General features: G+C 30.6%; 4 protein-coding genes and 1 long non-coding RNA gene across 5 annotated transcripts; 1 reads left to right on the top strand and 4 right to left on the bottom strand.

Annotated features, from left to right (window-relative positions):
- Positions 1 to 532: 532 nt before the first annotated feature.
- On the top strand, positions 533 to 6,880 carry LOC129892510 (cytochrome P450 72A397-like). Its single transcript, XM_055968089.1, has 5 exons — positions 533 to 806; positions 3,250 to 3,467; positions 4,140 to 4,390; positions 5,043 to 5,421; positions 6,425 to 6,880. Exons 1-5 carry the CDS (start codon positions 536 to 538, stop codon positions 6,848 to 6,850), a joined length of 1,545 nt encoding a protein of 514 aa, XP_055824064.1. The 5' UTR covers positions 533 to 535; the 3' UTR covers positions 6,851 to 6,880.
- A 5,645-nt stretch (positions 6,881 to 12,525) lies between these two features.
- On the bottom strand, positions 12,526 to 20,940 carry LOC129892462 (uncharacterized). Its single transcript, XM_055968033.1, has 4 exons — positions 20,699 to 20,940; positions 20,394 to 20,618; positions 13,380 to 13,490; positions 12,526 to 12,803 (listed from the first exon to the last, which is right to left on the bottom strand). Exons 1-4 carry the CDS (start codon positions 20,825 to 20,827, stop codon positions 12,771 to 12,773), a joined length of 498 nt encoding a protein of 165 aa, XP_055824008.1. The 5' UTR covers positions 20,828 to 20,940; the 3' UTR covers positions 12,526 to 12,770.
- A 3,220-nt stretch (positions 20,941 to 24,160) lies between these two features.
- LOC129891976 (solanesyl diphosphate synthase 1, chloroplastic-like) lies at positions 24,161 to 29,284 on the bottom strand. Its single transcript, XM_055967486.1, has 6 exons — positions 28,742 to 29,284; positions 28,541 to 28,650; positions 26,819 to 26,946; positions 26,623 to 26,726; positions 25,110 to 25,237; positions 24,161 to 25,000 (listed from the first exon to the last, which is right to left on the bottom strand). Exons 1-6 carry the CDS (start codon positions 28,917 to 28,919, stop codon positions 24,452 to 24,454), a joined length of 1,197 nt encoding a protein of 398 aa, XP_055823461.1. The 5' UTR covers positions 28,920 to 29,284; the 3' UTR covers positions 24,161 to 24,451.
- Positions 29,285 to 44,095: 14,811 nt separating this feature from the next.
- On the bottom strand, positions 44,096 to 45,678 carry LOC129891100 (uncharacterized). Its single transcript, XR_008767100.1, has 3 exons — positions 45,603 to 45,678; positions 45,054 to 45,131; positions 44,096 to 44,366 (listed from the first exon to the last, which is right to left on the bottom strand). It is a non-coding gene; the product is annotated as an uncharacterized LOC129891100 (long non-coding RNA).
- A 1,283-nt stretch (positions 45,679 to 46,961) lies between these two features.
- On the bottom strand, positions 46,962 to 48,807 carry LOC129892454 (glucan endo-1,3-beta-D-glucosidase-like). Its single transcript, XM_055968024.1, has 4 exons — positions 48,625 to 48,807; positions 47,961 to 47,989; positions 47,632 to 47,866; positions 46,962 to 47,082 (listed from the first exon to the last, which is right to left on the bottom strand). Exons 1-4 carry the CDS (start codon positions 48,674 to 48,676, stop codon positions 47,057 to 47,059), a joined length of 342 nt encoding a protein of 113 aa, XP_055823999.1. The 5' UTR covers positions 48,677 to 48,807; the 3' UTR covers positions 46,962 to 47,056.
- Positions 48,808 to 51,299: the final 2,492 nt, after the last annotated feature.

The raw sequence follows: 51,299 nt of genomic DNA, 5'->3' as shown, positions 1-51,299 counted from the left end.
TTTACTAAAACGCCAAAAGTTCTACCAATAATCATTAGGAGAAGTGTTACCCAATTTTAGAAAGAAAAACATAAGATAAATATAAGATTTAAATTTTAAATCTCAATTAGAGAGGTGCACTCAATCATCATCGCATTATATAATACTTTAAGTGTGGGTTCACACATCTATATTTAAGTATTTTATAAAAATATAACACTACTATATATAATCTCGGGAGGGAAGCAGGGATCCACGTGAACCCACAACCCCCCCCCCTCCCCCGAAAATAGTCTAAAAATACTCTTAACATGATTTGGTTCTAACTTTGAATTTCTAGTAAGAAATTCATTAAATACGTACAAATTATAATTTAAAATTCAGTAACTTAAAAGAATTAGAATCTCACTTGTAGCTTTTATTTCTTTTCAAATATTAATACGAGACTTTATTTGCACATCTAATGAGTTCTATATGACATGACTTATAAATGGCACATAAACTCATCCTCTCCTTCTCAATTTAGTAGCTTTTTTCCTTTCCATTTCTCTTCATAATGAAAATGGTTGTACTAATCTTGTTTTTAGCTTTGTTAGTGATCATGATATGGGCGTGGAGAATGGTGAATTGGGTGTGGATTAAACCAAGAAAACTAGAGAAATGCTTTAGGAAACAAGGATTGAATGGACATCCTTATAGAACACTATATGGAGACACAAAGGAGATGGCTGAGTTGACTAAAGAAGCAAAACTCAAAACAATGAAGCTCACTGATGATATTCTCTCTAGAGTCCTCCCTTTCTATCATTATACTCTCAATAAGTATGGTAAGATCCATCTTTCTTTTTTCCTCTCTTTGCCTATATATAGATTTACATATTTCTTGTATGATAATCATGATGTTCGAGTAAGCTTACACACACTTTAACAATCACATGGAGTACCTTGCTATCTCTCACCATCAAAGCTACGAACCGATATATTAAGCTCATCTTCTCTTCCCCCCCAACAACTTCACTCCGGAGGAAATTTTCCAACAAAATCGACCGATTTCTATTTAAACCAAGATCATAAGAATAAACCACCTAGAATTTATATAAGAGATTTCATGATTCTCAACCTTATTCATTGACCACTAAGGTACACTATATATAGGTAAATCTCATGATATGCATTAATTGATTATATTACCTGATAAAAATGATAACTAACCTAGTATAATAACATGTAACAAGTTATACTAGACTGAGAGGAAAAAAATATTTATTTACACTCTTATGTATATATTAGAGTACTTATATAAATTAAATCCCTTATTTTAGAAAAAAAGAAAGTCATGAAAATAAGAAATATCAAGAAAAAAAAATCTCTTCAAATGGGATGTGTATGCAATAAGTGAAGAGGTGATTCTTACAAGTACCAACTTGAGCATGGAAAATGATCAATCTGTGGCTAATATGCAACAACAACAAAAAAAAGTATCAAATATGAAGCTGGTTATATTTTTAAAATGAGGAGAAAAAAAACAAAGGACCAACTTGCTTTTGTAAAATATATTTAGAGATCTATATTAATTGAAAAATATTTATTTTCTTTCTACTCTAAAATATTCTATGATAATGGTAGAATGTATATTTTCCTTCAAGTTTATGACCTACATTAATTATACAATATTTATTTTCCTTTTAATTAGCATCAATAAGAAAAATAACAAAATTTTCTTATGTTAACACCCTTTTATTGCTCTGTAAATGTACTCTTTTATTTTCAATTAATGAAAGAGTTATCGTTTATTCTTTTAGTTAATATTTTATAATAGTAATAAGTTATTATTATTACTATAACATGATAAATCCATTAACACTGTAAAAACATTATTAAATAATTGTGTAATGAAATTAGGGGACTTGTTGGAGTATATCTTAATTATTAAATTGTTTTTTTCTGAAATATAAATGGAATTAATAATTTGTTATTTGTGCGTGTTTCCCGGTGGGAAATTAGATCTGTTATATGTGGTCCTATAATTAACATCCAATCATCGACCATCTTTGTCTGTGGTCCATTTTATTTGTATTTTTTAAATAGTTAGGGTTTAAACGCATGATTTTTTTTGACGTATGTCACAAGATTATTCGAATTTAATTTATAGATTTTTTGCTTATTCCTTTCTTTGTTAAGATCCATAAAATGTTTGACCTATATTCTTTTATAATTTTAAATTTAAATTTTGTATACTGACATTGAAATATCTTTTATTAGTAATAATATAATATAAATTCTTTTACTTGTATATGTCATGTGATTTGCACAAATAAAATTCCTTAAATTACAAAAATAGATTGAACCAATTTTATCCTTATTTTAAAATAAAAATACAAAAATAGATTGAACGCTTGGAACTACCATGCTTGCACAAGATCCTCACACTGAAAAATATTTATTTTCTAAAAATTGAAAATAAGGGACTAAAATAAATGGAGGTTATTTGTAAACTAGAAGAAGAGGAGGAGAAAGTAGTTATTCCTATATAACAATATAAAGGGTACACTTGGCATATAAGAGGTGTTAGACTTATTTTTCTACGATAATAAAATATACTAGGTGATTTTTTTCGTCAGTATTTATGTGAGTGAAAGATATCAGATATCTTATGAAATTAGTCAAGGTGCGTGCAAGTTCACTCGAACAATGGGTAGGAGAATTAGATGTCCGCACTAATTTAGGGTGTACGAGAAATATTTCAGGGCTCTTTTCTATTATTTTAGGGTGTGTTCGTTATGAAGGAAAATATTTTTTTGAAAAATATTTTCTTGTGTAATTAACAAAATTTGTTATTCTAAAAAGAATTTGTATATAATTTAAACAAATACTATGTGAGGTAAGGATGAGAAGGTAGCAGTGTCGGATTGTGTGGATGAGGGATATGGAGACGGAGTGAAGATGAGATGTGTTGGAGACCGATGAAAAGAACACAATCAGTGTGGAATGAGAATATTTTCCTTCTTACCGAAAACACCCTTTAGTTATGAATACCACGTTGAATTACACATTTTGCATCCAAATCTTCCTCTCATGTGATCATAAGCTGTACATTTATTTGATAATAGTCAATTTGTAATCTAATTTTGAATTGTTAACGATTCAGAAAAAGAAAAAAGTATCAGAACTATGTTTATTCATTCATTACTTAAGCAGCACTAATTTCAATTAAAGTGGATCAATTTAAATTATTTTAATAAAAATTCTGACTTCGTTACGGCACGGCAGGTAACCATTGCTTCACATGGATAGGTCCACAACCTAGAATTTTCATAATGGAGCCAGAGTTAATAAGGGAAATAGTAATGCACAACAACATCTTCAAAAAACCAAAACCAACTCCATTGGTACAGCTGCTTGTCAGTGGCATCTCAAGTTATGAGGATCAGAAATGGGCCAAGCACAGAAAAATTCTTAACACAGCGTTTTACACCGAGAAGTTGAAGGTAAAGGTTACTAGCTATTGGTGAAAATTCAAGTAGAATTAAAGAAAAAATAAAGTAAACAAATATTGTTTAGATAGAAAAGTGAATATCTTTCGCTTTTTTTTTTTTTTTTGAGGAGATTCAAGTTAGTGAAATATTCTAACTTATCCTCTTCAAACTAATACAACAGTTCAACAATATCTTATGACTCAAAGAAAACCTTTTAGACTAATTATTGATTTCAAAGCTTCACCACAAAAAACATGCTCCTCCAAAAAATATAATTCTCCTTTATAGTAACTCTCTTTCTTTTCTCTTTTCACAATACCAACCTTACTTTTTCATGCAAGTTACAATATTTTTTTTCAAATACAAACAAACACAAGAAAGACTCCCATTTAATTATAAGATGGCAATTGAGAAACAAATTATTTAATAATAAGAAGATGTGATAGTGAGTTAGTAGATCAATAATGTTGTAAATTATGGATGAAGATTAATGATAAAGAATACGACAACTTTAGATAGTGCTTTAGAAAAAATTATGGCCACTATCTTGTGCTTATAGCTACTAACATAATATGAAGTAATATAATACTATATAATATTAAAAAGCACAATTCTCTAACAAGTACTACGTATCTACTATTTTAAATCTTGAATCTGTCTTCTAACATGTGTTTGAATATATAGTGTATGGTGCCAGCAATGCACAAAAGCTGTGAGGATATGATGAACAAGTGGGAAATTCTAGTTTGCAAAAAAAACAAATCGTCATGTGAATTGGATGTGCATCCATATTTTGAAGATTTAACAAGTGATGTGATTTCAAGAACAGCATTTGGAAGTAGCTATGAAGAAGGAATCAAAATATTTCATCTTCAAAAAGAATTAGCTGAACTCACTCGTCAAGCTTTCCAATCTGTTTATATTCCAGGGTGGAGGTATATATAATACACTAACGATCTATTTTAACGTGTGATAGCAGGTTAATTATCTCTTGTTTTTTACGATTAATTTTGTGTTTAAGTTATATTTTGTCATAGTGTAACAAATTTTTATACCATCAAATTAACTAATTAACATGTTATAACATGAAACTTATTTGATATTTAAAATTACAAATCTCACATTTTAAGAAGACACGTAATGATATAAGAAAAATTCTTGACATTGATGGCGTAGAAAAGTAAACTCTATTAATTTTCACTTATTAAAGTTCAAGTTCAACACATACAGAGTCTAAAAGAATGTTTACACGATCAAGTCATCTAAAAGATATCTCATATAAGTGTCCAATAATAAGTGTTACTCAAAAGCCCCCCCACCCCCCTAAAAAAGAAGATAAAATGAAACTACTTATCTGAAAAATAAGACATGTAACCTATTATATTAAGTTAAATTATATTAATAGTGAAAAATCTATTTACGTTTATCGGTAGATCTAACTTAAATCTCAATAATATGAAATAAGACAGATAATCTATTATAACAAGTTAATTTTAGGTGAGTTGACACTCATTGTACCGATCTTTATAACCGTTATAAGATCTATTCTTCTATTCAAATTGTAAAAGGATACTTATTTTCCCGCAGTTTTTTACCAACAAGAAGAAATAGAAGAATGAAAGGGATTGACAATGAGATCAAAGATACATTAAGGAAGATTGTGAGTAACAGAGAAAGATGCATGAATTTGGGATTAGCTCAAGAGGACTTGTTGGGTATTTTATTAAAGTCCAATATGAAGGAAATCCAACAACATGGGAGTAAATTTGGTATGACAACTGATGAAGTAATAGAAGAATGCAAAGTCTTCTATTTTGCTGGCCAAGAGACCTCTTCAAATTTATTAGTTTGGACTATGGTTTTATTAAGTGTGCATCAAAATTGGCAAGCTAAGGCTAGACAAGAAGTTCAACAACTCTTCCACAACAATAAGCCAGATTTTGAAGGCTTAAATCGTCTCAAAATTGTGAGTATAAACTATGCCTTAGAGCATGTATTTATATCTTTAATTCCTTTTATATACTCCATCCATTTCAATTTACTTGCCCTGTTTTGACTTCACAAGGAATTTAAGAAAACAATAAGGATAATTTACATAAATCTATGGGTTACGACTTAATTACATTATCTTCAACTCTTTTCCAAATTACAAAAATTCCTTAAAATTTATGGATCCAGGATACATCATTGGACTTCCGGATACTTAGAGAGGGATGTATCATAGCGTGAGGAGTGATGTATCCGAGAGAGGATTTTTTTTAAAAAATAATTAAATGATAGAAAATTTTAGAGATTATGGTAAAATAAGATGTGTATTTAGGTAATTTTTCCAATAAAGAATACTTGTGAACTTTGTGGTTTTAAATTAAAGATATATCAAATGTACCAATATATTCTTTAATCTTCTGATCTTAAACATATCACGCAGAAATTTGGACTTAAAAAATTATCAAAAAAAAATACAGACATTTTTTTTTAAAACGAACCGAAACTAAAAGTATGACAAACAATCGAAAGAAAAGGATCGGAGTATCTCTTTTTGGGATTAGGAGTGATTGTTGAAAAATAAGTAAGATCAAGATTCAAGCTTACCAAAAAATGTGACGTTTAGATCAAAATGATTACTCTCTGTTTTAATTTATGCATGTGATTCAGTTTAAATGTGCACGAAATTTAACAAATATGAGAAAACTTTGTTATATTTCAAAGATATCTTTAAAATAAATAGAGTTATTACCAAATAAGTGTGATCTAACATGAATAAAATATTGCTAGTGTATCTCTTGTCATTTTTTTTTTGGAAACTGACTTAAGTATCACATTCGCATAAATTGGGACAGAGAGAATATAACATTCAATTTATTACCTTGAACATGTACTATTGAGATTACAGGTTCAAAATCTAATGAGTATATATATATATATATATTGAAATATAACATATAGTTCAATTTTCTTTTAATATACAGGTTACTATGATTCTGAATGAGGTACTAAGGTTATATCCACCAGCACCATATTTCCTAAGAAAAGTAAACCAAGAAACAAAGCTAGGAAATATGAATATTCCTCCTGAAGTAATATTGATGATACCAACATTATTTATTCATCATAATCAAGAGTTATGGGGTGATGATGTTAAAGAATTCAAGCCAGAGAGATTTTCTCAAGGAATTGCAAAAGCAACAAAGGATAAACTTTGTTTCTTGCCTTTCAGTTGGGGTCCTCGTATTTGCATTGGCAACAATTTTGCTATGATGGAAACTAAGATTGCCTTAGTTATGATCCTTCAACGTTTTGCATTTAAGCTTTCTCCATCTTATACTCATGCACCTACTTATGTGGTCACTCTTCAACCTCAATGTGGTGCTCACTTAATCTTGACAAAGTTATAGACTATGTACGTTGCTCGGATTCTCCAAAACTATTGCTACTTTTAGAGGAACAGTCACACACTAACTCATCCATAGTTTGAAGAGTTCGAACAATATTTGTTATAAGTCATGCATTTACTCTACATTTGTTCCAACGAGTCATGGAAGCATCTTTCATGTTGTAAACTTCTTTCTTTTCCTTTATTTGAGTTCTTTGGATGCCTTTTTGCAATCCAATTAGAATTGTTGTAACTAATAAAAGAGCCCTTGGTTTTTTTCTTAATTGTCATGCTAGTGTGTACTTTATGTTCATTAATATTTACTACTTAGTTTTGTTGGTAAAAAGATTGAAGAATTTTTAGTGCTAGTAGAACTAACATTTTGTCTTATAATGTGAATGGAAACGACTTAAATAGAGCTACATGAACAATAATAATTTATGGATCCAATTCCTCTCCGTTACCCCTTCTTTCTATTTTGTCAAGTACACATTTAGAGATTCGACTCCTTTCTATTACACCTTTTCCCCATTTCGTCAAATACAAATTTAGATGATACTTAAAATTTTATCACATCATATCATTTAAATCCATCATTAGACAACGACGAAAAATCTCATTTTATATAACGACTAATTTGGAGTAACTGATAAAGTCACTGTCATGTGACCAGGAGTCACGGGTTCAAGCCTTGGAAACAACCTCTGGCAGAAATGCAAGGTAAGGCCGCATACAATAAACCCTTGTGGTCGGGCCCTTCCTTGAACAACAATACAATACAAGCATATTCATTAAAACAACAATACAATACAACAAAATACAATATATTATTAAACAATACGTAACAACCATCCAAACAAAGTTTTAGTGTTTACGGCTCTCATTCAATTGTAAAGTCTTTTAAATTTATTAAATTATTTAAATAAATTTTAGACTTCAATGGTAATATTTATGTATTCAAACTACATTTTAACCAAAGAGTAAGAGTCTGATCGGCTAAGCTTTTTTTCAGCTGCGTTTTTTTAAGTTGAAAACTACAAGTTTTCATTTTCAATTTTTTTAAAGCTGTTTTACAGTGTTTAAAGCACTTCTTTGTTTGGTTTGTTAAGTACATTTTTGTAGTAATTAGAAAAAACAAACTTTTCGATTGACTTTGTTACCATAATTGTCCTTAATAGACATATAGGCCAAGATCAAGAGATGCAGCAAGACATAAGCATGACCAAGTTTTATCCATATATGGTTAACTTTCAACATAATAAAAATGAATAATGCATAAGTACCACCTTTAACTATGACTAATATTCCATCACACACTTTAATTTTACTATAATTCTATTACTCCTCGACTATATTAAAATAGAATACACAAAGAATTATTTTTTAGTTAATAAATTTATAATTAATTAGTACACATAATTATTAATATTAAAACTTACATATACATTTAATTATTATCATTTCTATCTATGTAAAATAATTATTTGAATTTCTACCTCACTTTAAATTTTTTATATTTTTCTTTCATTAATTTTTTTATCTTTTCACTTCTAATTATTTTTAAAAAATTATGTAGATTCTTTAAAAAAATAATTAAAAAGTGTTCTTTAATTTTAACATTTTAATTTTTTTAATCTTTTATTTGATTTTTTTCAATTATTTTGATATCCATTCAAAATTAAATAATTTTAAATACAAACATTTGGAATTAAATTTGAAATCAGATCAAAAATGAAAGACAAAGAAAATAAAAAAAGTAAATAAAATTAAGTTAAAGGTACATCACTGAAATTTTGATCATACTTCAGTTCAGGATGCATTATCCTAACAAAACAATCAAGTTGGAAAAGTTGTTAATATTTGTATAGCCAAAAATTTTAAAAAAAAATAGCTGAAACAATTCACAGATTATCTTACATCTGAGTCTCCCAGAAAAAAAGATTATCGGAATACTGATAAACCAGAACTTAAAAATTGACTCGGAGAAAAACTTGACTAATTCCGATTAGGCACTAAAAATATCCTAATTATGTCAAGGAATCTGAGCTAAAATGTAGGGCAGAATCATGAACTAAAACACGATGAAAATTTCAGCACGATGAAGAACGTACAAAAACCTTGAGACTGCCCTAATATACATATAGGCCGGGTGAAATTGAGCTCCCACATATGTTATATTTCTAAGAGAGAACCCATTGGATCGGCCGTGTAAAACCTAAACAATAAAGTGCAGATTAAAAGAAAAAAAAATACAAGGAAATGTTAGACCTTTCTATGGAAGCAACCGATGGAATACAATTGCAGAGATGTAGAAAGGACTGATGATCAGTATATGCCCGCAACGGAACTAGAGCTCCATTGTTACATAAGCTCGCTCTGTTCTCTCATAGGCAATGTTCTAAACCCTAGGTTCCATGGTGGTTTATATAGATAGTTTTATGAGTTTGGGCTTTAACAGGTTGGGCCTTATACTTTCAGCCCATAACATTACCAATACCCCCGAGGAGGTCATTTTTTAGAATTCCAATTAGCAAAAACTACAGGATCCAACAAACCTTAATACATATTTAAATTAAATAGCTATAGTTTATTTTTTAAGAATTATATGAATACACTTATAATATAAATAGAAAAACTAATTAATACTTCATAGTAACTTTTTATTTTAATTTTATATATTCATAATTAATTATTAAAATAAAAAAATGTAGTTATTTACATGCCTAATAATTATTCTTCCTTTTTACATGCATGTTGTTCCTATGTTGGTTATACTCTCTTAAATATTTTCTCTCTCATCTTTTAGAATAGAATAGAGAAACTTAACTCCTATTTTCTTTTGATTTTTTTTCCAAATTAACAGAATTCTCTTGCACAAATTTAGAAGCGATTTTAGTTATTTATATTCATCAAGTATCTTTTAATTCTTTGGATATATTCTAATTTTGATTTCTGCTAATTTTTATCAAGTTATCATTATATACATATTCATGTTTCTTCTAGTTTCATAGAATTTCAGGATTTTTGATTCAACCATTGTTGTATCCATAAAAATGGCAAAAATCAACTCTTCTACGATAATTACAAGAGGTATACATTTATTAGGAGAATGAAAGAAGAACAAAGAAAGCTAATGATCCTATACCCTTGAATATTATGGATGAAACTGAATCGGCAAAATTCACAAAGAGGAAAGAATATTCAAATTCTTTAGACATGCAAAATAATTTCGAAAAAAAGAATAAAGATCAATAATGTCGATCCCGATAGCTGTGAAAAAATTGTTACAGAGCAGCAAGAATTGGAGGATCAAGAGACTGAGGTTTTTCGAGCAAATTTTATTTTTTTATATTTTTGGATACTTTAATTATTATTTTTTGAGAAATTTTCAGTGTCATATTGATATATATTTGAATACAATTTGAGTATTATCATTTTGTGCCATGTTTATGGATTGTCAATGTGTGCCATTTTGATAAATTTTGAGTACCATTGAATACAATAGTTACAATAGTATTCAAAAGTGTAGTTTATATGATAAATGGATAAGTAATAATCTGATATACTTATAATTATACTTTAACATGATTGGTATACTAACACTTTAACATGTTTGTTATACTAATACTTTAACTTGTTTGTTATACTAATACTTTAACTTGTTTGAAATTCTGATGCTTTTAACATGTTTGATATTCTGATACTGATATACCTATACTTTAACATGTTACTTATACTAATACTTTTACATGTTAGTGATACAAATACTTTAACTTGTTTGTTATACTAATACTTCAACATGTTTGATACTCTGATACTTTAACTAATTCTATATAACTAATGCTTTAATTTTTTTTGTTATACTAATACTTTAACAAGCTTGATATTACGATACTTTAACTTGTTTGATATACTGATATACTTATGCTTTAACACGTGTCATATACAAATACATTAGCATATAAGTGGAGAATTGAATTTAAAGTATTCTTTAATACAAATTTTTACATGTACAGTAGTATTCACAAGTGCAGTGCTTTTGTATCCTTGCTATATTAAATTGTTGCATTCATCAAACACATCAACTGGGTTACTTCCGAATGTTTCAACCAAAGCTAATGTATCACTTGTATTCGATAACCCACGACTGTATTTAAGCTGCATCACATCCCCTTCAATTGACGTCTCCCCAGTTTCGGAGTACACTATTTCACTATCGAAAGTACTTACGACAAGGGATACAATCCAAATTCAGGGTTCAACTTTTTTAACTGTCATATACTCGTACACATATGTCGTTGCGTATTTTTATTAGCATATCATTACCTTCAACAGTGTATTTTATTTTCATAACCTTACTAGTCAAATCGATATTCAAATGATCAGAAATCAAATTAACTAATAAGAAAACGATGAATGTTCTTTCATCAAAACTCCAACAATACTATATTCAATATAACAATTTTCTTCGTTCCACTTTCCGGAATGCCTTATCAATACAGTTATGCTTGCCATGATTTTCACCTGTTCAAAATCAAAACACAAAATACATTTTTATAAATTTATTGAACTAATCAAATACACTAATACGTTAATACCTATTCAAATTTAGCGTTTACCAAATTAGCAAACGACCTTCACGCATATTGAAGAAAAAAAATTGAGAAGACGGAGAAGAAGATTTGAATCCCACTTTTTCACTATTCTGATTTTAAATCTAATGGGATGTGCCGTATTTTTCTAGATTTGTAGTTATTAACAATGGGAAGTTGAGAGATTTAGGGTCATGATTATAAAAAAAATCAATTATTAAAATTGATATTACCTCATTTAATTCATAAAATATTAATGATTGTATGACTGTATAAATCAACGAAAAAAAATATATATACACACATTCAGTCATTTTTTGATAAAAAAAAGTGTAGCCATTATTAGTAAATATGATACTTATAGCTATTCAAGTTCAATAACCCTTTAAATGTAGCTATATATGTAAGTTTCTCTTTTTACTACTCATAGTACTTCTAAAGTTCTAACCACCGGAGTCTATAGGCATAATACATAAATGTACTATTTAACTTGTTCTCGATTGTGATATATGTCTTGTAATGTTTGATGTGCATAAATAGACATTTAAACTTTTATAATTAAAGAAAGAAATACACACATCCTACATTGTATAATACAAATCAATTTGAGTGTATCTCACACGAAATTGTCATGTATAGCGCGAATGTCTACTTATTCAACGTTATATATTTAATGCAAAATTATCATGTAGGTCAAGTTAAAAGGCACATTATTAGGATGTAATTACTGTTTGTGAATATATTTGATATCTTAGACATTACCTAGATGACATAGCTTTTTTATGTATATAAGTAGACGCTTTAAACCACCATGGATTGTGGTGCATTAATGAAACTACTTCACTTTTGATCAGAGGTCTTGGGTTCGATCTCTAGGTATGGAAAAAATCATGTTGGGAGCGTCACTCCTAAATGGACACTGCAGTACGCGATCTAAATTTAGTCGAAGCTCCAATGCATGCTCCGAACACCGAGTGGAAAATCAAAAAAAAAAATTCCTCTTCTCCAATTTGGTCAATCTTTATAATTACTCTCATGAATATTTTGTCCCTCCACTTTTGCTTGATTACAAACCTTAAATCAAAATATTTCAAAACCATAGGCATTACAAATGTACAGAAAATCAAATTCATGGTTTCAAGTTTCAACTGATTCCTTAGAATATGTACAAACTCTTCAGCACTTCAAAATCTACTCAGCCACATGAAATAAAACATCCTTACCAAAATGAATTAGCAAACATTATCCTAATTTAGTTCTTCCCAGAAATAAGGCAATAATCGGAGGACTAGCAAAGAATCACATTTCTCATTTCTATTGTATATCTTCAATACAATACATTGTTTTATGTCACAACGAGCCAAAGCCCTCTGGTGGCCACACCTGCATGTGCAAAAAACACGAGGCAGCTAATTAGTTCTACCTACCAGATTATCAAATGGTTACTACACCCCCAGTGTTTGTGCATCAAAGACCATATATCAATATCACTGTTGTTGATGTGAGTCGATGAATTTGCATAAAGAAGTGTCCCAAGTAAAGTAAGCAACAATCATTTAATCAAATTTAAAGACTTCAAAGTAGATGATAGTTATGTTAAGAACAGGCTCTTATCTTGCTCAGGATGCAAAGACAGATAAACTGCAATTGCATATGAGACTTGGAGTTGGCAGAGTTCTGGATAAACTTGCGTAAGCTGTTGGCTAGAGTTTTCTAGTCGTAAACTGAACTTTAAGGTTAAACACCATTCCTAGATGTTAATCCATCCACTGGTAAAGTCATTAAGAAGTTGAGGATTCTCTATTTTTGGCATACTTCTTGTGTAAGTGGTTATTCCCCAGAACATCAATAAACTATTACTTTACCCACACACAAAAATGCAAGCTTTTAGAACCTTTATAAATAGAAGAATGCAGATAAATTCAGTCTCGCTTAGATAGTAAAGATAATGTAACTTACTCTATACAACACTTTTCCCAGGATAAGGCCACAAGGGATTGGCCCCAGTTGCCGTGAATCCTTCGAAGCATAGATGTTATCTCCCTGAATCCAAACATGCCCCTTTGGAACCTAGATAACCCCAATCCAAGAGAAAGCAAAAGGAGGGGAAAAAACAAAGAAATTATTAGAATATAGGGCATTACAAATAAAACTACAGGGATATTATGGAATGAGAAAACAAGATATCACCTCATTCACATAGCAAGCAGCGGAAAGTCACCTCAAAGTTGAAGAAACCTTTGTTTTCCAACGAAATATATTTATTAACACAATGAAGAATTCCAAGCCAGTTTCAAATTGTTATTTCAATTTGTATTCAGAAAATCAGCATGAAACTGCTAAAAGCATACAGCATCTAAATAAAATAAAAATTTGAGCCTTTCTGAGAAGTGCTTCAAATAAAATCTTTATTTATCTCTAGAGGACAAGGCCCATTCTCCACCGAGTTTCGAACTATGCACTACTGGCCCTTGGGGTTCTCTGTTATTAAAAAAATAAAATAAAATTCTTGTTTTCCCGTTTACTTTGAGGTGAAATACGGCAAAAGAAACAGATTCACATACTAAGCCAAAATGGAAGGCCTTGGATATCAGAAACTGAAGGTGCTCCTGGAAACAGCAATCAGTGAGAAAATCTAAGTGGGTAAGCATAAGGAAGCTCGGTAGCGCCATGCCTAACGTTATGTTCAGATCCCAAATTTCAGGTTCTTGAGTGAATTGAAGCCACATTATCCTAGGTCCTGGCAATTACAAACACTAAAGAAGACACTAAGTTCCAATACCCACCGCATGACAAGACACTTTCTTGCACACCATATGTTAATTAGAATTGGAGTACTACCCAAGCAATTAGTGGATGTTTTTGGTCTAATGTGGTTCTCTATACAACTATGCCTCAATGCTAAATAATTGTGGAGTTCCTAAAAATAGAAGTTGCTTACTGTCACATACAAATCTCTAAATGTTGTACAACAATAAGTGGATGTCCATGTCCACTTTTTCTTTCCACCCAACTTTGTCCCCCAACTTTTCACATTTTCTTCCTTTGCACTGGCTATAAATAGCCATTGTTGTTATGCAATTAAACATACAGATACTCAATTCTCTTAACTCTCTCTCTTTCTCTTACTATCTCTCTTTCTTATTAATTTGCTTAAGTTAGTTTGTTTTATGACACGTTATCAGCACGAGCCTCCATCACTTTGCGCTATTTTAAAAAGGTAACAAAAGGGTAAGAATTTTATTTATTTAAAACGTCTCATATCTCTAAACTTGAATCTGTTGCTCTTGACATATCTAGAAAAGGCTACTCATCATGGGTACTAGATGCCGAAATACACCTAAAATCGATGGATCTGGCAGACACCATCAAAGATGACAATAAGGCATCTAGTCAAGACCGTGCCAAAGCCATGATATTTCTCCGCCTCCATCTTGACGAGGGGTTAAAATTACAGTACCTCACATTAAAATACCCTCTTAAACTGTGGAAGAATCTAAAAGAAATATATATATGACCACCTAAAGTTGGTCATTCTTCCACAGGCACGTCATGATTGGCTCAATTTGAGATTAATGGTTTTAAAAATATAACCGAATATAATTCTACCTTGTTTAGAATTAGAGCACAGTTAAATTTATGCGGAGAAGAAATCACTGAGCAAGATAAACTTGAAAAAACATACTCCACATTTTCACCCACGAATATGCTCCTGCAGGAGCAATATCGAGAAAATTTAAAAAATATTTTAAATTACTTTCTCACCTTCTTATTGCTGAATGACATAACGAACTATTAATGAAAAATCAGGATAGTCGGCCCGTTGGTTCTTTGCCACTCCCTGAAGTGAATCAGACAAACTATAACCAACGAGAAAGAGGTTATGGCCCCAGTCGTGGTCGTGGTCGAAGAAGAAATTATAATCATAATGCTCGTCTGGCACCGAGAAATGACCATCAATACAAAAAGAAGAGTGAAAAGCAAGAAGCTATACCAAAGAAAAATTCAGAAAGTATATGTCATAGATGTGGAGGTATGGGGCACTGGTCACGGACCTGCTGGTCATCAAAACGACTAGTTCAGCTATATCAGGCATCCTTGAAGAGAGCAGAAAATAATCCAGAGACAAACTTTATCTCTGAAGACAATATTAAGCCTATGCATCTGGATGTAGCTGATTTCTTCAATTTTCCAGAAAGAAATATGAATATTGATAAGCCTGATAATATTTAAAAAAAATTCTTTTCATTTGTCTATACTAAATAATTTGTTTATATTTTTCTAATTCATGTAAATAAAATTTGTATAATGAGCCATGTTTTAATTATAATGTTTACTTTATTTCTTTTTGAAGAAAAATATGGATATGCCTCTAATTTTGTTTGGATCAATGATCAATCACGAGGTTATTTGTGTAAATTATAGTGGAACGACTCATGCCATTTTTAAAGACGAGAAATATTTTTCCTACTTGCTTAAAAGAAAATCAAATGTTACTACAATTTCTAGTAATTCGAAAATGATTGAAAGCTTCGAAAGAGCTACTATATTTCTGCCTAAGGGGACAATGATTGTTATAGAAGATACACTGTTCTCTTCTAAATCCCCAAAAACTTGTTAAGTTTTAAAGATATCCGCAGAAATGGATATCATGTTGAGACACTATATGAAATGAATATTGAATACCTTGATATAACTAAGAGTGTCTCAGGCCAGAAATATATTTTGAAAAAATTACCAACTTTGTCGTCTGGCCTATATTATGCAGAAATTTTAGTGCAATTGAAGCACATTTGATCGTAAACCAGAAGTTTACTGATATAAATACATTTGTGCTATGGCATGATCGAATAGGTCATCCTGGATCAATAATGATAAGACAAATTCTTGAAAATTCAACTGGACATCCATTAAAGAAACTGAAGATTCTTACGAATGATGAATTTTCATGTGCTGCTTGTTATCAAGAAAAATTAATTGCCAGACCATCAACCCTGAAGGTTGGCATCGAATCTCCTAATTTTTTAGAGCGTATACATAGGGATATATGTGGACCTATTCATCCACCTAGTGGATTGTTTAGATATTTTATGGTCCTAATAGATGCATCATCAAGATGGTCTCATGTGTGCCTCTTATCATCTCGCAACCTGGAGTTTACGAAGTTATTAGCATAAATAATAAGATTAAGGCGCAATTCCCAGATTATCCAATTAAAGCTATTCGCCTTGATAATGTTGGAGAATTTACATCCCAAGCTTTTGATGATTATTGCTTATCAATTGGGATAAAAATTGAACATCTTGTTGCTCGTGTTCATACTCAAAATGACCTTGCAGAGTCATTTATTAAGCGCCTACAATTGATAGCAAGACCTCTACTTATGAAAACAAAATTGCCGATTACTGTTTGGAGTCATGTTATCTTACATGCAGCAGTACTTGTACGTCTTAGAGCAACAAATTATAATAAATACTCTCCGTCGCAATTAGTATTTGGTCATGAGCCAAATATAGCTCATCTACAAATTTTTAGTTGTGCGGTATACGTGCCTGTAGCACCACCACAACGTAAAAAGATGGGCCCTCAACGAAGGTTGAGCATATATGTTGGGTTTGATTCACCTTCCATAATTCACTACCTTGAACCGTTGACAGGAGACTTATTTACTGTTCGATTTGCAGATTGTCGGTTTGATGAAATAATTTTCCCGTAATTAGAGGAAGAGAAAACGGAACCCAAAAGAAAATTGTTGGGAAACAAAACGGAACCCAAAAGAGAAAGAGAAATTGCGTGGAAAGTTTCATCACTATCTCATTTTGATCCACGTACGTACCCGCACATGTGAGCAGGAAGTCCAGAAGATCATCTAGTTACAGAAAATAGCAAATCAAATGCCAGATGCATTTACTGATTTGAAACGGATAATTAAGTCATATATCCCTACAGTGAATGTGCCTATCAAGATTGATGTCCCAAAAGGACCATCTACTAGTATCATAGCTTCTGAATCTCAAACATGCCCTAAAGCGTGGTAGACCATTGGGTTCAAAGGATAAAAATCCTAAAAAGAGAAGCATGAGAAATAATAAAGATGATACTACAAAAGAACCTCCTGAAGAAGGTCAAGATTTGAGTAATCCTGATATTCCTGAAGAAATCAGTGAATCCGAGACTCAAGTGAATGAAGAACTTTCAATAAGCTACCGATAATGAGATAAATTTAGTTACGATGGATAATGTTTTTGCATATAATGTTGCACTTAACCTCATGGAAGATAGTGAAAGTCTTGAACCTAAATCCGTCGAAGAATATCGACGTAGATGTGATTGGTCAGAATGACACAAGGTAATTCAATCAGAATCAGACTCACTTGCTAAACGTGAGGTTTTTGGACCTGTAGTCCAAACCCCTGAAGGTGTAAAACTAGTTGGCTATAAATGAGTTTTTGTGCGAAAACAAAATTAGATAAATAAAATTGTAAGATACAAAGCAGTCTATTATTGCTACTTCTTCAAATCATGCTGAAATAATAGCAATTCATGAAACAAGTAGAGAATGTGTGTGGTTGAGATCGATGATACAGTTCATCAAAGAAAAATGCGGACTGGAAAATGATGTCAAAGTACCGATAGTTATATTCGAAGACAATGCCGCGTGCATAGTTCAATTGAAAGATGGCTTCATAAAAGGAGAGAACGAAACATATTTCACCAAAATTATTCTTCACATATGATCTCCAGAAGAATGGTGATATTGATGTACAATAAGTTCGTTCGAGTGATAATCTTGCAGATTTATTCACAAAGGCATTACCAACATCAACTTTTAAGAAGCTAAGGTATAAGATTGGAATGCGTCGTCTCCAAAATATCAAATGATTTTTTTCATCAAGAGGAGTAAAATACACGTTGTACTCTTTTTTCCTTAATCAAGGTTTTGTCCCACTGGATTTTCCTGGTAAGATTTTTAATGAGGCAGCACTCAAGGCGTATTACCAAATGTGTGTACTTTTTTTCCTTCATTAGGTTTTTTCCCACTGGGTTTTTCCTAGTAAGATTTTAACGAGGCACAATATTTATGGGTGTTCAGAATAACTATGTATATTGTTTCTTGTAGAGTTTTTAGTAAGGCACATTACACGTGGACATCCAAAGGGGAATGTTGTACAACAATAAGTGGATGTACATGTCCACTTTTTCTTTCCACCCAACTTTGTCCCCCAACTTCATATTTTCTTCCTTTGCAGTGGCTATAAATAGCCATTGTTGTTATGCAATTAAACACACAGATACTCAATTCTCTCAACTATCTCTCTTTCTTATTAATTTGCTAAGTTAGTTTGTTTTATAACACTAAAAACACTTTTGGCAAACAGTGAACCTATGTTAAAAAAATTTTAAAAAAAAGTATAGTCCCACAAATGGGTCTCGGAGGGTAGGGTGTATGCATACCTTACCCCACCCCTACCTTTGTGGGGTAGAGAGGTTGCTTCCGCTAGACCCTCGGATCAAGAAAATCATTTTTCAGAAAATGGTTTGAAGGAAATGCAAGAGTAAGACACTATGATGAGAATATTGAAGAAAGAAAAGTATTGACAGTACAAATATTAAGGATAACCAGACTAAAAGAAATAACGTTAGTAATAAAATCGAAGCATAAGATAATGCTAGCATAAAAGTAATAATGTTGATAAGGGAACAAATAGATAGATGCTCCAAACTAGAACCCTGCTCTCTACCCTCTACTACCTATGAACCGTCTACCCTATTCCTCGATATCCATGCTCTCTTATCTAACATCATGTCCTCGATAAGTATACCAATGACAACTAAGACCTAATCCTAACAGATTGGTTTCACCTATGGATCCATTGCTTCCATTATATTATCTTCTTAACTAGGTTTGGACGGATTGTAGGTCTTTTAAAACAACTTCACTCCAAGGGATTTTAACTATACAATGTTATCTTTTAACACCTTCAACCATCCTAGAGTCTTAACCACAGGCAAACAAATTTGGAGGTCTATATAGGCCAAACCATCTAAGGTGACCTCCATTTGTTTTATCCTATATGTGGTTTCTATGAAAGGGTGGAAAACTAGGAAGTCAAAAGAGTAAATATGCAACCTTTTCTCTCATTTGCTTAAAGAAGTAAAGAGACTCCAAGAATTTAGAGCATTCACTGTAGTAACTAGTAACTGTGTGTTATCTCTAACTTAGTTGAAATCTAAGGAAGAGAAAAGAGTTTTGCATCTATAAGGAAAGAGAAAAGACAGAGAAAATTAGGAAGATAAAAATAGTGAATCTGCAGGTCCATGACAAAACTGGACTATAGTTAAATTGAAAATCATCAACAATAGAACTTAAGCAGTCACAAGTCTTAAAAAAATTGAGTTCAGAAATTGGTTTTGCAGTAATGTAACTCCTCGAGAATCATGTCATTCACATCACATGTTGCCACAAGAGTCATAAATACCCAAAGTAAGCTCCTGGCTCGCCTCTATCTCTAAAGGAGCTAATCCTAGGACATTTTGTTTAAAAGCTCCTGACTCGCCCAGTAGTCACCCCTATCTCAAAAGGGGCTAAATCCTAGGACATTTTTGTTTAAAAGCTCCTGATTCGCACAGTAGTCACCCCTATCTCTAAAGAGGCTAATCCTCGGACATTTTTGTTTTAAAGCTCCTGACTCGCCCCTATCCCTTAAGGGGCTAATCCTAGAACATTTTTGTTTAAAAGCTCCTGGCTCGCCCTACATCTAAAGGGGCTAATCCTAGGACATTTTTGTTTAAGTCTTCCTATGACTTCGTCATTACAGCAATAACTCATGCTATATTATATATAGAGCAGACATATGGTCATACAATTAGCCAAAACCAAATTGGTTGAGCTATGGCTCCTCACTTGACAACAATCAACAATCAATCCAAGAATCGAAAAAGGGCAAAATTACACAGAAGAAAAGAGCACACCTTTAAGCTGATATATCGGTCACTTCTTGAAGGGTCAGCTAGAAAAGTGACAGTATCACCCTCCATACCAAGAATTCGTTTAGTTACAGTCTTTCTAGGGTTATCAGGTGACCTAACAAGAATTACATCACCGGGTCCCAACTTATCCAACAACGGCGACAAATGTTCTACCAGCAAAACGTCGCCGGTAAGATTCAGGGTCGGCAACATGCTCGGACCGTACACCTAAAACAGTACAAAAAATCTATCAGCAAAACTTAGTTTCTGACCGGAAAAATTACTGATAAAATGGGAGAAATAGATACCATTACTGGAGAGAAGACATAGTTGTTTGTGACATGTAATAAGCAGAGGAATTTGGCTATAAGAAGTGATTGTTGAATTCCGTCTTTGGCTTTGGATTTCCATTGACTCAAGTACTGAAAAACTCGCATTATCTTCTTCAACCTTCACAAATCAATTTCATGAATTAACAAAAAATAGGATTTGGGACTTTGTACATGTCCAGAAATTAATTGCTATAATTTTCTTTCTGTCACTCTTACACGGTTTCATAATGTAGGTATGGTATAATATGATATGGTACTCTATAATATAATATTATATTTGTATAGACGGTATGTTTTGCTATTGATTTATCACTATAGATTATTGGTTCAGTGATTTCGTTAATAATTTTAATTTTTTTTATTATTGAATTATTGATTCTTAAAGAATTGAAATTATTTTCTTAAGGGATTAATTTATAATCCGATAGTAAATTAATAGATTATATTTAGAAAAAGTATGAAACTTAAATAAATCTTACTAGTTTAGAAATTAATTATTTAAATATACACTAGTTTGTAATATTACGTATTTTACCATATTTTTGTGCATACATACATTCAGATAATACATTTATCTCAAGATACATGAATCAAATTTATTTTAGATACACTGTATTTAAGTGGATTCGCATGTATCTGGATACATTACAAATCTCGCCCGCCTCTCTCCTATTTCGCTCGCCACTCTCGCATGTATCGGGTATCTTAGATACGTGTGAATCACATCAAATACATATAGATATATGTATCTAGTGTGATCCGCATGTATCTGGATATATACGATTCTCGCTCACCTTTCCCCATTTTAGTGTATCTTGCAACAAATATACATGTATCTAAGTGTATCTTCCTCAATATATGGTAGAAAACTCTTAATTAGTGGTAAGATACATAATATTTTGAATGTATAGATAATAATTATAAATATGCTAGTGAAATATGTGTAATTATGTAGTTTTTCCTTATATTTATATTATTCGGTATATAAAGTCCTTAAGTTTCATACTTTTATATTTGTTTGACGCAAGCTCTCATTTACTCTACCATGTGTCAGTGTTTGCTTTTGAACAAGATGCAATCTATCAACTCAAGTGCATAGTTCATTTGGTTTGTCACCTTGTTTCTAATGTATTTTTAATGATTTTTTTTGTCTCTCAAATCTTAATGGTTAAACAATAACTTAATCAATAACAATAAATAGCAGATAAGCTCATATCTTAATGGTTCTATAACGATTTAGCATGTCTACAAATCGATAATCGATAAGTCGAACCGATAAACTTCAAAATTGAACAGAACCGACTGATACACAACTCTAATTACTTCCTTCGTTTCAATTTGTTTGACATATTTTCCTTTTTAGTCTGTTTCGAAAAGAATGATCATTTCCTTTTTTAGCAACTCTTTAATTTCAACTTTCCATGCGACATGATTAATACCACAAAATTAAAAAAAAACAATTTGATATATTTAACATATCTTCAATTTTACATCATAAAATTCAAAACTCTTAGTTACAAAGTATTTTTTCCAAATAAATTGAAACAGGGAACTAAAAGGAAAGAATTGTACGACTTATTCAAAAATAAGTAGCCCCAATAATGAAACTATTTGGGCAAGTCTTAATGAAATTTGAAGGTATATTATACCCCTAATTCTAATAAATTTAAATGAAGAAAAATACATAATTTATCCTATGTGACAATCCCAATTAAAGCATGCCCCAAATGATTTGGGAGTAAATTAGGACACACTTTTCCTACTCTTAAAAGGTTTCTAAATTTAAACCCCACAAAAATACTAATCCTATTCGTAAAAGGATTTAATTAGGGCAGGACTTCTTCAAGTCCGAATTATAATAGGTTTATGAATCAAGAATTAAAATTATATAACATTGTCTTGCCTTCTAATGGTTCCATCTTCAAATTAAACTCTACTGCTTTTAAATACTTTGAGACTTGTCACTAGGCAAAAGTTCTTTATCATTTGATTTATTGTGCTTTTGAAATTACGAGTTCTTTGGTAATTTTTCACTGCATACTTATAATTTGTGTCAAAAATAATAGATGCCAAGTCTCGTCTTCTGGATTTTCCTCGGCATTTCGCAACGGCTAGGTCTATTAATCATGCACATTGTATTCAAGTATTTTTATGAAAAGTCACTACTATCATAGACAAATGATGTCTCAAAAATTCCACAAGATCATGACGTAGCAATAGAAGGAGCTCGTGAAGTGGAAATAGAAAGAGCTCGTGCTATGGAAGTGGTGATAGATATTCCTGATGATCCAAAAATTCAAGGCACGAACAACAACTGTTATATCTGTTTAGGAGAATTTGAACAAGAAGTTGGCACATGTGAACTGATACTTTCTTCTTGTTGTCATTGGTTTCACGCGACTTGTACTATTCCTTGGTTATTAGCAAATAACAAGACGTGCCCATTTTGTCGCACTTTGCGTTAGCACTATCACAACATATGCTCAGATTGAAGATTTAGTCAAGTCATTCAACGACCATCAAAGCTTACAGTTTAGTGATACGTATAAAAACAAGTGTATATCAAGTAATCAGGGTTTAACTATTATCTTCTCCATTCAACAGAATCCACTTATGTAATAGTACTAGCAATGCAATTTACTTAATGTGTTGCACAATTGATACTAATTTCTATGTAGAACTCACTCTTTTTTTCTGTAATATTGAGGAAAAAGTCGTAATATGTTTATCATATTGCCAATTTATTTTATCTCGTATTTTACTTTAATGTTAAATTAACAACTCAAAGATAAAAATATCGTATAATCAGTAATTTTTCATCATGCAATACAGTTTTTGAAAAGAAGAAAATTAGCTCCAAAAATGTCCTTACCAAAAAAATAATAATCTTTCTCCTGTTATTGATTTCATAATCTAAAGACTATATAGTGTTATCGGATATCATTTCAACAAGTAGATATGTATACCAAATTAACATTTTAAATTATTTATTTATCAAGTACCGTCATATAAGATAAAAATGTACTAATTTTGTATCCGATTATGATTTTAAATGGAACGAATATAATCTCAATAAAACAACCACACTTCCAATAAAAAAAGGGAACATGATAATGTAAGGTCCCTTTGTGATTTTAAAGTTGCAAAACATAACATCCCTGTGTGATTTTAAAGTTGCAAAACATAACATCAATTTAACCAAAGAGCTATATTGCTCAAGCTCTTTAAAAATGTTGTCAGTACATATGAAATCCTTCAAAAAGTAGTGCATTTTTTGAGAATATGACACAACTGGCTAAAATTGTAGTTTTACCTCATGTATCTATTCCAGGAGCATATTCAACTTTTCCTTAACAGTTCTTGTTTAAGTAGTTGGGGGTCATTGGGGAAGGATAATAAAGAATTTGGATACAAATGTCAACCCAAGAAAGCCAAGAGTAAATAGTAATACATGACATTATTAGTAATGTGGAATTTCTTTAGTGTACAACAACAGTTGAATTTGACAGTTTATTAGCTAAATTATAAAGAATGCTGGAATTCCATATTGCTGTATTAGGAGCTGAAAATTACAACCTGTATTGAGTATATGAACATAGTGAAGCACTTTCGTCTTGGTCGCGGTCCCATTCAAACTATAGTAATAGCTTCAACACTATGCCTCAGATATGGTTAGATATTCAGAGCTTCTTGAGAATAATAAACCAAAGGTGTATACTGTCTTTTCATCTACTCTATTCTCTCCAGATTATACTTCACAATTTCCTCAAGTGCTGCACGGAAAGGACTGGACGGAAGGCATTTTAGGTTCTGCATTGCTAAATCAGCTTTCTCCTTTGCCAAATCTTGTGCCCTCTGAATTCCTGCACAGGTCTTCACCAGATTGATGGCATCCTCAAGAGAACCAGCATCGTGAAATTCTGATTCGATTATATTCCTAAGTTTTGGCTCTTTCTCTAATGCAAAAAGTACTGGTGCAGTAAGGTTTCCCTTGGCTAAGTCACTTCCTGCTGGCTTTCCCAATTGTGCTGCTGATTGAGTGAAGTCCAATATGTCATCAACAATCTGGAATGATAAACCAAGATTCTTCCCATATTGATACATTTGTTCGCTAATATCACTGCCAACGCTACTGAAAATGGCAGCTCCTTTGGTGCTTGCAGCAATCAAGGAGGCTGTTTTATAGTAACTCTTGAGCAAATATTCCTCCAGTCCAACATCACAGTCGAACAAGTTAGAGGCCTGCTTTATTTCACCACTTGCAAAGTCTTTAATAACCTGCCACAAAAACCAATAACCACTAAGGGTGTTGATGTAAAACGAACTAATAATGATATCAATGTTGCCAGTTCTATAAGATGTACAAACCAAGAAAATCTTAAGATACCTGACTGATGAGCTTTATGACTTCAAGGTTTTCAAGGTTAGCTAGGTACCAGGATGACTGTGCAAACATAAAATCACCAGCCAGTACTGCCACTCTAGTACCATATAATTGGTGAACAGTCTCCTTTCCTGCATTAGAAGTTTTTTTTAAAGAGGTCAATACAAGGAAGCAAGGGAGAAGGTATAACAGAAACTGCAAATAAGAGAAGGAAGTTAGAAGAAGCACAAGGGTGAATGCTTAGGTGACAGAATCGACCACCTCAATGACGCACAGACAATTCATATTTGGAAGCGCTATAACAGAATCAATCAGCAATCGATCTAAGATCAACTATAAAGGAAAAGGAAGCATCAAACAGAAGGAGAATCGGTGGTAGAAACAGCAATCTAGTATTATCTGCCTCTACAAACTTGAGCAAGCGAAGATCTAATCCAGTCTTGTTGTTCTTTTCCTTAATCCTGAGAAAGTGCATTCGTAGCCCATACTTGTCAATTTATCTCTTTTTTTTGTGTGTGTGTGTCAAGTGTACCATTTTCACAAAACAGTTGTACAGAGTTCAACTATTTTTTAGAAAGCATAGAAATGAGTCAAATGCTGAGAAGGTCTCAAAAACCCGCAAACAAAAAGTAGGAAGAATATCTAAACATTAAAGACCCCATCAGATGAGCTCTTCCTAACCAAGCATATTCCCTGGACTAATCATTGAAGTTATTAAGGTTCCTGGATCCTTTGGGAGAGCAGGGGTGATCGTCTTCCGTCAAAGTAAGCCAACCACATCAAGTTAGACAGCAAGAATCTCATGTAGATCAATCAGGAAAGCATCAATAATAATTAGAAAAACAGTTAAGAAACAAGTAAGTAGTCCTGGGAAGTGCACAAGAGAGAGCTTAGAAACGATAAGCCCAAATCTCATAGGCATCCAACTAATGGTGTAGTGTCAAACAAAGTTTTTCTGGGAGGTTTCTAACCAATAAAAAGGTGTTGTCATCAGCGTAAGTCTGGTTATTCTGTTAATGTCATCTGTCCAGATTGTCTGGCATCCACAGTAGATTCTATGGCATCTTTATTTCTTTAGATATACCTTAGAAATTCTTCATCAACTGAAATTGTCAAAAGTGAGACTCTTTCAAGGGTTGAATATTGTTTTAATAAAACAAGAGCATGTATCATGGCATCATCACAGAATCAGAAAGATGACAATATCTTCTTAGATGTTTTCTTCTACATATACTTTCCTCATAAATTATTACTAAAAAATTTATTCTAAGAACAATACCATCCACAATGATGCCTGGAAAAATAACCCTATTCCTACAGTATATGGTAGAGCTGAAGATCTAGAGTAATATCCAAAGAAATAACCACTGAGTATGTACAGTAAACTTTTCAGCCACCTGAATAAAGTATTAAACTAGAAGCAAGAGTGACAATCATTTTGAGTTTCTAAACAATTAAAGACAGTGCATTTGTGGACACAGCAGAGGAGAATGACAAGTTGCTTAAAATGTTTTACCTCTTCGTGTGTCACTTTCATCTAACACATCATCATGTATCAAGCTTGCAGTATGGATCATTTCAATGATTTCAGCTAACCTTTTGTGTTTTGTGGTGAGTTCCCTGGCAGCAAGGATTTTATGATATTAGCTTAGCTGATATGTGGTTGTGACTTGTGAGTACTACAAGAGAAAAAATTAAGTAGTGTTCCTCACTTTAAGCCAGAAATTTCTGCTGTGGCCCTCGACACTAGGAACACTAAAGCAGGTCTCACCCTTTTGCCACCAGCACCAAAAATCTGCTCAGCTGCAGACATCAAAACTGGGTTCTCTGCACCAACAATCTGAAAAATGATTTCTCTTAGATACAGAATAGAAGGGAGATATGTTAAAAGCAAATTGGCCCGATATGCCATCTGATCATTCATGTGGTATTGATCCAATTAACAACATAGTTTTACAAATCCTAATAATAGCAAGTGACAATCACTGATATGAAACTTTTTCAGTTACTCCTAATATTTGACATCACATTAGACATATGTGTGTTTATTTATCAGGATATACATTACAGATACTCTCAGACCCAAGTGCGCTTATTTTATTTCTTGCATCAGTCTTAAAATCAAAGTATTACCAAATGAAATTGTCAAAAACTAGGACCTTTTAAAATGAACTTCATAAGCTCAAGGTCAAGGTACCTATATTGGTAGAAGGTAGTAAGTACCTAGTGGAATAGTTAAGGAGCATGATCTATTTCCACTTTTTCTAAGATAATGACAGGGCAACCACGGCTAAGAATATAGGGAAGCTAGCCCGGACACAACCATTATCCAAAAAAAAAAATACCATTTGGGAGTAATGGTGTAGCTCCTACTCCTATGGTTAGAATTTTTTAAGGCCAATAACCATGATAATTAAATATATCTATTAAGTCCAGTTCTTTGTCCTCACCACCATGATCATTTGTAGTCCAAAATTGCATTTCTCATACATCTAAAGAAGTTCACTCGGGAACAAAGTATGCTCACCTGAGCATCTTGAAGTCATAGTGACAAGTACAAACATCAGTCATCTGGAGATGCCAAAGGGTATTTGAATAAAACCATGACTAAATACCAAATAAAATTGTCCTAAAAGATGTTCAAGATTAAGATATTATTTGGTGCTGTGATACTGTAAATCCTATTCCTTCAATGTTAATTCTTGTAAGGCCAATAAACCCAAATATCATTAAATAAACATCTCTATTGATTTTAATCCCCACAAGCATGACCATGTACTGGGGGTCGCGGATTAGGGTAGAAGGTTAGTGGGATAGAATGGTGTCTTGCCGTGTGTCGATTTAGGGGGGTCGTAGGTCTAGGCGTGCCTTTATAGTTGTGTTGTTATTGCCTTTGATTATCATATTCCTTTGCTATCGTTATTGTTCTTTTCTTGTAAAATTTACATCGCTTTTTTTTTTTGCCATTATGCTATATATACTATTTTTCTTTCTTACTTGGGATTGTGAGTTTTGAGCCGAGGCTCTTTCGAAAACAGTCTCTCTGTCTCCGTGAGGTAGTTGTAAGATCTGCGTACATCTTACCCTCCCCAGACCCCACTTGTGTAATTTCACTGGGTATGTTGTTGTGTTGCTGTTTCCTACATCTAGAGCAATTCATTTAGGAACAACTCGACCAAGCATCAATGAAGTTATATTATGAAAATTACATTAGACATTTGGCAATGCCAGCATTACATAAAGCTAAAGGAACGTGTTCTGAATCACGACAGATAAATGTAGTATGTATTACCTTGGCAGCTATTCGTCGAAAAATAACCAAAGAGGAGGATTTTATCACATATAATCCATTAAACTATATAACTAACAAATCACATAAGCAAAGTTGAAACAGGAATGATTGATTAATCAAAGAATGTCCATATAGCACTCACATTCTGCAAGTTCTTGTTCAGTGTAAGTAGGTCATCAGCAACCACTTCAAAAACATTAGTCAATGAAATAGGTTTTGCTGACTTCTCCAAATCGAACATTGGTGCCAACCCTGCCCACAACAACAACAATATTTGAAATCATTCCAAGAATGCCCTTAGAAAACTACTTATTAGGCCTAAAAAATGGATTTAAGTATATACCAGTAAGTGAAGCCTTAGTTGATATGCGTCCAATTTCTTGTCTGCAAGACAACAATTTCTGACCATTGAATCTTCTACTTGCAATCCTCTTAACAAAGGCATTTGAAGAACACCCACAAGCCAAAAAGTCCAATGGAGTTCTCCCAATTTCAAGATTATGGCAAGTCACAGACATCATCCTGGTAATACCCACTTAACTAAATCACCAGATTTTGCCTTATAAACCACCAAGATTGCTTTTTTCGACACCCCAATAAGCAAACAAGAACAGAAAACTGAATTTATTGCAACAATTTGAACTCTTGGATGAGCTTTTATATCCAGTACAAGAAGAAATAATTGAGTGGATAAAAAAGAACCACATAAAAATAGTGTCTTTGATCTGATTAATGACAGAAAATGGAAGAAAGGGACAGTTGGGCTATGTTTCAACTCTAAAATTCTCAAACACTCAAATCCATTTTTACTATAATATCATCCAATGCAGAAGCATTGAAACTTCGAGCCAAAAAAGGAGTGGACCTTATCTCCACTTTCAAAAATCTTTTTAGGCCAAAGTTATGATGTAATATTGTATAACTAATTATTTTTTCTGAAATTTTCTGAGGTTATATAAGAGCCAAGTGATGTACCTCGGGTCTACCAGAAAAACATTTTTCTCCCTGATACAATTTAAAGTTTTTAATTGAAACTTTTTATATATTTTTAAAAATATTCTCACCATTAAATTTTAGGGCCATTTGGATATATATGAAATCAAATTGATTTAAAATTAAAATTTTGTTTGAATTTTGTAAGTTGTAGTTTTTCTCACAAATATGAAAACTCCACAAGTTGTAAATATTATCAAAAATATCTTTATTCTTATTCAATTTTACAAAATAAGCAAATTATAAACCATAACTATATGTTTTTTTAAAAAAATTATTATGTGTGATTATTAACTTTTAAATACACGTAATTTTATAAAAATGCACTAGCCAACAATAGCGATAAGTGATAACTAGTTATTTTTTAGTATAACACAAACAGTATCTTCACAATAAACTGAAAAATTTAAACTTATAATTTATTTTTTTACAAAATATAAAATTATGGATCAAATTTTATACTTTAAAAAATTTGAAATCATAATATAAAATTTCAAATCACGTCTTTTTTGAAGAAATTGGTCCCAGATCGTATGTTAAAATTTATTCAAATTCATAAGTAGTTATAAGATTATTATAAAAATAAATGCACTTAAAAATTAAGATTTCAATAATGAAGATTTAGAGCTAAAAAATTAAGGGCGGTCAAGATCTAGATAATTAAAATAAAGACCCGTTTTAAAACATATACTCCTAAACACCTTATTATAAAAACAAACGCACTTTTGAATGATGAAGATTATTCAGAGCTAAAAAATAAAAGGCAATTAAGATTTAGATAATTAAAATGAAGACCGCTTTAATACAAATACTCCTAAATACTTATTATAAAAACAAACTCACTTTTGAATGATGAAAATTATTCAAAGCTAAAAAATAAAGGGCGACCAAGATTTAGATAATTAATTGGGAAACTTACATAAATATACAGTATTAAGAAAATATTTACCATCTATAGCAATAAAAAAAATAATTCACTGAACACTTATAATACATTTATAATACAGTTTTAATACATATTGCAGAGAACTATTTATAAAACATATATAATACAAGTTTTATAGATGGATAATACATTTATCACATACTTTAATAGATTTATAATAAATTATGTCAGTTTCTTACTACACAAACATAGCATATATTTTAAAACACTTATAATACATTTATATTGTATGCATAATTTATTTTTAATACAAGTGTAGATTTATCATAATATTGCTATGTATTGCTATAAATGGTAATAAATAAAAAATATCGCTAAAATCAGTAATTAATTTTTAAAAAGCACTCAATTAATAATTTTTCCTAATTAAAATGAAGACCCGCTTTAAAACAAATACTCCTAAATACCTTATATACTTTATGTATTTCAAAATTAGATATTTATACCCTCACATGTCAAAAGTTGATACAGTGTTATATTTAAATTTAAATGAAGATCCTTGATTTTCCATATCCTATGAATATAATATCTTAAAATTAGCACAAATTCCAACACATAAGAAATGTTTCCACAAGATTATTAACTAGGTATCCACTTGGATAATAGGTAGAATGAATCTGTATTTAGATTTTGCTTTTGTGTTTTCTCTCCTCATGGATTATACCCAGAAAAAAAAAACTACATAGAAATACATTAAACATGGTATTTTTAGTTTCTGAAAAGATATAAGAATTATTTCTAAAGATTATCAATGTTATAAATACATCGTATTATAAATGCAGCTTCCCAGAAAGACTTGCAACAATCTTTCTCAGACTTGCAATGCAAGCAGTCAACTTGCAAGTAACTCAAGTAGGCAACTTGCAACTAATTTCTGAAAAGCCGACCTCACAACAACTTTTTGAAAAGTCTCATAACACCTTCGTTTCTTCTATTCTAGTTTATTTGTATATCAATTTGAAATTGAATAATATATCAATCCCTTTATATTCTTATTTGTATTTAACTTCACAATTTTGAGTTAATGATCAAAAACACACTTGAAGTATCACGTTTTTGCAAGTTTCATACCTGAATTATGTATCAAATGTATTTTTCTGTTTCATATCTAAATTATCATCGACTATTTATAATAACACATTTTATACAACAATCAAGATAGTACTAGTTACGTTAGAAATACATAGGTGAAACTCGTGTGAGACTTTTCTGTCTTTATGGATCAACAAACAAAGCAATTGAACTGTTATAAAAGTATATATATATATCATGACTTTTTTCTTGCATGAAGCTCGTTTATTTTTTATTTTATTTTATTTTTTTGCATGAAGCTTGTGACTCTTTTTTTCTATTCAATTCTTGCATGGAGCTCATGACTCTTGTTTTCTGTTAAAAATTTAGTAAAGCTAAATCAAATGTCTTTAGAGCAAAGGCAAAAAAATGCCCCTTAATTATTGAGAGACTAAATAGTCAATTTCTCTTGTAGTAGGTTATTTTATGTAATATTATTTTTTCCTCCCTTTGAGAAATTAAATGGTCAAGAATGGACATTCAATAATTGAATGCTTTTATATTTAATTATGAGCTACCGTCCAAAATTTAAAGATCACATCTAATAGAAATAAATATATATCCTGCCCATAAATTGAATGAAACATTTATTGTGAACATAAGAAGGAAAATCGTCCATGATGGGGTGGAACGGATGAATAAAAAGTATGATAATTAGAAAAGTTTTACTTTCTTTTTTTTCCACCTCCGCGTTGATATATGTTTGAGCTTTGGATTAATTTAAATTTACCTCATATAAATTCAATTTAAGAAAAAATACTTTTTAATAATAAAATAAATTCATACTCAAAATTTAAACATGATACTTTTAATTAAAGGCGGGAAGATCAATGATAATATTAGGAAATTTATATATTGCATATCAACATATATTTACTGAGGAGCGAAGCTAATGTAAAGGTATGAGTTCAACTAGTCGAATCCAATAATATAATCTTGATCTAAACTTTATATTTGTCTTAAGTAATTTGTTTGACATGTACAAATTATTTATTTAGAACACAAATATTTAAAAGGATTTAGAATTCTGAACATATAAATATATTATTTTAAATTCCGACTCTACATCCGAACATACACGATTGAAACTATAATATAAGGTATAGATTCAGATGAACCAAATAATCTTTGCTTAGCAACCTACGTACACCTAATATTTGTATTAGAAAATTCATCAAATATTTATACGCAAAATCAAATAAGCTATGAATTTAATGATTCAAATCCCGTAAACTTCAAATCTTTGACTTTGCTTTCTGCATGTCAATCAACAAAGTGGAAGGATTTTGTGTCCCAAGTCTAAATATCATTCACCACACGACACATCTCACAAATCACTAATCAAATTCCACAAGTTCTAAATAATATTCTTAAAACGTAAAGACAATAATTCTCCAAGTGTTTGACTCTAAAGTTATTTCTTCAATCTCTGCAACTCCATTCATCCACATAATTATTAGATTACTTTTTTCTTTCTTTTAGATCAGAAAAAATGAAGAAAAAAACTCTTCTTTTTTAATTGAAAAAATAATTAAATAATCGTTTGGTTCTGAAATGATGACATAGACATACATCTCATTTCACATATGACTATATGAGGTTCAGGTACTACAAATTATTCTGGATGGTTCAAAGTGATCAAATTTTGTTTGAAATTTGTTAGATTTTTATGAATATGTCCCTCTAATTTAATTTATTAAAATATGAAATTACGTAAGTGAATGTTCCTCTAATGCTTTCCAATTTGGGTTTCATTTGACAGTGACAAAAAGAAGACATCATATGAAAAAGAAATGCATATACATACATGATGGCCACGTTGATTCCGTATTGTAGATTAACTTATAAAAAATACATCTATTTTTTTTTTAGTTTCATATTTCAATTATTAAATATATTTTTTTCAATTTGAACTATTACTATCTAATACGTATTAAAACACACCTTGAAATTGATTAATCCGGACATCTATTAGTTGTTCTCTTTTTGTATCAGAATCACCGTCTATTTAACTAGGTGTGTTTTTATACACAGAGAGATATTGATAGTTCAAGTATAAACATTTGATTCATATGCAATTAGCAAATTACCAATAAACTCATTTACTTTCTTATCATTTCTTGTGTTGTTCATCAAATATGGAACTAGTCAAGAATCATCTTCATCAAGGATATCTCCGAAATCAGGCTAAACACAATCTATTTATATTTATATTTTCACTTAATTACATTGGATTTATTGTTATATTTTTATTTTTCATTTCATTATATTGTCCTTTAAACCTTATTATAAACTCTGTCTATTTTAGGATAAACAACTTATAGTTAAAATATGAAACTCATGAAAAAAATAGTTCAGATGTCGAAACAAGACTACCCCTTCGAGAAGGAGAATTAAACAGATAATTAAAGGTATCAAATGAGCGGATTGAATTGAATTTGGACGGATCAAAATGAGCAAAGTTAATAAATGGGCGGGTTATTAACCTGTCCAAAAGTTGTTTGGGCTGGAATGAGCTAAAATATGCGGCATAACACAATCCATTCAATTCTTATTTAAGTTTTAATTATCGTATTATTCTTAACTAATAATTTCTTAGTACCAAATAAAATTTTATGATTATATATAATATATTAAATAAAAAATATTTTGATAAGAATTATCATTAGTCAATTTTGACTATGACCCCGTTTGGATGGGCTTATAAGTTGGTCAAACCAACTTATAAATCATTTTTGGCTTATTGTGGTGTTTGACTAATGTTAAATTTAAGCCATAAAGTTCTTAAAATCACCCAAAAATGAAAAGTTAGAAATCCTAACTTTTTTTTGAAGTGCTTAAAGCCATTTTTTTACCATGAAAATTACTTTTATATCCCTTCAATAAACTTCATTAGAAAGCGTGAATGGGACATGTATTTATAAAAAAATTAACTTAAATAAATATTTTATAGTGAAAGTGATTTTACATTATAAATTACTTTTGATTAAAATCAACTTTAGAGTTTAAAAATCTTTTAAATCAACTTATTATGGTGTTAACAACTTTAAGGGTATTTCAGTCATTTCGATAGAAAATAAGTGTTTAACAATACTTATTGCCAAACATATCAACAACTTATTTTCAATATAAGCACGTTTATCCAAACACTCAACTGCTTATTTATAAAAATAACTTTTAGTTTCTAAAAACACTTCATACATAGAGCCCGTTTGGATGGGCTTTAAGTTGGTCAAACCAACTTATAAGCCCCTTTTTAGCTTTTGGACATGTTTGCCTAATGTTAACTTTAAGCCATAAAATTCTTAAAATCAGTCAAAAATGAAAAGTTAGGATTTCTAACTTTTTTTTTCTAAGTGCTTAAAGCCATTTTGTTTGATCATGAAAATTACATATCCCTTATATTTTAACTAAATTCTCAAACTACCTTTTTTATTCTTTTAACCCTAAAATTCAAACTCTTATTTTCAACATAAACACTTTTATCCAAACACTCAACTGCTTATTTATAAAAATAACTTTCAGCACTTCAAAGTTCTAAAAGCACTTCATACATAAAAGTTATTTTTTTTAAGTACATCCAAACAGGCTCATAAAAATTATTATTTTTAAGCTCATCCAAACGGACTCATAAAAGTTACTTTTTTTAAACTCATCCAAACGGGCTCTATATAATAGCTTACATGTTATAAATTAAAATAAATTAAACTAATAATAAGTGAATTACTTAAATAAATTGAATTGATTGAGTTTGATTTTGTATATAACAGTGAAAGTGAGATAGGTACATTCTAGTACTATCTAGTGGGTTGTTTGGACTTTGGAACCAATTGCCGATTATTCTTTGTTTTCCAATTCACTTGAATGTTGTCCATATATTATATCAAACTTCTTGTGGACCAATTGCTCTACACGTCAGGATGATTTTGATTATTTTTTAAAAAAAACTATCATTTTTATTAATTACTCCAATCTACTGGTCATCAATAACAAGTAATTATAATAATTAATAGCCGTCATTCTTATCTGTTTTTGTCGTTTGTGTTCACTAGACACTTAACTGTTTCTTCACATCTCTATCTCTTTTTTGCTGCTCTTCAATCTTGATTATGGCCTACTATTTGATTATGGGAAGATAGGATAAAATTAGCCAATAAAATATATATAGAATTAATTATAAAAATATTAACTTAGTAAGAATTAGATGTGCTAGATTATGATCTATTTTTTAATTCAATTTCAATTCAAATAATTTTTGTGCGGATCAATCACCTATTTATTTATAAATTTAATTCATTTTTGACTCATCCAAATACACTGTAATCTGCTCATTTGACACTTATGTGAGGGAACTTCTCTATGTTTCTCTCATTTAATCTTTTAGTATAATGGGAAGTATTGTATATTAACAAAAGGCTTACATATTTTTAGTAGGAGACTATCAAAATTTCACTAGTTTAGAAGTTAATTACTTAAATACACTCTAGTTTATAATATTACGAATTTTACTAGATTTTGGTGTGTCCAGATACGTCAAGATACATGTATCTCGGGATACATGAGGTCAAATTAGATGCAATTTATTCTAAATATACTGTATCAAAGTGGATTCGCAGATACATGTGAATCGCGCTAGATACATACAAATCCATGTATCTATTATGTAGCTATTGTGATTCACATGTATTGGGATCATGACTATCTCGTTTGCCTCCCTCCCCACCTCGCTCGCCTCTCTCCCTATTTTAGTGTATTTGATAGCAAAAATACATGCATTTAGGTGTATTTTTCTTAATATATGATCGATAAAAAACTCTTAATTAGTGATAAGATACGTAATTATTTGAAAGTATAGATATAATTAGTATATATAATGTGGATATTTATCTAACAAAATAGTTTTCTTTTTTCGTATGCTATAATATGGCTTAAATATGCAAAAAGAAGAAATTTTTATATTTTTAAGCGTATTGCCCGAAATCAGCTTATATTTGTGCGCTTTGTTAGCTAAGAAAATAATTGATTGATTTGCCTTCCTCCAAATACATTTAATGGTGGCTTTTTAAACTTAAATGTTTATCTATACTATATTAAAAGCACGAAGGTCTTAATAATATTATTTGAACTTTTTGACCTTTATTAAAAGACTTCGCTTTAGACAAAATCGTTTTTTCACCATTTCTTTTCAATTATTATACTATTATTTTAATGATATTAAATATTAACTATAATAAACATAATAAAAATTAAATAATTTTTTTTCTATTATGATTAAATTCCTGAGAAACTTTTTTCAACTAAAATAGATTTGATTCAGAAGGAAAATAGTCAAAAGAAAACTTTCAAAATAATAAGTAAAAAAAAAAGGTTTAAAAACCTTCCAGAAAAAAAGGCAAAAAACTTTCAAAAAATCAGCAAAAAAGATCTACCAAAAACGTCCAAAAAAAGTCCAAAAAAAAGTTTTAAAACCATCCAAAAAAAATCGGCCAAAAAATAAGCAAAAAAAAAAAGGTCCAACAAAAACCCCCTCCCAAAAAAGGTAAAACCTAATATTTAGGATTGAAACAAACTAATTGAATTTTTATTATTTAATGAAACATAAAGTTCTATAATTCAATACTAATTTCAATTAGATAATAACATTGAAACACATATTATCTATATAAAGAGTAAATTTTTACTCAAGCCAAAGCAACACACTTATACATCTTGATTTTAGAGGTAATAATTTTTTTTTCCTATTTTATAAGATTATATTATCCTATAATTTATATGCCTATTGGTTGATAAATTTCTTGACATCTTTATTGACTTCACTTTTTGTTTGTATGTATGCATGCTTGAAAGGGATATGTGTTTTATTTAAAGATTAAAGAGGGCGGCTCTCGGAATACGACCCTACAAACTTTACATGAAACATATGCTTCTTCTATTTCTACATTTTGTTTTTATTTTGGTTTTAATTCAAATCTCACAACGACATTCTTTGTTTGTGCGCCCCTTACCATTCTCGCTCAGTCTTTCAACGGCTGGGAAGGCAGTCGTAGAAACGAAGCCTATCCCCACGCCGACCATCCCCTTTCCTTACAGTCAAGTGGCTTTCAGCTCCTTTGATGAGAAATGCGAAAGAAAAAAGAAAAAAAAAAAGATCGCCATTATCATTTTTTTTTGTCTTTCTTTATTATTATTTTTAAGTTAATAGCTTTAAAGATTATATATAAATTATGCACATGATTAAAAATTGACAATGATTCTCCACTTTTGATAATTTCTTATGTTTTTCTTCTGATTAAAATTTTTGATCGAAAAATTGGACTAAACAAGTATGTTGTGCCGAATGTAGCCGAAAAATCAAGGGTTTATCTCTTTAATTTCTCAACACTTAAATTGATATAATATTTATTTTATGTCAATTGCTATTTTTAAATAATTTTTTTCTTCTCATATATAATTTTATTGATTGACGTGAGACACTTGCAAAGCACGGACACTAAACTAGTATCTTATTAAAAGTGGGAACAAAAAAAGTTGAAAGTTGAAATACCAAAATAACCCTATAAAGTTGAGTTATTGCAATAATATCATTAATTATATATATATATATACACACACATTTAATCAAAATGTAGTAAATAAAACATATATCTAATGAAATAACAGTAAAAATTGTGCTATCTCTACAAAATTAATAAACAAAATTGTAAAATCACTAAATTACAATATGCAAACTGTCTTAGAATACTTAAACGTACTGGAATAAATAATAACACTTATTATGTTCCCATTCAAATTAATGAAACGTTATGGAAATTAACTAAATTTTTCTTACTAAGCATTTTATATAAATGGATATCAAGAATATACCTAACCTTCATAATTGGATGATACAAATTCATCAGGTATGTAACAAGTCACCTTTGATCTATTGGTTCTACTTTTATTTTATTTTCTCATCTTTTATTAAGTAATACGGTGATTATTTTTTTTTCATATGCTATGTAAATTTTATGAGATTACATTTTCTTGTTTGTTATTCATTTCTGTTCTATGTGACAAAATTGACAAAAACATAATCACTTATATGTGTTTGTATTGTATTTTATGCTAAATTTTGCTTATATAATATGCTTAAATTTATGATTTTTATGCCTCAATAATGTTATAAAAGGTATAAGTTTGTTGGGGAGAAAAAAGAACAAGTTTGAGGAATTACGAGCATTTCTTTTTTCCTCTCTTTGCTACATTTAATTATTAATTTTTAGCAATTTTTAGTTTCTTCTCTTTTCAAGTTAAATTGCATTTTTTTCATTTTTTATATAGTTAATATCTAAGTTTGTGGGCGGGTTCTTTCAATTGTGAGAGCAAAGAGGACACCAAAAATAAACGTAATCTAATTAGCAATTATCTTTCATTTCACCAATTATATTGATAATGATTGGATGAAAAATTGTGAGAGTAATGTGGACAAGCTTGACTTTCTAGAGAGGAAACTTTTATATATGCTCTTTTACTAGAGCAATCATGGGAAATTAAAACTATTTTTTAAAAATAAATGTGTCAAATTTTGGTCTTTAATGTCATATTTTTCTTATCAATATCGAAATAACTTATTGTTTATATCTCACAGATGAATACTAATTAGCATGGAATACACGTGTAACGCACGTGTTCAAAAATTGGTAACCTTTAATAATAGGAAAAATTATACCCTACATGTATTTAAGAGTCAATTACAAGTTTTAAATAAAATTTTTAAGTATTTATAACTTATAATATTTTATTCTCATATTTTAACATATCTCTATTTATTTAAAATTAATTTAAATTTTAAAAAGAAAAAAAAATAAATTAAATCCTTTATAAATTTTTTTATCTCTCGCCACGTAACTAATGAGAGATAATTATATGGAGAGAGATGAATAAAATCTGACGACACATTAATTGGAGAAAATCAAATTACTGTAATTTCGGTTACCACACTCACCAAAACCTTTTCCCACCCTTTTAGTGTGCTTTCCATTTTTTTTCTCTTTCTACCTCACCTTCTCTCTTCAACTTAATTTAAAACACTTTCCACTCTATTTCAAAACCTCTTTGTTTGTGCGATTTCAATCTTTGTTCAACACGATTTCAACTGTTTTACACGATGAACAACAATCAAATACATCATCAGACACCAAGAAAAAATCCAAAATTTATTGAACATTAATAAACAGTCCAAATCGAGCCACCAACATATCAATATTTACTATATGTACTCTTCATTAATTTCAAAAAAATATCTGTAATTGTTTTAGAGAAAATGAAACAAAAAATATATATACGATAGAATTAGAACAATTATTGTACTCCTTAAATTTGATGCTCTCTAATCAATCTATCTCTAACTTCTAGGTTTTTTAATGCTACATACATAATTTGAACAAAATATTTTATTGGAGTATGAACAAAATGCGCATATTTAAAATTAAAAATAATATTTGAAAGTTGCTAAGATTTGAATATTTCTCACCATGGGTGGTTTGATATAATATAGTTTTTTTCCCTCTTGGAATTGGGAAATTTCCCTATTCTATGGGATCTTGCATTTTTAAACTTTGCTTCTTCGCCTTTTTTCCCTTTTCCCTAGTTGTCAAACTTAGATAGGAAACTTCCTATTTTAAAAAAAAATATTTTTTTTTAAACAAAATTATTTTGTGATAGTGAATAGTTCATATTTGTTTTGATAAAATGTGAAGTGTGAACAGTATCTATGTAATGATTTCATATGGAACGTATCTCATGAAGGGTCGAATGTTGGATTAAATTTAAAAAATGTTAGAAATGTCAAAAATTCGTGACTTAAATTACTATTTTTGAATTTCATGTGTCACTATAAAAGACTTAAAAAAAAATATTTTGTGATTGTGAATAGTTCATATTTGTTTTGATAAGATGTGAAGTGTGAACAGTATCTATGTGATGATTTCATATGGAACATATCTTATGAATGATCGAATGTTGAATTAAATTAAAAAAATGTTAGAAATGTCAAAAATTCATGACTTAAATCACTTTTTTTGAATTTCATGTGTCACTATAAAAAACTTACTACTTGCGTTAAGGAAATTCAACAATAAATAATAATAAAATATTATTATAAAAAAATATATAATATCATATAACATGAAAGATAGATTTCAAGAATATTGTTATAAATGGTGAGTGATGATTATTATAAAGGGAAAATTACCCATTTACACATGTTATATTACCATATTTACTAATACTCCTAACTAGTTGGAAAAATATCAAAAATCCCTATTTTTTTTAACTCTCTCACTATTTCACTGATACATCACTTTTACCTTATATCAGTTACTTAAATTCACGTCTATTCTTTAGCCTCCTTGATGACAGTTTCTTGTTTTCAATTTCAGTCCATCTATTACTCAATTTCAAGAATCCAAGTAAGGTATATTCAAGTTTTTCCTTTAATGGTATCTCACTTCATTCTCACCTTCTTCGATTTCCTCTGTTTTCTTCTATAATTTTTTTTTCTCACATTGTTCACTGATTCACATTGAATCCGCTCCATCTTTTAGTGTTGGTCTCACTCAGTTGAATAAAAATCAAGAAAATCTTGATTCACCGGACGAGGTTAGATCCAAACATCGTAACGATCCATCAGTGATGGATAAGCTCCGTGAGAAATTGAAGTCAAAATCTCAAGTTCAACATCCACCCAAAGAAGCCAACAAGAAGATTGAAGGGGTTTCAACACGCCCTAATCTCTCAAAGGTATGAGTTTCTATAAGTTTTTTTTAATGTGGTTTTTTACTGCTCCTGATACATATAATTTTATGTATCAGATTCGTATGTATCAAGCTTGCATGAGAATTGGATACATCCTGTTTATATTTTTTTTAAATGTCATTTTTATAAAGTTTTACTGATTCCTGATACATATACTTTATGTATCAGATTCTTATCTATTTTATGATACATTGTCTTTTTGTATCAAATGCTCATATATCAGGATTTACTGTTTTTGATACATATTATTTATATATCATATTCTCAAGTATCAAGCTTACATGAGAATATGATACATCCTGTTTATATAATTTATTTAAATGTCATTTTTTTAAAGTTTTACTAATTCCTGATACATCTATTCTATGTATCAGATTCTTATCTTTTTTGATACATTATTTTTTTATCGGATTCTCATGTATCAAACGTTAATGCTTCTGATACATCTTATTTATGTATCAAGATATAATGCTTCTGATATATCATATTTAAATATAAAAATTAAGTTGTATTTAATCAGTTTCCATGTCAATGTAGGGAATGAAGTACGTCATCAAGAAGATCCCCTCACACTCCCTAAGATTCGGCACTGCATATACGACTAATTTTATTGATGATTTCAAATCATAAATAGGTGATGAAGCTATACAATTATTTCGACAAACCATACTTGGTCACTATCTAGATATGCCACTGTGCAATTTTCAAGGGCAAATCATCAAATGCCTCTTACTTCTTGAGGTCGAGCAAAAAAACAGAGAAGAATTGCACAGTATGGGTGCATGTCTGTAATATCTGGAAGGCCAAGGATGGTTATGTTAGCAACAACGATGATCCAAAAAAACCTAAGAGAGATTTCATACATCCTGGTCAAGGAGAACCGATGGACGTCGAGTAGTTTTTTTTTTTAATTTTATAGTAATAGAATGTACAATTATATTTTTGCACCAATAGTAAATATTTTTTTTGGCTATTCAACAATTTAGAAGACTTTTAAGTTTTTCTAATATTTATGTATCATATTTTGATTTATCAAACTTGAATGCTTCCGATACATCTACTTCATGTATCACATTGTAATATATCAAGATTTAATGATTCTGATACATCTACATTTATGTATCAAAATCTCATGCATCAATATTTACAGCTTCTGATACATATTGTTTATGTATCAGATTATAATGTATCAAGATTTAATGATTCTGATACATCTACATTTATATATCAGAATCTCATGCATCAATCTTTACAACTTCTGATACATCTACAACCTATATCAATACAACATGTTATGTATCAACCACAATCCAGTTGACAAACTAATACAACAACCTTTAAAGTATCAACCTTAATACGTCGAATGTTTATGTATCTGCTATTCGTATGTATCAGATTCGAAATTACTATCAATACCAAGTAACTTACAATGAACATAATTACCAACCATCCATGTATCAATTATTGATATTCAATTACTATTCTGGTTAATTGATATATGTATCAAATACAGCCCACAATGTAAAAAAATTATGTAAATATAAGTACATGATCCAAATAAAATGTATCCTGGCATAACAAAACATCATTTCTCTTTGAGAATAAAATTACAAGTCTTTCTGTTGTGGCCTTCATGGCCACAATGACTACAAGAATTTGTACTCGTTCTTATCTTCTCACTAGAGTACTTTTTTCTTCCTTTCTTTGGTCTTTCTGGCATCCTTTTGTATCTTGGTGGCAAGACGAATTCTTCCAAAATTTCTTTCAGAACAGAACAATCTTTCTTAGCTGGCATTGGAACCATTGGAAATTCATAAGTAATTGCCAACGCCTCTGGCTTGTAGTAATCAGAACAGTATGGGTGCATGCCCGTAATGTTCTTGCTCTTCAATACTGCAATTGCGTGTGGACATGGTATCTCGTCTAATTGAAACTTGGCATAATTGCATGTTTTTCTTTCAAGATACACAATGTATCTTATACCTGACTCATAAACAGAATAAAGATATTCTGATGAAGCAACAATCTGTATTAAATAATTATCACAAATATGTATCAGCAATGATGTATCAAATACAGAAATGATGTATCAGAACTGATGTATCAGGTAATACTGATAACAGAAAATACAAAACTGATGTATCCTATAGCTATGTATCAAGTAGATAACTTTTCCAATTTAACTGTGATCTCTTTTATTTAGTTAACTAGCCTTTTTTTGGTGTGTACCTTCATTCTCGAACACTTCATTGTGTTTGATACTAGGATATCTTCGAATTTCGTACACAAAGTATGTTTTGTATAAGCTGTTATTTCCCTATTTTTGCAGTTCCAAGCACCAAATAACATTCTCGTTTGCTCCAAAAAGTCAATTATAGGCAGCTCTCGTGCTTCAACAAGACATCCATTGATATGCTCTATTTTTGAGTTTTCTTTCATAGTCAAGATCTGTTTCTTTTTTTAAAGAATTCTTTTCCTTAATTAGCATGGTAATTGATTGAAACAATCAATCATAACTTGAATTACGTTACTTCCCATAATTAACCCAATAACATTAATTGTTTTACACCCAAAAACTGATGTATCAGCTCAGCAAGTAATGTATCAAAAATTTGAAAAAAGAGGAAATCACGTAATTTCATAAAAATGAGGGATACATTGTAATTGGGCCTTTTCAGTATGTGATTTAGGTAAAGTTTACTATTATAAAGGGGTATGACTTGTATATACACCTAAATGAAATCTTCACATATGCACGGTTCTGACAAAATGGATTGTCACGACCCAAAATAGGCCATGAGTGGCACCCACACTTAACCTCCTGGGTGGGAGGACCAACGATGAGAACCCCAACTTATAAAGTATAATAATAACGCGGAAGCTCAAACTTATAAAGTAAGAAATAATAATCCACAAGAGTTTACTACATAACGCTCTCCAAAATTTGAAAGTCATCATATCAAGGACATATAATTCTAAAATACTAAGTCTAGAATGTCAAATACTAAAATAAAATAAGTGACATAGTTCGTGTCCGAACACTAAGGACATCATGTCATGACTAAGAGAATCCATTACGAGCTAGAAGGATAGCTCACCCTTAAATCCGATGAATTTGAGACGGACTAGAGCTGAGGTCGAGTCGAAGTCTGTGGAACACTCGCTGCACTCCACAAAATAAAACAAGAAAAGATACAAGTAGGAGGTCAGTACAGGACATCATGTACTAAGTAGTTATCATCGGCCGACTCAAAATAAAAATTAATATACATAAAATAATAGTGGAAAATCGACAACAACACTTAACAGGTGGCAATCAATGAACAATTACATAACCAGTCAATAATATCAAGATTACACATAAGGACTCAAGCCTCCACATCACACTCTTTTGAAATATGAGTTTTTGGAGATTGGGTAGTATTAAGTAATTTTAATTTATTTCCCTTTAATATTACCGTGCCAAAACGTGACACCTGATTCAAATATACCGTGTCGGAACGTGACACCTAATCCAAATATACCGTGTCGGAACGTGACACCCGATCCAAATATACCGTGTCAGAATGTGACACCCGATTCAAATATAATTAATTTATCATTCCTTATGATTATATTCCACTTCATTAATAATATTTCATCAAGATTTCTTTATTCAAGGCACCATTTTTGATAGGGCAAGTTCAAGATTATGGATTTTATGGCCTCGAGATTTTAGACCAATCACAACAACATATCAACCATCCAAACCACAACAATTAAATGCGTAGTAAACTTCACACATATTACTCAATGAATGTCAATCACTATTAAGAGTCTATCTATGATATAGAATAAAACCATAACCTACCTCAATCGAAGAACCGAAATCAAGCAAGCTAATTCTCCAATGCTTTTGCTTTCCTCAATGCCTCAAAATATTTTCAATCTATCAAATATATAATATTCATAAGTACATGAGTCTGTAGACACCCATATTGCTATATGTTTAGCCTAGACCCACACCTATTATTTAATTATCTATCTCAATATACCAAAACTTAAATCATAATGTGACAATAATAAGAATATAAGCTAAATTACGAACCTCTCACAAAAACCACAATCCAATAACCTCAAAATCCTACTCCCTATATTCTTATATCAATTCTATTCATTACCTACTCATAAAATTTATCATATATAATTGTCCCTTAAAAACAAAAATGGACACATTGAAGTTCACGTGTACAACAGCTTTCAAATTCAAAAATAATAATCCTTTTTGCTTCTTTCTGTTCAATGTCAAGATGACATTATATATTGTCACTAAGTTTTTCCCACTCTTCTCACCATGCTATACTAACAATCAGACCATATATATATATATATATATATAAAGAATTACACGAATTCTTACCTGAAGACTGAAGCACACAAAAAGGTTCTCTGGCCACGCCGCAGAGTTCCGTTTTCCTTTTTCTTTTCTAATTTTTATGTACTACAATTCATAAACCCTATTCTTTTATTTTAATAATTGGTATAGAGCATTAAATAAATTATCACTTTAGCCCATTAATTAAATAGGTTATCTAAAGTTACCCCTTAACTAAATAAACATAGTTATTGAATAGTCCAAAATACCCATTAAAAATTTACGGGATAAGTTTTTAATGAAGTAAAAACCTCTAATTCTCAAAACGACCTAATGGGTCGTTACATGAATTCACCTAAGTGCTAAGCATGCAGTGGCGCAGTCAGAAATATAGAGAAGGGTGTGCAAATTTTTTTCTCAATCCTGTTAAAGATACGTAAAATTAAATAAATTCTCATAATAACTAATACTCAACTTCCATACACAAATAATTTTTCAGTGAAGGGTATACACCCGACCATATTTCATCTACGATAACTCACTGATGATATATGCATAAAAAATAATTTTAATCATATATAATTAACACATTTTCTATTAAAGGAAATTCGGATACACCGTAAGATCCTAGCTGGCTCGGCCCTTGGGTCAATATAGCTTTGAATGGCTTTGACTAATTGCACACTGATTAATTGGACCTCCTACCTAAACCATTTGGTTCATTTCTCCTCTATTTTTTGCATCGAGGCCCAGTGCATTTTATTGACTGCAATTTTTCACTTTCAAGAGTGTATGGCTCAAGGAAGAAAGTATGAATGCAAACATGAAAAAAAGGAAGTATATTATACTCCTTCCCTCTCAATTCATTTGATACCGTTCGACTAAAAATAAAGTTTAAGAAAGAAAGTGTATGAATCCAAACATGAAGAAACAGAAGTATATTATACTCCTTCCCTCTCAATTCATTTGATATCGTTTGACCAAAAATTAAGTTGAAGAGAAAACGTAAGACTTCTAAAATTTATGGTCTAAAACAAATATTATATATTTGTATGACTATAAATCATTTTCATTAAGAATAGAAAAGATAATTTAAAGTTAAATGTTTCAATTTATAGAAATATGACATTCTTTTTATTATAGACTAAAAAGGAAAATATATCACATAAATTGAAGTAAAGAATCCGTGAAACTAGATTTTGTGAGGCATGAGAAGAAATGAACAGTCAAGAAGTGACTTTGATCTTGTTCCCTCTTCTCAAGTTATCCATTGAAATCATTTCATAACCCCCCCCCCCCCTCAAAACCCACCCACCCTTCTACAATCACACATATCACTACATTGTGCATGTTAATATGCTCACTTGACATGCATATTACCAAAAAAAAAAAAAAGAAGGAAAAGAAATAAGGAAAACATAATTTATTTATTTTGCAAAAAGGAAAAAAATATGATAATCTCCTCATGAGTTGTTTCTCCTAACCATGACTTGATAACTTCACCCATAGATGCAGCTGCCATAACCTGCCATTGTCAAAATTGAGTTATTGATAGATCTATAGTGAAGGTGCAATGTAAGATCAATTAAATACAGGAGAAACAAAATTAGAGGCAAATCAAGGAATGATGTTTTATATTTAGTCATTTAAATGTCTTTCTTTGCATGTGTGTTTATTGCTTAAGTGGTCACTCAACCATTGGAAATAAGTGAACATAGCCATTTTTCTTTTTATTGTATCAAAAATTCTATCTTCGAGCAGAACAAGAACTTGCTTGGATCGATCAATTACAAAAGTAAATTCATAAAAAATAATAGTCCTAGTTTGGATTTACATATAGTTCAAGACAAAAGTAATAGTTCAAGTTGAATTCACAGAATCCGTTCTAATTAAATCCGTTTTCAGGCAGAATAAGGACTTACTTGGATCAATCAATAATTACCAAAGTGAAATCATAGAAAGTAATAGTCCTAGTTTGGATTTTTCATATAGTTCAAAACAAAAATAATAGTTCAAGTTGAATTCACAGAATCCGTTATAATCTAATCCGGATCCGACCATAATAAGGACTTACTTGGATCTGTCAAGACAACAAGGGCAGAATTACCAAAGTGGCAATTCCAAGGGTTCCTTCCTTTAGATTGGTAGAACAAATTCATGGCAATAGAAGCATGATTCATCAAATTGGTTGGTGTAAAGCAAGGACAACCCTCCTTCAAGATAGTGCAATCCACATTAGAGCATGCATAAATCAAGTTTTGATTAAGTGTTGTCTCATCTGATGAAGGTTTAGCCACACACCAAGTCTTCTGCAAAACCAAATTACTGTTAAGTACAATCTGTTACACTTAATTAACTTGTAATTAATCTCCATTAACTAATTCAACTCTTTAATTAACTTACCTGTCCATCCGCTACCGTCACAATCCCCGCTGAAGCAACAAGATTTAAACATTTTTAATTAGTGTCATTCGAACTAAATCATAGGCGACTCAAGGTAATCAGTGGCCTAAAGCCTAATCATATTAAGAGACCTTTTAAAGAGAACTTACTTTATGATCTGTCGCGGATCAATCAAATATGACGAAAGGAAATAGCTACTAGTCTACAACAACAACAACATATCCAATTGAAAGCCTATAATAGGGTCTAGGGAGGGTGACGTGTACATAACCCTACCCGTAGACAAAATGAAATAGCTAACTAATAAAAAAAAATTGAGTTGAAATCCTCAAAAATATGAAAGAGAAAGGAATGTACGTTAAAGGAGGAAAAAATTAGAAGTGAAAAGGGAGGCAAATGTACTAACTTAACAAGACAAGAAAAATTTACCGTTACTCACTCGATCATCTATACAACCTCAATCAAATAAAAAATGTTAAAATTAAAATCTCTTATAAATAATGGAGCAATTACATAAATCACAAGGTATATATAATATGGGAGATACCCCTGATTTAAACTACGAAGGATACTAGAGACTACATTGAAGGCAGTCCCATAAAAACATTAATCGTAACACTACAAGAAAAATGACTATTAGTGAAAGGAAAAAGTTGTGACTAACCTGAGAAGTAGGACAACAGAAGGAAGAAAAGGGTGAGAATTGCTTTAGCCATGAGTGACTATACTAGATAGCAGATATGTAAATTGATTGTTGATGGTTTCAGTAATGAAAATTTATATAAGGAGAGAAAAAGCAGATAAGTGGAAGTTAAAAAGGACATACAAAAACTACTCTAGTAAAAATTTATTCGCGCTCTCAATGTTTAATGTATTTTGGACAGACATTTGGCCTTAATTATTGTTACTAACATTTTTTTTAATCGTATTAAGTTAATTAACAATAGTAATTTGCATGATTTGACGTAAACAGGGGCGGTTCTATGCCTTTGAAAATAAGGCATCCTCCTTAGGCGCTCAAATTTGATGGGCTTCATTTTTTTAGTAATAATCAAATTATTATAGGGTTTTTTTAAAAGAAAAAATCATAATGCGTTGTTTTAATTTATTTGTCTTACTCTTTCTTTTTTAGTTCGTTTCAAAAAAGTATTTTTTTCTTTTTTTGTCAATTTTTTAATTTTACTTTCCACGTGACATGTTTACGACTACAAGACTAAAAAACATTTTGATATATTATATATATATATATATATTTTTAGTTTAAGACCATAAGATTCGATTTTTTTTTTTACTTTTTAAAATTTCGTGTCAAGCCAAAAAGCCGACAAACGATTGAAAGGAATGTAGTATTCCCTCCGTTTAAAAAAAATGACCTCCTTTCCTTTTTAATATGTTTCAAAAAGAATGACCCCTTTCATTTTTTGGTAAAAATTTTAATTTCAACTTTCCACGTGACATGTTTAAGGCCACAAGATTAAAGAGTATTTTGGTACATTTGACATAACTTTAATTTAGGACCACTAGATGAAAAAAGTCTTTTTTATTTTCTTAAACGCCGTGCTAAGTAAAATTTGGTCATTCTTTTTGAAACGGAGGGAGTACCATTTATAGAAAAAGTAAACATTTTTCATTAAAAAAAAAACTTTGCAACTCAAAAATAGTTTCAAATATATTAACAACTCTACATCTTAAAAACTAGAAGAATAGACTTTAATAATATTAAAAATTTAAGGTTTCCTGTCAAATATCACCTTTTCATTTTCAGTAACCAATTGAGAGAATGTTATATTACCAGTCGCAGCATTATGTTATTCTTATGATTGCTTGCGTGGTCCTGACTCATGTCATTTAACTAACTTAGTCATGTCAACAAGTAAAAGGGAAAATAAAGAAAAGAACAACTTTTACAAGATTTCCTATATGCACTTCAACCGTCTTTGGTAAATTTTGTTTTCCACAAGCAAAGGAAACATTTTCCTTGGAGCACATGGGGCTGATAGAGACAGAGTTATATGGGCGGAAGGGGTTTAGTGTATATACATATATATGTGGTTGAATCCTGTTTACTTAAAGAGGACGGTTCTAACATAGTAATATAGCAACAAATGTGATAGAAAAAATTATTCTAGGTTGTAAGTTTGAATCTAAGGTGTGACATTTTTACATTTTTTAAATTCATTGATGAAATTTCCGACTCCACACGGATATCAATATCTTCAACCATTTCATCGATCATATCAGTCTTTTACCTTTTCTTGAGTTCGAAATCCTTTTTAAAAAAAAATTCTCTGAAAGTGCTGTATATGCACTAATGAAAAGTACTTCTTTTGTATTCACCATAAAAAGGTTTTGAGATCTACTTTAACTCTTTTTGTAAATGAACTTTATTCTCTACTCCATCTTTTAATTAAAGTTAAGTATGAATATTTCCTACCAAATTATAGAACTACTCTATTTAATCCTTTGCTTATAAATTGTATCGAATAATTTTCCAAGTGAAAGGGGTAGATTTGATCAAAGTACCTTCAACTCGAATTATGTATCTATGCTAAAAACATACTAATAATATATATACATATTAGATTTCGAATCAAGTAACTCAAATGGTCATAGACTCGAAGACTAATGAGTTTTATCACATTTCAAACCTATAAAATTCAAATCTTAAATCCGTCTAATCGGATTTTCCTGAGATCTTCCAAAAGTAGCAATGGTGGATGACCATCTGCACCATGTGAGTTAAAATCAAGGAGTTGTACCCAAACTAATACAGCTTAAAAGTTGAAGGAAAACAAAGCAAGTGAAAAAGACCATGTGCTTTGATCTAGACTACAAAAGGCTTGAAAAATAAATTCTCCACCGTTAAATCTAAATAAAGTTACCTTTTTTCTTTCTTGTCAAAGTTATGTGTTTGATACGATAGGAATTACACAACAATAACATATCCAGTGAAATCTCATTAAATGAGATCTGGGGAGGGTAGATTGTACTCAGACCTTACCATTACCTCAAGGAGTTAAAGAAGTTGCTCCCGAAAGACCTCAAACCCAAATAAAAAAGAGGGAGAAACAATAAAGAAAGCATGACAGTTAATATTCAAAAATACTATTTCGCAAAAGGAAAAAAAATGACTTACCTTACTTATGGATGAAAAATCATCTTCCTTCTTTTTTTCTTATTTGCCAAAAAAAGCAAATCATCTTTTTATTATTATTTTAACTTTTAATTTCATATTATTGGCTCTTTGGACATTCTGATCAATCTTTAGTACTTCATTAAAACACCGTCTGATTTATTAGTACAATGTGTTATTTTTTACCCTCGATATATTTTTCTCGG

This window comes from Solanum dulcamara, chromosome 6 (assembly GCF_947179165.1).
Source record: "Solanum dulcamara chromosome 6, daSolDulc1.2, whole genome shotgun sequence".
NCBI lineage: Eukaryota > Viridiplantae > Streptophyta > Magnoliopsida > Solanales > Solanaceae > Solanum > Solanum dulcamara.
This window is presented reverse-complemented; position numbering and strand designations above follow the sequence as displayed.

What these genes read in the sequence shown, in the direction of transcription:
- LOC129892510 (XM_055968089.1), top strand. Translation starts at nt 536, where the DNA reads ATGAAAATGGTTGTACTAATCTTGTTTTTAGCTTTGTTAGTGATCATG. An exon ending in TTTACACCGAGAAGTTGAAG is followed by an intron (nt 3,468 to 4,139) that starts GTAAAGGTTACT and finishes TTGAATATATAG; the next exon opens with TGTATGGTGCCAGCAATGCA. An exon ending in GCTTAAATCGTCTCAAAATT is followed by an intron (nt 5,422 to 6,424) that starts GTGAGTATAAAC and finishes TTTAATATACAG; the next exon opens with GTTACTATGATTCTGAATGA.
- LOC129892462 (XM_055968033.1), bottom strand. Translation starts at nt 20,827, where the DNA reads ATGCGAGTTTTTCAGTACTTGAGTCAATGGAAATCCAAAGCCAAAGAC. An exon ending in ATGTCTTCTCTCCAGTAATG is followed by an intron (nt 20,619 to 20,698) that starts GTATCTATTTCT and finishes GTACTGTTTTAG; the next exon opens with GTGTACGGTCCGAGCATGTT. An exon ending in TGGGAAAAGTGTTGTATAGA is followed by an intron (nt 12,804 to 13,379) that starts GTAAGTTACATT and finishes TTGCACATGCAG; the next exon opens with GTGTGGCCACCAGAGGGCTT.
- LOC129891976 (XM_055967486.1), bottom strand. Translation starts at nt 28,919, where the DNA reads ATGATGTCTGTGACTTGCCATAATCTTGAAATTGGGAGAACTCCATTG. An exon ending in AACTAAGGCTTCACTTACTG is followed by an intron (nt 28,651 to 28,741) that starts GTATATACTTAA and finishes TGTTGTGGGCAG; the next exon opens with GGTTGGCACCAATGTTCGAT. An exon ending in TCATAAAGCTCATCAGTCAG is followed by an intron (nt 25,001 to 25,109) that starts GTATCTTAAGAT and finishes TTTTTGTGGCAG; the next exon opens with GTTATTAAAGACTTTGCAAG.
- LOC129892454 (XM_055968024.1), bottom strand. Translation starts at nt 48,676, where the DNA reads ATGGCTAAAGCAATTCTCACCCTTTTCTTCCTTCTGTTGTCCTACTTC. An exon ending in TCTGTTGTCCTACTTCTCAG is followed by an intron (nt 47,990 to 48,624) that starts GTTAGTCACAAC and finishes TTGTTGCTTCAG; the next exon opens with CGGGGATTGTGACGGTAGCG. An exon ending in TGACGGTAGCGGATGGACAG is followed by an intron (nt 47,867 to 47,960) that starts GTAAGTTAATTA and finishes TTGGTTTTGCAG; the next exon opens with AAGACTTGGTGTGTGGCTAA.